General features: G+C 47.2%; 2 protein-coding genes and 2 pseudogenes across 3 annotated transcripts; 3 read left to right on the top strand and 1 right to left on the bottom strand.

The window, feature by feature from the left end:
* Positions 1-2,443: 2,443 nt before the first annotated feature.
* LOC149271898 (olfactory receptor 1f45-like) lies at positions 2,444-3,416 on the top strand (annotated as a pseudogene).
* Positions 3,417-10,818: 7,402 nt separating this feature from the next.
* Positions 10,819-11,746, bottom strand: LOC149271899 (olfactory receptor 1f45-like; annotated as a pseudogene).
* A 17,127-nt stretch (positions 11,747-28,873) lies between these two features.
* Positions 28,874-30,954, top strand: LOC149271900 (ribosomal protein uL30-like). Of its 2 annotated transcripts, none has more exons than XM_089507024.1 (6): positions 28,874-28,898; positions 29,457-29,562; positions 29,750-29,913; positions 30,077-30,214; positions 30,368-30,482; positions 30,751-30,954. In XM_089507024.1, the coding sequence occupies exons 1-6, from the start codon at positions 28,885-28,887 to the stop codon at positions 30,952-30,954; spliced, it is 741 nt and encodes a 246-aa protein (XP_089363150.1). In that variant the 5' UTR covers positions 28,874-28,884. The 2 variants fall into 2 exon arrangements, with proteins under 2 accessions (XP_089363150.1, XP_089363151.1); XM_089507025.1 differs by having other exon boundaries at positions 30,368-30,477; positions 30,746-30,954.
* A 25,274-nt stretch (positions 30,955-56,228) lies between these two features.
* On the top strand, positions 56,229-66,399 carry LOC149271901 (glycine N-methyltransferase-like). Its single transcript, XM_089507023.1, has 6 exons — positions 56,229-56,434; positions 58,679-58,806; positions 64,741-64,854; positions 65,137-65,279; positions 65,647-65,765; positions 66,228-66,399. The coding sequence occupies exons 1-6, from the start codon at positions 56,229-56,231 to the stop codon at positions 66,397-66,399; spliced, it is 882 nt and encodes a 293-aa protein (XP_089363149.1).
* The last annotated feature ends 3,759 nt before the right edge of the window (positions 66,400-70,158 follow it).

A 70,158-nucleotide genomic window follows, 5' to 3' on the forward strand; every position in this document is an offset into this window, starting at 1 on the left:
AGTTCTGCTGTAACTAGACTGGTTGGATTTTCTTTATTTAATTTCTCTTTTACGGCTAGGTTAATATATAAGTTTGTAAGACTTTGTCCTCTTTTTTTTTTAAATATGAATTTGCTTTTATTTAACATCCTCTCATGTAGCATTTAAATGCATTCCATAATGTTGTACTAGAAACTTCTCCATTATCATTTATGGCTAAAAATAAAGTAGACCAGAGTAAGACTCGGAGCAGAGACATAACGAGGAATTATATACATTATGTATAATGTATAGATAAATCAGTGAGCCAGACCCTGTATAATGTATAGATAAATCAGTGACCGGTCCCTGTATAATGTATAGATAAATCAGTGACCGGCCCCTGTATAATGTATAGATAAATCAGTGAGCCGGCCCCTGTATAATGTATAGATAAATCAGTGACCGGCCCCTGTATAATGTATAGTTAAATCAGTGACTGGCCCCTTTATAATGTATAGATAAATCAGTGAGATGCCCTGTATAATGTATAGATAAATCAGTGAGATGCCCTGTATAATGTATAGATAACACAAATTTGACTTCTGTCTAGGGGCGCTTGCAAACCCACGATCCAGAATAACTCATATAAAAAAATAATAAAAAAGGAAAAAGAAAAAATAGTGTGATACAGTAACAAATGTAACTCCGGCACAACGCTTCAATGAATACACTCACAATGTGAATGGATCTTTGGCGCGTGTATCAAAACCACTCCTCGGTATATGTGTTGATTTCTTGGCTCCACGTGTATGTAAGACAAGAGATATCTGATAGGGTGATACCTTTATAATCTGTATGTGTGCTATAAGGTAATGCACTCACATTTAGTTGGAAGATGTCAAGCTCGTCTGGTTTGTTGTCCTGGAGTGGAGCCGGTCTCTTGATGAAGTTCCTGGGGAGGCTTTGTTTGGATTCCACGAGAAGATTTCTTCAAAGATCCAGTGTGGGTGTTGGTAAAGTGCAAGTGCTATATATAAATAGTGTATGTTCAGTAGTTTATGAACTGATAGTGTGTGCCATAAATAGATCAAAGGATACCAGGTTGAATAAATAAATAAATAATTTAATCTGGGACCAAGCCCTTACTAAACCCTTACTAAACCCTTACTAAACCCTTACTAAACCCTGGTCGGCAACTACACCATATAGGTGTTTACAAAGTTGTCCGAACGGGATAAAAAGTAATGTAAATAATATAAAAAATGTAAGTAGAATAAAACAATTTGAAAGACGAAATGAAGTCCAAAGTAAAACAATCCTCAAAGTAAAAACAATCCTCTGGTTGCCGACCAGGGTTTAGTAAGGGCTTGGTCCCAGATTAAATTATTTATTTATTTATTCAACCTGGTATCCTTTGATCTATTTATGGCACACACTATCAGTTCATAAACTACTGAACATACACTATTTATATATAGCACTTGCACTTTACCAACACCCACACTGGATCTTTGAAGAAATCTTCTCGTGGAATCCAAACAAAGCCTCCCCAGGAACTTCATCAAGAGACCGGCTCCACTCCAGGACAACAAACCAGACGAGCTTGACATCTTCCAACTAAATGTGAGTGCATTACCTTATAGCACACATACAGATTATAAAGGTATCACCCTATCAGATATCTCTTGTCTTACATACACGTGGAGCCAAGAAATCAACACATATACCGAGGAGTGGTTTTGATACACGCGCCAAAGATCCATTCACATTGTGAGTGTATTCATTGAAGCGTTGTGCCGGAGTTACATTTGTTACTGTATCACATTATTTTTTCTTTTTCCTTTTTTATTATTTTTTTATATGAGTTATTCTGGATCGTGGGTTTGCAAGCGCCCCTAGACAGAAGTCAAATTTGTGTTCCCTTTTTCTACATTCCGTGGAGAGTGTATATGGGCTGCAGCTAAAAACCCAATCTCAAGAAAGGAAAGTAATTTTTTTCTTTTTTTTTTTCTTTCTTTATTCTCACTTTTTGACACTTGGTTTCACATTTCTCACGTAATGTATAGATAAATCAGTGAGATGCTCTGTATAATGTATAGTTAAATCAGATTTTAGGTGGCAGATTTTAGATCCGTCGTCCGTAAGCAGAGTCCATGGGAGATGATACGAATTCCACGACAAATGCAGAAAAACAAGCGCATCTCTAAGAACTTTACATTTCTGTCTTAAAATCCTAACTCAGCCTAAAACAGCCAATACTCCATACAAACAATTGTAGCGAGTCCGGGGTTCATCAGCTCATAAAATCTCCAATTATTGTCCGTTGTACAGCGCTGCGGAAAATGCCGGCGCTATCAATCATTAAATAATAATGGAGTTTCTTTTATTGCCCCGTTGGAGAAAGTGAAATGCCGGATAGTTTGACTAATAAAACTTCATGTGTAACAGGACGGGTCCGTAAAGCCTGTCCTGCTCCTCTCCGATGGAGAGAACCAACCTGACGTCGGACTTTACTCTTCTCGGCTTCTCCGACCTTGGTTATCATCGCGCTGCTCTCTTCTGCGTCTTCCTGGTCATTTATGTCCTCACTTGGACGGGTAACATCCTTCTGCTGAGTGCAATTAAAGTGTCCCCCCAGCTCCACACTCCCATGTACTATTTTCTGGGAAATCTTTCCTTCGTGGACATTTGTTTTTCCTCGGTTACGCTACCAAAGCTATTAAAGCTCTGTGGGAGGACGGTCATTTCTTTTCTGGGCTGCTTTCTTCAACTCTACTTTTTTGTGTCCTTGGGAATCACGGAGAACTTTCTTCTAGCGGTCATGGCTTTCGACCGATGTCTGGCTATTTGCAAACCCTTAAGATACTCCATACTGATGAGTAAAACCATGCAGAGTGGGCTGGTGGGGGGCTGCTGGCTGCTTGCTGCCCTTCATTCACTGTTACACACATACACAATGTCTCACTTGACTTTCCGTGATGACCGTGATCGAACACTTCTTCTGCGACATGACCTCTCTGATCAAACTCGCCTGTTCTAGCACTTTCATAAATGAGCTGTTGATCTACATCGAAGGTCCGGTCACCAACATGGTCCCTTTTCTCCTCATCCTGGTGTCCTACATCCTCATTGCTCGAGCTATATTCAAACTGAAGACTTCCACCGGCAGAAGTAAAGCCTTCTCCTCGTGCTCGTCCCACCTCACCATGATTTCTCTGTTTTACGGAACAATTATCTTCATTTATTTCCGTCCTCCATCAATCTACTCCCCCACCTAAGATCGCCTTGTGGGTATTGTTTATGCAGTGATAACGCCCATGTTAAATCCTTTTATATACAGCCTGCGCAACCAAGAAGTAAAAAATACTCTGGTAAATACATGTCACAGTATAGCACATCGCTACGCAAAGAAAAATAACCCTTCGGAAATAAAATGTTTCCAGTTGCTGGCTTAGCTATGACTGCACCTATGGTTAAAGGTTCTCTTTATTCAGTGAGTTCAAGGAACACAGAGCATACAGCTCATGCCTGTGTAATATTACATCACATGCATCTCAACAACTTCAGCCGTCATGAGATGGACAGAAAGAGGCTTCCTTCACCAGTCATTGAAATTTCTTAATTGATCTCCAATGTCCCGTCACTGGAATGAATCTAAATACATGGACACCTCCCGTAATGTCTTCTCACTACTAACGTACGCACCTTTCTAGAGGTTTGATGAAATTTGAGGATACCACACAATACCCAGACTGAGGAAATTTCAATCCTCTAGAAACTGTTACTGGAGGGACCATTCACCCAGCAAAGAAATAACGCGGGGAAGATGTCTCAGGCTTCGTTTTTACAGCTGCTACAAAATCTAAAGATAAGGGAACTGTTTCCTGGGAGAAATGCATTACAAAATCTTCACAGGTCTCTACATCCATCTTTAACTGATCTGGAACCAAACTAAAATAACTCTACACCTAAAGTAAAAAACCATGAAGAATAAAGAACCTTCAGCGAAGAGAAAGAAACAAGAAACATACTGGCGCTAGATCAGAGAGGAACCATGTTCACCTCCGGTCTTTCATAAAATTCTGACATTGGATGTGGAAAAAGTGCAGGGTAGGGCTGGCAGCCTAAGGCCTGGGGGGCAAGTCTAGTCAAGTGGCCCGTTGCGCCACCGAATCAGCCCACTATACATGCCCATCTTTTCCTGATTTTCTAACGCATATTGATGTAATGTGATGGGACTGGGAGTAAAAAAAATTATGTTTAATACATTAAAAAACAGCTAATCTTTGTAACAAAATAAAATTTAAATATGGAAAAATTGGACCCTAGGCATTTCCTTGGGCCCCTGCCTCTGTTTTACTTACTCCCGGTAGTTCAGGTATAGATCAAATAAACAACACATGTAAACAGCACGTGCATGTATAGATCAACTGAATAAGAAATACAAACTCTGTATTTGCAGGTATACATAAATAATGTATGCAAACATAGCATAGCAGAATAACACACAAACCCAGCTTTGCAGGTACAGATCAACTGGAAATCACATAACAACTAAGCATTAAAGGTATAGATAAAACCCCCTAAATTACAGGCATAGATCACAGGATGCACACCCCCAAAGCCAGCCCTGGTGTCCACATTGCCCACATAGAACCTGACCAGCACCAAGATAACATTAACAAATTACAGTCCAGAGTGAGCCAACTTTGTCCCCAAACAGCCCAGGGTGAGCCAATTTTGTCCCCAAACAGCCTGCCCTGACACCAGTACAAGATCTGCAACACCGACACCCAAACACACACACCAGTACAAGCTCTGCAACACCGACACCCAAACACACACACCAGGACAGGCTCTGCCACACCGACACCCAGACACACACACACCAGGACAGGCTCTGCCACACTGACACCCAAACACACACACACACACACCATGACAGGCCCTGCCACACAGACAGCGAAACACACAGACATCAGGACAGGCTCTGCCACATCAACATCCAAACACACACCAGGACAGGCTCTGCCACACTGACACCCAAACATACACACACACACACACACACACACACTCACACACACACCAGGACAGGCTCTGCCACACAGACAGCCAAACACACAGACACCAGGACAGGCTCTGCCACACCGATATCCAAACACACACACACACCAGGACATGCTCTGCGACACTGACACCCACATCCAAAATGCTTTCCACAATGGTTTGTTGTTTTTCCCCCTTGTGTATTGATGCCCAGCCAGCCCCCCCCTTTGGTTTTAATGTATTTCCCCCCACACCCTTGTGTATTGCCCCATGTGGATTTGTGCCCCCAGCCAGACACCTTTGTACATTATGCCCCTTGTGTATTGCCCCATGTGGATTTGTGCCCACAGCCAGCCCACTTTGTACATTATGCCCCAACACCCTTGTGTATTGATTTATGTGATGTCCCCAGCCAGCCCCCTCCCTTGTGTATTGATGCCCCCCTTTGCATTGTTAATGACTGACCCATGTAATTTGAACCCAGCCCCCCACCCCCCACCTTTGTGTATTGATTTATGTGGTGCCCCAACCACCCTGTTGTGTACTTATACCCCCTAGCCACCCCCATTTTGCATTTAATTGTTGTACCAATGCAGCCCCCCCTTTTTAATACTTATGTTTTTGCTGCCATCCTTCACTGCTGCTGTGCTCCAACGTGCTCTTCTGTCCAACGTCACGAGGAGCTGTTCCATGTGACTCCGCCCCCTTGAGCGGCCCATCACATTGACGATGTGACGTGCCGCTCAAGGGGGCGGAGTCACACAGGACACTGGGCGGCACTGTGCAGGCACGCTGGCCGCTTAATGATTTTAAAGCGGCCAGCGTGTCTTACGGCCGCTTAATGACTAACCATTGCAGCCGATGTGGCTGTGACTCTTAAAGCGGCCGTAAGACACGCTGGCCGCTTTAAGAGTCACAGCCACATTGGCTGCAATGGCATTTCGGTGTGCCGGCCAGTTCGGCCGGCCTACCGCGGATGGTGCGGGCGTTAAAGACGGCCCTGGTGTGGCCGAATCGGCCCCTTAAATGGGCGGCCGCGCGGCCGTTTAATGTAGTTTAATGTAGATGCCCCTGAAAAAGTGGTTGAAAATCTTTGACCGCCACTTGTTTAATAGGGGGTACTTAAATTAATCTTAAATATATGCTTATGTTGTGAGTTGCAGGCGAGGGTATGAAGGTTTACATTGATCTTGCATATCCTCATCAGTAACATGAAAACTTTACAGTATCAGGTACCCTTGCAAACAACACCCTGATTCCCAAACACTCCACACTGTGCTCCCACCCTCGTCTCCCTCCACGCTTGTCTTGTATGAGTTAAATAACTTTTAAAAAAAGTACTACTGTACAAGAACAACAAAATTACCTAGCCCCCCACCACTGTCTGCCCCTACTTTGGTTAATAGGGGATACTGAAGGCCCCCATTTCTTTTTAAAAACACATATATTTATTTATCTTTTAACTGTAATGTGGAGGGTTAACTTTGTGAGTTACAGACACACATGCTTGCTCAACTTGAACTCATAGTCATCGTTTATAACTTGACATTGTTTATAATTGAAAGTTACGGGCATTCGCATGGCCTTGCAAATAACTCACAGGTTAGTAAATGTATGAGCTGTTTTGTGAGTGCTAGAGGCGAACAGCATGTGAATGAGGAATAGCCTGGCCAGTTGCATTAGTCCTTAACTTGACTTCTTAGTAAATTTGTATCAGTGTTAAACGATTTTTCTGAGTGTTAAAAAAATATATTCATGAATAATAATCATCAGCTGATTTCAACATTTTTTAATAAACGATCAAATAAAACCTGTTGGTGATGATGAATGTAGACTTTTGGATACTATTGTAGTGTTAAAAAAGGTAAATATAAGTGGCGGTGATCGGGCGTGAATCACAACAGTTCGCAATATGCAACGGCACGAGACAAGGTTCCCCTCTTTCCCCTCTGCTGTTCGCTATCTGCCTCGAACCTCTGGCTGCGGTAATCAGAGCACACCCGGACATAACTGGCATCAACATCCACAACCAACAATATAAGCTGAGTCTCTTCGCGGATGATCTATTGCTTACCATTACCAGACCCCTGCTCTCCCTTCCGAACCTCTATGTGACGCTTCAAGAATTTTTACAGTTGTCTGGCTACAAGGTCAATAACTCCAAGTGTGAGGCCTTAGATATTAACCTGGGTGCTCCGACGAAACAATCCCTTGCTACAAGCTTCCCATTCACATGGCGGGACACATGCCTCAAATATCTGGGCGTCAGTATTACTAACGATCCAAAAACGCTGTTCATCTCGAACTATCCGCCGCTATTGGCCATACTACGTCGGGAATTACAACAATGGTCTCGCTATCCCATATCCTGGTTGGGCCGTATATATGCGGTCAAGATGAACACACTATCGCGCCTTCTATTCCTGTTCCGAACTTTACTGATTCCTATTAAGCCGCATGATATTGACTCTCTGCAGAATTGTATCTTTCAATTCATATGGGGTAATAAACGGGCAAGGCTCAATAGAACGACGATGTACTTACCCAAAGAGAAAGGTGAGCTAGCGACTCCAAATCTGCACTTGTACTACCTGTCAGCCAGGATTGCACAACTAGAAGCTCGGTCCTTTCCTAAAGGTACATTACCCTGGGTGGACATTGAACGAAGCTGTATATCCCATCAACAACTCCAATTGGTGCTCTGGCTGAATCATAATAGACTACCTGGTCGAATAATATTGTCCTCTATGCGGACCTCATTCTCGCAAAGGAAACGCTCTAGATATAAGCTCTTGCTTATGGGAAAGACTTCCCAGCTGACCCCCCATACTATAGAATCCGTTGTTCCTGGAGGGAGAAGACCCGAGGAGATTTGATTGGTGGATTGAAGCGGGCCTAGGTTGGTTGGGAGCGCTAGTCTGAAAGGGCAGGGTGCCCTCATTCACGGACCTACAGACACACAAATGCCCAACAATGAAAACTTCCGGTACCTCCAGATCAGACACTTTGTCAATTCTCTGTTGAAGGGTGAGGATGTCTCAACCGTAACACTTTTCGAGACGAGGTTCCAATCCCGAAAGCGCAGTAGGGGGTCCATCTCTTCTCATTATGCACATTTTCTCGTTGTGGTCCCCCGACGTACAGATCTCGTTGGCACGAGGCCTTACAAGAAGAATTTTCGAAAGAACCTTGGGATAAATCGTCTGTTCACACACACCAACTCACCCTCAACACGTTAATCAAGGAAAGGACATATAAAGTTACTGCGCACTGGTACCTCACGCCAATGAGATTACCGCGCACAGCTCAGGGGTATGACACCTGCTGCTTCCGTGGCTGTGGAGAAGTTGGCACTTACCTCCATTCTTGGTGGACATGTACCACTATTAGGCAACTACTATTGTTGCGATGGACATTCAGTCACCCCACTTGTCCTCCCATAACCAGAAACTCGTCCATAGAATCTGTGTGGCTATTAAACAGGAGATGGAAGGGAGCTCCTCATTCTCTTAGTGAGATTCTGTCCAACATCTGGAAAAAGTCACGGCTAAATTACGGGACGGCATGCCTAAATTCGAAGCTATATGGGGTCCCTGGATAGCTGCATTCTCTAACACTGACGGGGTGTTGCCATTGGGATATCTTTAAGATGATTCTCTGCGGCTTCTGCGGATTTCCTCCCCCCCCCTTTTTTTTCTTCCCTGGTGTTGTCCTTTCCCCCCCACAAACTTATTGTAAAAATATATGGCATTTGCACATCACCTTTGATCTATCGGATGTTCATTTACCTTTTATGATCGCTCGCATGCATTCAAGTGAAAGCTTATGGGACGTAATGTATGTGCTTGATTTTGACGATATGTGCTTTTGCCCTACTGTGATGATCTGTCGTTGATGTATCTGTTCATCTGCTTATTATCCAAATGCCAATAAACAGATAAAAAAAAAAAAAAGGTAAATATAAAATTCTAATTTTTAATTTATAAAATTCTAGTTTAAATGCTCACTAAAAACCCGCTTGTTTAGAGAAGTGTACAATCTACCCCCAGCCAGAACCTTGAAGAAACCATCTGTCCTCCCCACCTTTGAAATCTACAGCCACTGATTACGCCACATGCCCTTCGTTACAATCCCATGATCCTCAGTCAAGCAGCCCCTCTCTTTTGGTCGAATTCCACCTCAGCCTCCTACACCGGGGAAGGTATGCGCGACGTGCGTAGACAACCTCTGCTGCTGCCTGCACTTTCGCTGGCGCTCAGTGATAGACGCCCGGTGTAAGTGCCGGCAGCAGCTGAGGTCCGGGCCCCCTGCAGCGCTGCAGGGATCTTTAGTCACATAGCCAGATCTCATTTGAGGTCTGATTATAGGACGACCTCGGTTATAAGACGAGGGGTATTTTTCAGAGCATTTCAAAAAAAACCTTGTCTTATAATCGAGCAAATACGGTATTTGATTTTATAGATATATTGCCCTCCATTATAAATATGTCACGCTGGTCTATCTATAATTTAACTGACACTGTCAGCCAACGCCTGCCCAATAATCGAAACAATAGACAGCTTGGGCCCCTGGGGTACTTCCTATGATGCATTTGCACCAGGAGAAGGATGCCACCATGTGGCTGGGGGACATGTCCAACTGAAAAAATTACTGCAGTTTTTCTGAAGTAATACTGCAGTTTTTTGGACATGAAAAAACTGCAATACTGCACTTTTACTGCAGTTTTACTGCACTTTTTTTTTATATTGCAAACCTACAGTTGTACTTCAATGTACTGCAGCTTTATTGCATTTGTACTTCCGTACAAAAATAACTGCAGTAAAACTGCAGTACAGTGAAGTACAAATGCAGTAAAACTGCAGTAAATGTGCAGTATTGCCGTTTTTTCATGTCCAAAAAACTGCAGTATTACTTCAGAAAAACTGCAGTAATTTTTTCGTAAGGGGCACCATCCTACACACATTAACCAAAAGGAGACTGCACACACAGCAAATAGAGGGAGCAGTGTAAGGATCAAGTCGGTGATTAATGCTGCCTTTAGTCATTGTAGACACTCTGGAGGCAATTTGTGGAATTGCACTTAACACCAAGAAAAGAGTTTTATGCGGTGGCACAAAATCTTCAATCAGAGCAATCCAGAGAGAATTGCCCACCTACCCCCTTATCACCCTTCATTTGCAGAGACATCCATTTAGTGTATCTTAAGACAAGTGGACTTATTAGCCCACGAGAAAATAAATGGAGTCTTTATCTGACACGGATTCTCCAGCATAGAAAACGATGTTAAGTCGCGTAAGCTTTCGGAAGCGTGGAGGTCCGGTCTTCGGATGGAAGCGTGGAGGTCCGGTCTTCAGATGGAAGCGTGGAGGTCCGGTCTTCGGATGGAAGCGTGGAGGTCCGGTCTTCGGATGGAAGCGTGGAGGTCCGGTCTTCGGATGGAAGCGTGGAGGTCCGGTCTTCGGATGGAAGCGTGGAGGTCCTGTCTTCGGATGGAAGCGTGGAGGTCCGGTCTTCGGATGGAAGCGTGGAGGTCCGGTCTTCGGATGGAAGCGTGGAGGTCCGGTCTTCGGATGGAAGCGTAAGAGACCTGAGGCATCCCAAACGTTAACATAGTTTACAAAGACTCGACTGTATTATAAACCAGAAGTGGCATTGCATTAATAATATTCATCATATCTATATGGTTAACCCTAAAATTCACCGTCATGACCATAAATGAAACTTGGATTCACTTGATTAACCCTTTAAGAATTTTATAAACCAATAAAAAGTAATATCAGGGTAAACAGTCCGGATATATGTGGACATTTAATAGCAAAATATTTTCAAGACACTTCTTTTTAGGGTGTTTTTTACCTCCTGGTTGCGCAGGCTGTATAGAAAAGGATTTAGCGTGGGGATCATCACAGCGTAAGTCAGGCTTACGAGACGATCATAGGTGGGCGAGTAGATTGATGAAGGACGGAAATAAACGAAGATAACCGTTCCGTAGAACAGACAGATAACGGTGAGGTGGGACGAGCAGGAGGAGAAGGCTTTACTTCTGCCGGTGGAAGTCTTCAGTTTGAATATAGCTCGAGCAATGAGGACGTAGGACACCAGGATGAGGAGAAAAGGGACCATGTTGGTGACCGGACCTTCAATGTAGATCAACAGCTCATTTATGAAAGTGCTAGAACAGGCGAGTTTGATCAGAGAGGTCATGTCGCAGAAGAAGTGTTCGATCACGGTCATCACGGAAAGTCAAGTGAGACATTGTGTATGTGTGTAACAGTGAATGAAGGGCAGCAAGCAGCCAGCAGCCCCCCACCAGCCCACTCTGCATGGTTTTACTCATCAGTATGGAGTATCTTAAGGGTTTGCAAATAGCCAGACATCGGTCGAAAGCCATGACCGCTAGAAGAAAGTTCTCCGTGATTCCCAAGGACACAAAAAAGTAGAGTTGAAGAAAGCAGCCCAGAAAAGAAATGGCCGTCCTCCCACAGAGGATGCCGTTTAATAGCTTTGGAAGCGTAACCGAGGAAAAACAAATGTCCACGAGGGAAAGATTTCCCAGAAAATAGTACATGGGAGTGTGGAGCTGGGGGGACACTTTAATTGCACTCAGCAGAAGGATGTTACCCGTCCAAGTGAGGACATAAATGACCAGGAAGACGCAGAAGAGAGCAGCGCGATGATAACCAAGGTCGGAGAAGCCGAGAAGAGTAAAGTCCGACGTCAGGTTGGTTCTCTCCATCGGAGAGGAGCAGGACAGGCTTTATGGATGCGTCCTGTTACACATTAAGTTTTATTAGTTAAGCGGCCACAGCCCTGCATACAATCCTACTGATACCCGAGGCGGCCCGGTGAAACCCTAAAAACATTCCGGGGCGCTGGGGTTTCTGCATCAAACTATCCGGCATTTCACTTTCTCCAACGGGGCAATAAAAGAAACTCCATTATTATTTAATGATTGATAGCGCCGGCATTTTCCGCAGCGCTGTACAACGGACAATAATTGGAGATTTTATGAGCTGATGAACCCCGGACTCGCTACAATTGTTTGTATGGAGTATTGGCTGTTTTAGGCTGAGTTAGGATTTTAAGACAGAAATGTAAAGTTCTTAGAGATGCGCTTGTTTTTCTGCATTTGTCATGGAATTCGTATCATCTCCCATGGACTCTGCTTACGGACGACGGATCTAAAATCTGCCACCTAAAATCTGATTTAACTATACATTATACAGAGCATCTCACTGATTTATCTATACATTATACAGGGCATCTCACTGCTTTATCTATACATTATACAGGGCGTCTCACTGATTTAACTATAGATTATACAGGGCATCTCACTGATTTAAATATACATTATACAGGGCGTCTCACTGATTTAACTATACATTATACAGGGCATCTCACTGATTTAACTATATATTATACAGGGGCATCTCAGTGATTTTATACATTATACAGGGGCCAGTCACTGATTTAACTATACATTATACAGGGGCCAGCTCACTGATTTATCTATACATTATACAGGTGCCGGTCACTGATTTAACTATACATTATACAGGGGCCAGTCACTGATTTAACTATACATTATACAGGGGCCGGTCACTGATTTATCTATACATTATACAGGGGCCGGCTCACTGATTTATCTATACATTATACAGGGGCCAGTCACTGATTTATCTATACATTATACAGGGGCCGGTCACTGATTTATCTATACATTATACAGGGGCCGGCTCGCTTATTTATCTATACATTATACAGGGGCCGGCTCACTGATTTATCTATACATTATACATAATGTATATATGTCTCTGCTCCGAGTCTTACTCTGGTCTCAGAATTACGTGTTTCCCTCTCTGCCATTCTTTGTCTCTTTATGGATATCGAGGGGAATTAAGAAATTATCTTTGTCTCCCAGGAGTAGCCGTGAGATTATTATTCCTCAGTATGTCAGGATTTCTAATAACGCGGCGGTGAGAGGGTTCATGCAATAATAAAGGAGAGGTTTGATGACATCTTCATTGTGATTATCTTGGCTTTTTTTGTGCTGTTGGGTAATAGATGGTCAATGCGGAAATAATGGTTGGTGATGTAATGGCTGATGTAAAGTTGCATAAGCTTTTGGGACAAAGTTGATGATGTAAAGTTGCATAAGCTTTTGGGACCTCAGAGGCAAGAAGGGCTGGCACCTTCTGGCCCAGGGGGCAATTAAGGCAAAGTGGCCACTTGACCCCCCCAAACTGTAACTAACATATACACTGGCACACATATTCACATTCTCTCACACTGACACCCACCTACACGAACTAACAGACACATGTTACACACACATACTTCTACTAGCAAACACACTCATGCTAATACACACTTACACACGCACACGCATGCTTATACACACCCTTACACACACATAGACATACATACATTTATACTTGCTGCCTACCTAGCTCCTTTGTCCTCTCTCTCATTCTTTCCTTAACTTCCTTACCCTCTTTCTTAATTTTCTTCGTTAATATAATCACTATTGAGGGCTAGACTCATTCGGATTCGTACAAATTGCTAATTTACAGAATTATGCTAAAGTTGGCGGTTCGTACAAAGCCCAAAACTAAGGCCAGACTGCCCATGAAACACATGGAAATGAAGTAAAAAGCTCTGAATTTTCATCCAAAATCTGTGGGTCTACATTCACTTAGACTCTCTCACTCTCTCTTTCTTTTATACTTCCATTCTCCAACATTCTCTCTCTCTCATGCTCTCAAAATGTTTCCCTACCTTCTCTGCTGACCACTTCTTCTTCATCTTCTCCCTCCTCTTCTCTATTCTATCTTCAATCCTTAATCTGCTTTCTTCTTTCTTTGTCTGCATCTCCGAGGACGTAACAGGACAGCACTTCCACCAAAATGGCGACGTTGCGGTGAAGTCCTCCCCGATCCTCCATACTGCATTACTCTTATCATTATATATTGAGGCAGACAATGATAGTGGTACAGCATTACTCCCATCGTTATATAGCAAGCCAGACACTGATGATGATACAGCATTATTATTATTATTACCTTTTATTTATTAAGCACCAACAAATTAAATAGGGCAGGAAACACCTACATAACAAATATACATTAATACATATAGACACATCAGGAGATGAGAACCCTGCCTGTGAGCTTACCATCTAGCCTTATGGTACGTAATGCATGTTCCTGGCAGGACTGGAGGGGTTACAATCTAAGGGAGTAGTACAGGGAAACTGAAACAAAAAGGGATTAGTAACTCTCTTGTATCTGTAATTAGGGCTAAGTGGTTTCAGGGCGCAAACGAGGATGTAGAAATAAAATGAACAGAGGGAAGGGTAGATTGGTTCGTTTCATATGGTGGTCACCAGAGGTCTTGTGATGTTTCAGGAAAGCTACAAAAGGGGAAAGAGAGAGAAGACAGTTTTAGGTTAGAAAAGGTGGCAAGGTTATGGCTGTAGGATGCCAGAGGGAATCAAGATGAAGGAATGTTTTTTCCGAAGGTAAACAACATTTGGCAAAATTTTGGCTACATTTTTTTTTGGCATATTTGGTACATTTACAGGAAAAACATGCATAAGAATAAAAAATATGAATTGGTAAACTTGCTTGCAAATCTGACAAAGTCCAAATGTGGTTAAGTACCTTTTTGATTCGTGCCTCTTTTAGTCCTTGGTTTTAGATGTTGGTCTGCAGAGGGCTTTATTATTATTGTTATTTACTGTTTTATATATTCTCATCAATAAATAGTAAGCCAAACCCTGAGGATGGTATCTTTACGTACTGAGCCTGATGGTGGTACAGTATAACCTCCATCAATATATACTGAGACTGGTACATCACAACTCCCTTCATTATATAGTGAGCCAGACACAAATGGTGGTGCAGCATGCCTGCTATCATTACACAGTGATCCAGACACAGATGGTGGTACAGCATGACTCCTATCATTATATAGTGAGCGAGACATTGATGGTGGTACAACATGACTCCCATAACTATATACTGAGTCAGATATTGACGGTGGTACAGCATAAATCACATCACTATATACTGAGCCAGTGATTAAAAGTGGTACAGCATAACTCCTATCACTATATAGTGTGTCAGGTACTGATTTACATTGCACTGTGTTCAATAAAGACAAGGAAGAGTATGGTTTCTGTCTATTGTTGTTACTTAGTTGAAAATTATTGTTACTATTATACTTTATTTATTCATCTGTACAAAGATGAAAATGTTACAGACAACGACAAGTACAATACAGCAATTGACGTACAGATACAGGAGGAATGAAGGGCCCTGTTCCCGCAGAAACCTACAATCTTGGTGGATAAGGGGTGAGAAACAGGAGGTGAGGACTGCGTGGTAGTGAATGATGTTAGTGTGGGGCGAGATAAGGGTTTTAAGTGGGTGAGAGGTTTGATGTTTATGTCAGTTGTAGGCTTCCCTGAAGAGAAAAGTGTTAGGGAGCGTTTGAAGGAGGGTAGAGAGTTGGTGAGAGTCGGACAGCGCAGGGAAGAGAGTTCCAGAGGGTCGGCGCTGCGCGAGAGAAGTCCTGTATAAGTGATGAGTGAAGATGCGAGGAGCAGGTCGTTGTTGGATTTTAGAGGGCGAGCTGGAGTATATTTGCTGATGAGGGAGGATAGGTAGAGGGGAGCGATAGGATAGAGTTAGTATTTTGAATTTAATTCTGTGATGGATGGGGAGCCAGTGGAGGGACTGACAGAGAGGTGCGGCAGATGCAGAGCGACGGGTGAGATTAGTCTGGCGGAGGCATTGAGGACAGACTGGAGGGGGGATAGTCGGGAGAGAGGGAGGCCGGTAAGTAGGTTGTTGCAGTAGTCTAGACGGGAGATTACGAGGGAGTGGATTAGTTGTTTTGCGGTGCTGGCAGTCAGGGATGGACGGACTTTGGAAATGTTGCGCAGTTGGTTGTGGCAGGATTTAGAGAGTGATTTGATGTGAGGGATAAAAGATAGGTTGGAGTCTAGGGTCACTCCGAGGCAGCGGACTTGTGGTGAAGGAGAGATAGTGGCACCGTCGACAGTGATACAAAGGTCAGAGAGGGGAATAGATTAAGAGGGAGGGATTAGAAGGGGCTCAGTTTTAGACATATTTATCTTGAGGTGGTGTGTCAGCTATTTTATCCCTAACAGGTGAGAGGCCATTGTTTCTAGCGGATAGAAGGTTGTTCGTGACTTTGGTGAGAGCCGTTTCAGTCGAGTGCTGTGGGCAGAACCCGGATTGCAGGGGGTCGAGCAGGGAGTTTGAGGACAGAAAGTGGGTTAGACCATCGTAGATGGAAGTAGTGATACGGGGTGGTAGTTAGCAGGGGAATTTGGATCAAGGCAGGGTTTCTTGAGGATGGGAGTGACCTGAGCATGTTTGAATGGGAATATACCAGTAGAGAGTGAGGAGTTGAAGATGTGAGTGAGGGCAGGAGTAAGGCTAGAGGAGAGTGGTGGCATTAGGTATGACGGGATGGGGGCGAGAGGGCATGTAGTGAGCTGTGAGGAAGACAGTATAGAGAGAATTGGAGAGAGACAGACAAGTATCTGCAGGTAATGCTTTTCCCTGCAACTCTATATCAATGCTATATGTTATTTCTGTATATCGTATTGATTTATTATTATTTAATTGCTGATGGATATGGTATAACTGCTGCTCCTGAATGTGTTTTTGTGTCATTTTGATGAATCCCATATTAAACCCCAGCACCGACTACACAGCGATGGAGTAATTCTTCTTTATTGTCAACACTTTCTAATTTAGCAAAACAACATCTCTCTGCGGATTAAAAAAAATGTGTTTATACAAACTGTACAACCTTTGTTAATTAAACCCAAAGCGGGGCAAATAATTAAGAAAGAGATGAGTCCCGTTAAGAATTCTCTGGAGTAATCTATTGCCGTCAGGATCCTCCCACGGGGTTCTGGGCAAAGAATCAGACAATTCAATGATTTCATTAAAAATGTTCAAATGAAAAGTATACATTAAAAGGGCTTCATTAATTACCTAATATTTTAGATTCTTATCGCTTATTACAGGAAGCTGCTCAGTTGATCATCTCGTTAAATTGGACCAAAACTGAAATCCTAATAAAGAAACCTGTAATTAATCAGATAAGAGTCCCACCTGATCTGCTCATTTTCTTTGGTTCTTATATGGTTCTTGGTCTTGTCTTTAGGTTTAAATTCCCTCACTGGATTAGCCTCTACCACTTCTGTTAGGAGGATGATCCACTTATCAACCACCCTCTCAGTAAATCGGCTACATTGTAATGGATCTCGGTACTCCCAGTGGGTATATCCGTTAAACTCGGCTTCCTCGCTACTCCGACCGCTGAATCTCACGCTTTTTATCGGCCGCTACCACCTTCCCCCAAGGAACATCCACTGAGACTAGATGCCTGAGGGTAAAATCATGAACTCAGTTAAATGGGGTATTTAAACAGTATGGGGGGGGTAATTTAGCAACAGCATCAGGTCCTCCTTCGCACGCGGCTTAGTATTTGCACTCGGCCTACCTCAGCCCAGTAGCGGGTCGCTATTGTAGTCTGCGGGGAAGATGGTAAACACGGCGGTTCCCTGACTTCTGGCTGAAACCTGCTGGATATCAGATCCAGGGGCAAATACTGGCCATAGAGGTCTCTGTCCTGTAAGTCCTGACCCGATGGAGAGTAACATAAACCCCCTCCCAAAACGCAGGAACCCCAGATCTGTGTCCGAGCTCCGCAGTCTTTAGGGTCTCTGGTTCTTGGGGAAACGCGGCACTAACGAAAGGCTCATTAAGTCTTTATCTCCAGAGTAACATCCAGGGATCAGAGGCATATGGAAGACAGTCCTCGGGGTCTAATCAACTCCTAATAAAACGAGTGATCGCGTCACCCAAGCTGACATCGCAGGCATCGCATCATTGCTTTTATTATTTGCAGGAAAGCAGATACAGATTTCGTTATCATGGGTCCCAGCACTGCGGCTGGAGTATACAATGCTTACACGTTTGGGTCTATTCACTAAGATTCCCCGGGTTCACCCCAGAGCCCATAATCAGAGTCCTCGAAGCCTTGCGTGTCTTGTCTCTGTTTCATTATATGACGTGTTACTCCATCTCCGGAAGGATCGAGACATTCCGGTGAGAGAATTATCAGGAAGGGATCTCAAGATGTCCGGCTTTAGAGAGAGAAGAGAGGGAAGGGGATGAAGGCTTTTAAACAGAATAGGAAGGGAGCACACGAGCTCCTCGACAAAGCGGCAGAAGGGTAGATTAGAAGGCCAGAAAGGCCATTATTTGTCGGCAACATCTGGGTTTCTCTGTTTTCTGTGTTTCTCGTAACTGATCAGCAGCTGGTGGTGCTGAGACTGGAATTCCCACCGCAACGTTATTCGTAGTCACAGGAAAAACTATGTGACCCTTCGGGAATTACCCCGATTTCTGCACATATCGGTCACTAAATGATGAGATCTAATAACGTACAAACCATTCTATGTTTTCATATCTTTATCGAACACGCCGTGTAAACATTCACAGTGCGGGGTGGAAAAATAATGTTAACCCTTAATTTTAATATCTGGTTGACCCTCATTTGATAGCAATAACCTCAACCAAACGTGGTTTGCGGATCAGATCTGCAGAGTTATGAGGAGGAGGAATTCTGGACGATTCCTCTTTACAGAACCGTTTCAGGTCTGACATATTCTCGGGATGTCTGCTACGAATCTGTTAGGACCTGCCTGGTCCGTGGGGTTTGCAGATGGGCCGTGTGATACCCACAGAGAGTGGAAGATGATGCCGCACACAGTAAGACAAACAGGCAATGGAGAAACAGGTGGTAATCCAAGGAGGTCGGTATCAACTGGGGGCCATAGCCGGACAGACTAGGCTAGCTGGAGCATGATTTAAAGAAGCCAAGGTCAGTAGCCGGAAGGTCACTGTAGCTGAGCGGTCACAGGAACTAGGCAGACTGGAGTGTGGTCTCAACAAACTGAGGTCAGAAACTGATAAAAAGAGCTAGGAGAAAAAGGGCAAGAACAGGACAGCTGCAGCACAGAAGTGAACAACAACTAAGCAACAAATAGACATGAGACCAGCCCCGGAGCAAGAAATAGGTGTAGGGGCACCATGACCGGGGAAGGAACGAGGAGCACCCCATGACCTAACAAGGGGTTAAAATATTGGTTAGATACATACATCCTCTGTGACTGCTTGGCCCCTGTGTGAACTTTTGCCCCCACACTCTGAATGTTCAGGAACAGGAAGAAGGGGAGGGCACTGGGTGTCATCAACTAAATAAATTTGGGAACCTGCTCACAGATGAGCTTGTAGGTTTTTTAAGTAGGCGAAATTCCCACCCTCCCTTCCCTCTTTTTCTTTTGTTATATCGTCTTGTGTGGCGGTTGGTGTTTATATTTTGGTCATTGTTAATATGTGGTTGGCTGGTTCGGTGCTTGAGACAACTATCTAAGGTATGGTTGTACTCGTGGTGCCCATGCCTCAGGGCGGAAGTGCAGAACACTCCCTGGGCGCCTTGCTCAGGTGATACGTTGGGTGACGTGTGGTTGCTGGGCTTTGGACGCCGGCAGCCTCTACAGGTGACGTGGTTTGTTACGCCCTTACCAGCCCTATAGATATACGGTGTTATATGGTTGGCTTGTAGCCAAGAATTTGTGGTTTATAACGTTTAAGAAATATGATAATGAGTGTCACGGTTGGGGATAATACCGGGATTTTGACCGTGGCCAAATTTATCCAAAATCGAACAATAAAGCAATTTTAATTACATACATTGTCTATGTGTCTTATTTGGGGAATGGGGCCGAAGTTGACGATACTAAGGTCATGTGTGTCAGTGAATTGGGTCTCGGAGCCTTTAAGAAATGCTCTACTCAGGCAAGCTTGTACCCTCCATCAAACAAATGATAAAGAAACTGTCGAGTAGGGGACACCCGCCTGCCCCGGATAAAGACAGCCGCCTGGAAGCTACCTGATGCCGTCAGATGGCTACTGTCCTCAATGGGAGAACCGGCGCGCTGCAGAATCGCTGTCTTGAGGTCATGCCACAAAAGGTTGGAAGTGCACTTGCTTCTGTTGAAACCGTTGTGTTGTGGGTTTACTTTACTGCGATTTGGGTCGTTGTCCCATTGCATCATCTCTGATGGTTTTATGGTGTTAAGATGTTAAAATCCAAACCACGATGCCCCCCACCATACTATTGCTGTGGTTTTGATGTTTGTGAGCTCTGCCTTTTTTCCTCACACATAGTGTTGTGTTCCTTCCAAAAAACTAAAGTTTGGTTCAATCTGTCCACAGAATATTACGCCGGTAGCAGCGTGGAACATCCGGGTGCTCTTCTGCAGGCTTCAGTAAGTGTAGTAATGGTTTTGTTGGACAGCGGTGGCTTCCTCAATGGTATCCTACTGCAAACACCATTCTTGTTCACAGCTTTATGTATGGTAAGCTTGTTAGAGGTGTCAGCACATACTGACACACACACTGATTCACACACACACTGATTCACACACACACACTCATTCAGAACCCTCTCACTCACTCCTTATTATTTACGTGTCCCAAGCCTTCTTTCTAACTGTGCGAGCAGCCTCGCAATGTAACATGATGTTCCCGTCTCCTCAAGTGTGCAAAGAATTTTGGACCGGCCCGGGCGCCTTCCCCTGCTTTTAGAGAGACTTTTGTAACCCTTTTACAGCTTTATGCAAGTCACCAATTCTTAATTGAGATATCTTTTGTTTACGTCATGGTTCACATTAGGCAATGATTCTTGTAATCTTTATGAGTGTTTTTAATACGCTGGGGCGGCTCTGACCAACACCTCCATTCTTGTCTCTATGATTGGACTCCAGGTTAACCAACTCTTGACCCAAATTCTTTTTTGGAGAGGTTGTTAACCTAGGGCTTCAATACTTTACCTACCCTGTAAATATGTACATGGTGTGCCCAATAAAGACAAGGAAGAGTATCGTTTTTGCGAAGCCTGCTGTCTATTGTTAAAGATCTCACCATATTTAATGACCGAAATCTGCAGAAATCCAGGTAATTCCAAAAGTTCACATACGTTATATCAATGCTCTATGTTATTGTATGTATATTGTATTTGTTTTATTATTGAATTGCTGATGGGTATGGTATAACCATGGGTGTCCGCAGTAAAGAATTTCTCTTGGGGGTATCTTCCTTATTTTTGGTGCCCTACACCACCTTACTTATACAGTGGTGCTTGACTTTTTAACGGGTTCTGTGAACACCTGTGGTCAAGGGCAAGGAGGGACGGGGCGGCAATTGTCCTCAGAGCTGCTCTGGTTTGATGATTTGAAAACTTTATTTGTTTTACCTGCAATTCCACATACAGCCTGAAAGGGTTTCTAGAGTACTGGGGACTCTAGGTGGGGTTTCCCCAATGTCTGGATCCATTGTGTGCTCAATTTATCGGTTTTCTTTTTTTGTTGTTGTTTCATGCAGTCCCATTTTGTGAACATGTTGGACAGACCTGGACAGTGCACAATGAGTGAACCATCTGCCATGTTTGTTTTGGGCTGCTTTGTTACAGGGTAACTTGACCGGACTTACTCCAGGTGCTGAAGTTGGCCGGTCCTCTCCTGCCATGACTGCAGACCATGCCCTGGCTGTTTAGCTTTATTATCTGGCATTAATATTCATGATGCACCTTCTCCATTCCCTCCATATGAGCGGCCAGGCAAACACATCCCTGGTGAGCGAATTCATCCTGTTGGGTCTCTCTCAGAATCCAGATCTCCACCTACCGCTGTTCTGTCTTTTCACCGGGCTCTATATTGTGACCCTCGGCGGTAATCTGCTCATTGTTACTCTGATCCGTACAGACCCGAGACTTCATAAGCCCATGTATTTCTTTCTAGAAAACTTGTCCTTTTTAGACTTTTTGTTAATATCCGTCACTGTCCCCAAAATGCTGGACAATCTGGTAAAAAACAAACAGTCAATTTCCTTCACCGGCTGCATCAGCCAAATTCACTTTTATCAAGTGTTTATGGTGGCCGAGTGTTTCATCCTGGCCATAATGGCTTATGACCGCTATCTGGCTATTTGCCAGCCATTAAGGTATCCCCTCGTGATGACCAGGTACGTGTTGGACTTGCTGGTGGCTTCCTGCTGGATTATCGGCCTGGCTTATTCTTTTGCAAAAACCACCTTAATGCTAAATGTAGTCTTTTGTGGACCCAACGTGCTCAAAAGCTTCTTCTGCGATGCTCCCCCACTATTTGAACTTGCCTGCTCAGACACATCCGACCTGGACCTCTTCCAGTTTACGGCTGGACTGTTTGTCGGACCTTTCCCCGCCATGACGGTTGTGGTTTCCTACATCCCCATCATTTACGCTATAATTAGAATAAAGTCTGCACAAGGGCGGACTAAAACCTTCTCCACATGCGCTTCTCACTTGGTTGTGGTTGCCCTTTTTTATGGGTCGGGGATATTCAGCTACGTCATCCGGCCGAGGATAAGCCAGCAGAACCAGATGGACCTTGTTGTTACGGTCACATACGCGGTCATAGCGCCCATGCTAAACCCTTTTATCTACAGCCTTCGGAACAAGGAAATGCTTTGTGCCCTAAAGAGGTTATTCAGACAAAAGAATGTTTAATATTTTGTATATTTTATAACATTATTCCAGAGATTGTTGTCTTGTTAGCAGAGCATGTGAGAAGTTGGATAAGTGAAGGAGGGACTTCATATATTATGTTACTTACAGGTTAATTTTTATTCCTCGAATCAGATTAAAAGTATGTTTTCAAAAATATCGCTCTGTTTTCTTTATTAAACCAGTTTGTAGTTTTTGCCCCATAATATAATGTTTTCAGGCAGCCGCATATCAGCCATTTGTCCATTGAATCCTCACTCTGTTATCTGAGCCCCGATCTACTAAACAAACACTAGACATCTCCAAATGGGCAAAAAAACATTCAAACAAATTGTTCGGTTCATTTTTGGCCAATTTGTTTTCGGGCAATGACTTTGGGCGAAAATTCTGGGACATTTTTAATTTAGGGATGAAATTTGTTGCCCGGTGCCCACATTCATTCTCACTCACTCGCTCTCTCACACTCTCGTTCACTCTCTCACGTTCTCTAAATGTTTCCCCAACTTCTCTGCCAACCACTTCTGCTTCTCCACAGATAACAAAAGCTTCAAACTTTTTCCAATAGTTTTTATTAGGAAGTCAAAAATGTGCATTTACAAGGAATGAAAGCCTGCACTCTTTAAACGCATTTCTTTTGTGAGTTTCCGGTGCCGTTCATCACCACTGCCTGACCTTGTGTAGTTTGATGAGGGGGACTTGGTACAAACTATGTAATATCTGAGGTCTATCCCCTCCACAACCAATCCTCTGACACTGTCACAATATATATGGGGTCCCCAGTCCCCGATACCCCAGGTGAGGTCTGACCAGAACCACCTGTCTCTTCTGCCACTAATGCCCCTTTGCTGCATTGCCTGTTTACATTTAGAGCTTTGGAAAGACGTAGTCGCTAATTCTGGCAGGGATCACATAGGTGATCCATAGGATCCATGTTGTACAGAATGTCCCTATAGAGATGTCATCGGTTAGATCTGTCAGAAATAAATGAAAACTCGCTACTTCAGAAGCTACAGTTTAATATTATGATTTATTGTTTCATATAGCGCCATCATATTCTGTAGCGCTATTGTTATCATATTCTGTAACTATTGTGTTCACTGACATAACATCTCCCTTAATGATATCATCCCTTTAATAGTCACATTCTTTGTTACATCATACACGTACCCCAAAATGGCTGTTCTTGCCCCCATATACAGCTTTTACTCCTCTGGGTGACACCAATCAGCATAGCGCAGGGGCATTTGCAAAACGTGGCAATGCTTTAAGGGGTATTTCAGCCTGGGGGCAACTGGAAACAAAGAGAAGGAAGTTAACTTAGGAGACCTTAGATAAATTGGGTAGATAGGGGTAGAGTTAAAACATATATATTCTGGAGCTTTTTTTTTAATATCACCCTTTATAAGTAGTCACTGGGTGGTAACATGTAACGAAAAAAAACTGAAATACAAAAATAATAGTGCAGTATGTCTGTATATAGAAATAGAAAGTATATATATATATCCTACAGAGTGCGGACTCACAATTTAAACGGAGCCTTTAAAAAAAGGGCTGCTGAAAATCACACGACGGTGCCCTTAAGGCGGCATTCACCTAAACGTCTCTCTGTGGTTTTTTCCTCCCCTGCTCCGAGCCATAAAATGACCTGGCTCTGAGTTGTGGCTCGTGCCTAATATAGGGGAGGCAGACCCTTCTTTGAAGCAGGTAGAAGCTGCAGCCCACCAAATGTTTGGAAATCCCAGGATGCAGTAAAATCACATTTATTTTGTAAACTTCTGTTAAAATCAACCCAACAAAGTATACAAAGAATAAAATAGTGTGTACTTTAAAAGTCCTGGTAGTCCTGGGGTAGAGTTACATCCTAGAGACACTTATAGAATGGTCCTGCGGTGCAGAAATGGCTCATTTGGAACAATGAGGGAAATAATTCCACACAAAGGAATATAAATAGAACACTGCAAAAGGCATCTAGGGCAGCAAAAGGCATCTAGAACACAGTAAAAGCACACATGGAACACAGTGAAGCACACAGAGAACACAGCATAACACATCTAGAACACAGCATAGCACATCTAGAACACAGCATAACACATCTAGAACACAGCATAACACATCTAGAACACAGGATAGCACATCTAGAACACAGCATAACACATCTAGAACACAGTAAAAGCAAGGAACGTCGCCCTACACCCCTCTTAGCACGGGGAGACCACTGGCAAGTAACACTCCCTGGACTACTGCCCCGGGACACCTGCCCCAGCTCCAAGCGAGGTCTCCCCTCAGAGTCTATCCCTGCCATTAGCCGGGATCCAGGACACGTTACCGGCAGTACAACGGGCTTCAGCAACACGTTCAATATTGCGTTTAACCCTTTCACAATTTTCTTCCGCTCACTTTGGTCTCCATTCCTACCCCCAACAGGGACAAAATCCAGCATCATCCCCTCCTGTGAGAGGAGAGTATTAGGAGCGGGAGAACTGCATTTGTGCATAACATTTCCTTAATACACCTTTAGTACCAACACCCTCAGTCTTGTCCCGGCACCGCACCATGCGCCAAGGGAGCCCACCACAAAGGAAATCTAAAACGCTCCGTATCCAGGAATGTGCACCATATGGATTTTTATTGCAGGATAAAATTTAGATAATATAAAAGGAAAATTTAGTTACAGGAAAATCTACATTTCATTCTTTTACCAGAATATGTCATTCTGATGTGTTTTCTCAGTATTTTCTTTACCTCCTGACTCCTGAAGCAATAGATAAAGGGGTTTAACATGGGGGTTATGGTTGCGTACATAATGCTGACAAAACGGTCATTTCCCGCGGAGTATAAAGAAGACGGTCGAAAGTAGATAAAGAAGAGAGAGCCATAAAACAAGGACACTGAGATGAGGTGGGAGCAGCAAGTGGAGAATGTTTTCAATCTGCCTTGGGCTGACGGGATTTTCAGAACGGAGGCGAGGATGTGGAAATAGGAGATGACTATTAACAAGAAGGGAACCTTGATGGACAGAGAGCCCTCGGTAAATATCAGCAGCTCGTTTAGGGAAGTGTCTGAACACGAAAGGTGGAGGAGAGCGGTCATCTCGCAGAAGTAAAACTGCAGTAAATGTGCAGTATTGCAGTTTTTTCATGTCCAAAAAACTGCAGTATTACTTCAGAAAAACTGCAGTAATTTTTTGTAAGGGTAAGACAACCCTATACCAAAAAAATATAAATTCACATGAGAAAAATGCATTTTTTGTTTTTATTTCCTTTTACTTGCCAACCTGCCCCCATTATGCTCATTTGACCCCAGTTATGCACATCTGCCCCCAGGCTTGCCACTCTGCCCCCAGAATTGCCCCCTGAACTCTTGCCACTCTAACCCCTAAATTCCACCCCCCCCAGATTTGTCCTTTGTGCTTCAGACTCCCTGGTGTCTAGTGGGGGCAGCCGGTGGACGAATGCGTGATGCACTGCCACCCAGCGCTTCCGGGGAGAGAGAGAGGATCCGGGTCCCTGCAGCGCTGCGAGGATCTGGATCTTAGTCTTATAGTCAGATCCTCTATTTAAGGTCGGATTATAAAGCGACCCTGAATATAAGATGAGGGACATTTTTCATCATTTGCTCTGAAAAAAACCTTGTCTTATATTTGAGCGATTTTGGTTAAACTGGGGCATACTGGCGTGACCCAGAAATCAGCGCCGCAGAGGTCGACTTAGAGTCTGGAGCGTGATTTGGTCGTGTTTCTCTCGGCCCGACTCTAGGATGGAAGAAACAAGACGCCAAGCAGCAGAGCAACAGAAAAAACAAGGAAAGTGTCATAAACCGAGGCCGTGTGAAACCCAGAAACAAGAAAGTGAATGAATAATAAATGCACCCTCAGGCCCCCGGTCTTTTCTTCTCTTTCCCCATCAAAGGCCAGAACACGGTCACCGAGCAGCGCTCTTTCTAGATGAAATTGCATGACCGCAGATAAAGTAGCACAAATCTCACCCATAAACCCCCGGCGGCGGCGAGCGTCACCTATTAACGTCCGTTACCAGCCCCCGTAGGCATGTCGGCTTCATAACGGCTCGATGCTTTGTCTCTTTCCGAACGCACAGACAATCCGGATGATTAGAGCGCAATCACCTCCGACGGATCCGCTTCATTGCTGCCTCTCTGGCTGCAGTCTCAGTGGTCTCTTTTTTGTGGTGACTGTGGGGGTGTTTACAAGTAATTGAGAAAGACCCCCATCAGGCTTTCATAGGACCCTCGATCCCCCTTGACTTGAAATTAGTCGTTTGGCCAGGTAGCCCCATCTATTTGGGATCTTCTCATGTTGCAGGATCACAGTAATCTCCTTGAATCTGATTGGAGGTGACGGGGGATGTGCTCGGTCAGAGCCTTCTCCTGCGCGAGATACTGCGGGGGTCATTGCATGCGTTTGCAAAACCAAGGCCACGAAAAGTAAAAGCGACCACGCAGCTTTCGTATACATCAGTGCGCACACGATGGGGGCTTTTTCATTCTGTGCCAAATACACGGCGCGGGGAGGATGAGATCGGCAGCCGGGATCCACTGGGATCCAGTAATAAACTGTTCATATTCCCATCACATTCAGCGTTTCCAGTACAATGTAAAATATACCGTATTTGCTCGATCATAAGACAAAGTTTTACCTTACCGGTGCTTCCAATTCGCGCACGGGGAACTCTGATTTCTGACAGCCAGGGGAGGTCTGCGCGATGGACGCAGACAACCCCCGCTGCCAACTCCACCTCCTTCCAGCTGCAGCGGACGTCGCCTACGCGAATCGCGTAGACGTCAACCCGCTGCCCCGGCAATACAGCAGGGAGTCGGAAGCACCGGTAAGTGTGTGTGTGTGTGTGGGGGGGAATGTTAAATGGGGGCATAGGGCATTTCTGGAGGCAGAGTGCTCTATGAAATGCCTTTTAACCCCCTTAACGCCACTCTGCCTCCTGAAATGCCTTATACCTCCCTATATGCCACTCTGCCCCATAATATGCCTTTTAACCCCCTAAATGCCAGAGTGGCATATAGAGGTATAAGGCATTTCTGGAGGCAGAGTGCTCTATACAATGCCTTTTAACCCCCTTAATGCCACTCTGCCTCCAGAAATGCCTTTTAACCCTCTATACACCACTCTGCCTCCTGAAATGCCTTATACCTCCCTATATGCCGCTCTGCTCCATAATATGCCTTTTGACCCCCTAAATGCCATAGTGGCATATGGGGGTATAAGGCATTTCTGGAGGCAGAGTGGCACATAGGGGTTACCATGGGGCACAATGGCATTTAGAGGGTTAAAAGGCATATCATGGGGCACAGTGGCATATAGAGGGTTAAAAGGCATATCATGGGCCACAGTGCCCTATTGGAGTGGCAAGCTTGGGGGCAGATGTGCGTAACTGGGGGGGCAGGTTGGAAAATACAAGGAAATAAAAACAAAAAAATATTTTTCTCAATCAAGCTTTTATTAAAAAAAAATAGTTTACATGAATTAACATTTACTGGTAAAACTTTTTTCCTATAGGGTCGTCTTATATTCAGGCTTTTTCTTTTTTCCCTAAATATTCAGATTTTGGGTGGTTGTCTTATAATCGAGCAAATACGGTAATTACCGTATTCTTACTTGGCCACTAATGTTAATTACATGCAAAACAAAATGTAGGGGCCAATCATGTCTATAATCACGTACAAGGGGGGGGGCAATAGTACCGTGCCAAGAACCCCCCAACCCCGGGGTACACCGAGCAAATACCAGCAACAGCCTCAATCATCCAGTCGGCTTCCTTAACCAGGGGCTTATAGGAAATGTGTGCCCCAGGGTGTTGGGTATTCACCTGCTCTGGGGCAGGTCACCATACTGGGTGCAGGACGGTATATTGCCCCTGGGGCAGGTCACTGTAGGGGTGCAGGATAGTATTTTGCTCCTGGGGCAGGTCACTATAGGGGTGCAGAATAGCATATTGTGCTGGGTGTTACCCTGCCCCTGGAGGATGGGTGCCATTATTAACCCCTTCCGCCCCGCAACTAAACACATCTAACGCCAGCTCCGCATCAGGCGGCAAATCCGGAGTCCCCGGTGCATGTTGGGAGCTTGATTGGCAAAAAGTGATATGTCCGCCAACTCTAATATGGCGCCTGGCACGCAGCTGCCGCATGGAGCGCACATGACGGAAGTGACCTAAAAGCTGTTCCTGTTTGGCCTGTATGTGGAGCAACATGGAGGGGACGGAGTGAGTGCTTGTGGGGTTTGGTTAATCTGCCGCCATCCTGCATGGGGGACCCGAAAATCGTTAGATCAAGGAGCAGAGAAACGCGGCAATGCCGGCCGGGGGGATAGCGGATGGGAATGCCGGCCGGGGGGGATAGCGGATGGGAACCCTCTCTGGTCCTAAAACCCCCGATGCCTCCTCTTCTGCCCCCTTCCTCCCTTTTACCACTCTTCTCAAGGAGGTCATATTGTTTGCGGGGTATGAGGGGGATCGCAGGGTTCTACGGCCCTAAAAGCCCCGATAATGTGTATAGAAACAGCAGGAAACGGCTTCATAAATTAAAATGTTTACAGAAATGGTTCCAGGCAGAGCTTTTAAGAATGTGTTCGGTGTTATTGGCCCAAACGTTTGAGTCGCTGATAAATATGTAAATTTTCGTACGTTTTTGAAAAATCAGCGGTCTCTTCCTCATCTGGGAGGGGTGTGCATTGGGATGGGGGTTCAGTTGGGGTACATTGTGAGGTCCGGGGTCTGCTCGCTGGGGTGTGAATATCACGTCTGTTCCTTTCCTCCTGGCAGATCTCGGAAGCTGCCCCGGGTCCCGGAGAATTTACTGAAGAAAAGGAAGAAGTATCAGGGTCTGAAAGCGGCTGAAGCCAAGAGAGCGCTGCTGGAGAAGCGCAAGGTAAACACGGTCCCCAGGGGCCAGAGGGTTTATTCTGCCCCCTGTAATTCTCTCCAGTGTGGGCATGCTGGGCGCCACGCGTGCCAAGTGTTGGTACATGGCTGGCGCAGGACTTTGCATTGGTCGCTCTGGTGCGTTTCTCCTGGAGACTCCCGAGGCTCACTGTCTCTGCTGCTGTCACCTCCAGGTACACGCCGGGAAGCAGATCAAGTTCAAACGACTGGAGACCTTTGTCCGAAACTCGCGGAGGAAGTTACGAGATGACTCGCGCCTGCGCAGGATGGAGATCTACCAGAAGAAAGTACCCAACGTGGCCAATCAGAAGCTGGCGTTTGTTGTGCGCATCGCGGAGTACGTAAGCGTTCGCTTCCCTGGCCTTTCAGCTGGTGGGACGCGGGGCTCATGCGCCGCCGCTGTCCTCGGTCCGTGTCAGTGTTGTGTTAGAAGCCGCGGCCCCCGCGGATTTGTCCGTCTGTCAGACGCTCTCTCATTTCCACGTCTTTGCTGTTTTTAGTATTGAAGGCGTCAACCACCAAGTGCTGCGCATCCTCGGGACGCTGCGCCTGCACAAGATATTCTCTGGAGTGTTTGTAAAGTTAAACCAGTCGGCGCTGAAGATGCTGCAGGTGGTGGAGCCGTACGTGGCGTGGGGGTGAGTATCGAGGCATGGAGTATGGTCGCGGATGAATGTACAGGAATCTGTGGCGCTTCCGTCAGTTGGCGGCGGGTGAATGTGCGGCGCTCGGCGGCGGGTGAATGTGTATGAATGTGCGGTGATGTTTTGACACACTCGTTATTCACATAGATTTCCCAACCTGAAGTCTGTGAGGGAGCTGATCCTGAAGCGAGGCCAGGGAATGGTGGACGGGAAGAAGGTGGCGCTTACTGACAACGCGCTGATCGAGGAGCGATTGGGTAAAGTCCAGGCTGATACTCTTAATTTCACCCACGCCACACGTGTGATGTCAGAAGTGGCTTTTATTGGTTTTTGGCGTGTCTTTGGATCAGCCCTTCCGATCGTTTGTGTTTGGGGGTAACTTCTGTGAGCCGCCTGCTGGGTTTGGGGCAGAAACCCTTTCTGTGAAGCGATTAAACGGAGGCGGGGAACGCGTTAGACGCGCAGGTCTGGTTTTTCGCATCAGTTCCCGCTGGTGGGTTTTCTTCATCTTGTTTGTCCCTACAGGGCAGTTCGGGGTCATCTGCTTGGAGGATCTGATCCATGAGATGTATACGGCAGGAAGACATTTCTCAGCCGTTAACGGCTTCCTCTGCCCGTTCAAGCTGTCTGTGGCCAGACACGCTGCCGTCAACAAGAAAGGATACCGCAACGAGGTGGGCGACCCCGGGAACCGAGGGGCCGACATAAACCAGCTCATCCGACAGCTCAATTAAGGTGAGTTCTCTGACGGCTGCTTACGATAGGAGGGAGTCCTCAGCGGAGGGAATATATAAAGGAAATATATGTGCTTTATATGATGGATTCGTCCCGATCCGGGGTATTTACGCCTCTCTCCCCTCTCTATTCACAGTTCAGGCCGCTCCGGACCAGCAGAAAACCCCCTGACTTCTCTTTCCGGATGGCCGCGTTGTTGCTTGCGAGTCTCACTGGGTCCCAGTCGGTCTCGGTGTGGGGCCCTCTCCGGATTAACGTGGCCCCTTTTGTGGTTACCGCATGCTTTCGGATGACAGGATCAGACTATGGCCGTCCGCACCCTTACTCCATGCTTCACGTTCGTCTCTTGGGCCGGGATATTCATGGACCGATAAGCCTATAGGTGGCCAGCTTTCCCTCGGAATAAATCCCTCTCCCCACATGTTAATATTTTTGGATAAAAGAATTTGGAGTAAAAGCTGTTTTGTATGTTTCTGGACGGGTTGGAATACGGGAGTTTCTGGGATTGGGGAGCCACGGTCCACGAGCTTGTTCTGTGTCGGAAATAAAACCCGGAGAGATTGGATTGTTAACCCTTTGCCAGCTGAAATATGTTGATGGGGTTTGTGTGGAGCTTGTGCCAGTTCCACTGAGACCTTCCTTTCAGGGGGTTGTCTGATCTCTGAACATCTAACAAAAATAAAGCCGCAGCCCCCGTTACTGAGACAGAGATCTGTAGGAACAGAGCTCCTCTCCCACCACAGGTCACGGAAAGGTAGAAAAGGGGAGAGATGAGAAAAAGATATGAAGGAGAGGATGAGGTAGGGGCTCTGTCTAAGAAGCAACCGAACACCTTGGACCCACCTGTTCTTTCCAAAATAAACTTGCCAAAAACGTTCACTTTCACGGTGTTAGAGGCTATGTACAGCATTCACAGGAGGCAGGTGGATGTGTTAGAGGCTATGTACAGCAGTCACAGGAGGCAGGTGGATGTGTTAGAGGCTATGTACGGCATAGGGGCAGGTGGATGTGTTAGAGGCTATGTACAGCACGCACAGGGGACGGCTGGATGTGTTAGAGGCTATGTACGGCACGCAGGGGCCCCAGAGTCTACCCTGACCATTCCTGCCCCATCCATCTGCCTTGTCCCTTCTATCTATCCATAACTGTTACAGTTGTCACCTACTAATGGCCTGCCGGCACTACCCCACTTAGGGTTAATAGGGGTATTTGTGAGCAGGAAGCCCACCCTCCCGCACAATGACCCCCTTTCTCTGCACACCTGCTTTCCTGCGTGTTCCTGTGCGGGACCCTCTCCCCCAGCTCCACCAGTATGGATTCCCAGTAACTGGCTTCTCATGCTTGCAGGTGCATGCATGTGTGGCGTGTGTGTGGGGGGGTTATAACGACATCACGGGGGTTTTGTCGTGGGAAAGACAAGAATCTCTGACAGATGGACGGACGGGAGTCAGAGGGAAGCCTGATGCTCGCCTTCAGATTATGTTGCCCTTGTGTCTGGTCGTGGCCGTCGTACTGATTCTGCCTTGGGAGGGTGAGTAGGAAAAGCCCGCAGGATGCGGCTGCTGATCGGATTCTCTCTGTTCTGCCATCGTGTTTCCAGAAGCGATGAGAGCGGCGTGAAGTGAGACGTGGCGGCTATTCACTAACTGCAGCGTGCGCCGAAAACTTATTTCAGATTCCTGACTTCTCTATACATTATGAAGGACCTCGCTGAGCTTCTGCTGTAGAAACCAGCCCTGTATAATGTATAGTTAAATCAGTGAGCCGGCCCCTGTGTGATGTATAGTTAAATCCGCGAGTCGGCCCCCTGTGTGATGTATAGTTAAATCAGCGAGCCGGCCCCTGTATAATGTATAGTTAAATCAGCGAGCCAGCCCCCTGTATAATGTATAGATAAATCAGTGACCGGCCCCCTGTATAATGTATAGATAAATCAGTGACCAGCCCCTGTATAATGTATAGATAAATCAGTGACCAGCCCCTGTATAATGTATAGTTAAATCAGCGAGCCGGCCCCTGTATAATGTATAGTTAAATGAGTGAGCCGGCCCCCTGTATGATGTATAGATAAATGAGCGAGCTGGCCCCCTGTGAGATGTATAGTTAAATCAGCGGGCCGGCCCAGTGTAATAAATAAATGAGGAATAAACCTAACGATAGATGTCTCCGGTAATAGAGCAGGCAGCAGATATATAATGTATAGAGCGTATATAATGCATATAACTCGCGGTTAATGGGGCTCTCATATATAATGGCTTTGTGGATCCCAGTCCTCCCCGATGGAGAGTAAAGAAAGTTTATACAGAAAAACTGACGAGAAATCAAAGAATTTATTACCCCCAACAGTGAGGCATAAAAAGTCTTTAAACGCGTAATAAACTTGCGTGTGGAGAATATAAGGAGTCGTCGATCGGCGGCGGGCAGCGTGGATTTCGCCAGGTCCAAGTACTAGAGGTCTTTATCCTCGAACGTTGCCATCCCCGCAGCGATCGGCTGGCACAGAACCCTCCCGCCGGGTGCCGTACGCACGGCGCGTTTCGCCTATCAGCGGCTTATTCACCGATTTACCAAGCCGTGCTGTGGGGATAGGAACGCGGCAGAGTTGCGAGGATAAGGATCTCCAGGGGTGACTCCTGCTACCCCTTGTTGCTGTCTCCTCATGCCAGTTTGATCCAAGGCGGAAAGGCCCTTTCTAAACTAGTTTGAACTGGTACGGGGAAGCAAGAGCTTATTGGGGTCTGTGACCCCGCGATGAAACGAGGCTGCCGGACAGCGTGGGAGCAGCCGGATTGCAGGCTGCAGGAGCGGTGAGCGGTAAGCGTGTGTGAGAGCGCATGTGCGTGTACAGGATGGCAGATTGCGGTTCCATGTGTTTGTCCTCCTCCAAAGAATCTGGGGTAACTTCGCCATCACTGTTTGGACGTGGTTAGGGCATTACGTTAGCCGCAGATTCTGAGGGGCAGATTTTCTGCGTGTTTCTTACTGACTAGAAGAGAGAACTGTAACTGATTGGTGTCCGTCTTCAACCATATTTATCCTAGCATTTCGTCTACGTGGGCCGTCGTGGACGCATCCCGGACGGCGGACCTTTCTGGAGACCGTTAGTAAAGCTCCTACCTGGTCCTCGTTGCATAGTTTGCCGGGTGTTCTCCTCTGCGGAGGCTCATTTTGTCTGCATGGTTTTTCCGGGAGCCTTAATGCCCACCCTGGATCCGAGGCACGTTTCCCACCCTGGATCCGAGGCACGTTTCCCACCCTGGATCCGAGGCACGTTTCCACCCGATCCGAGGCATGTTTCCCACCCGATCCGAGGCACGTTTCCCACCCGATCCGAGGCACGTTTCCCTCCCGATCCGAGGCACTTTTCCACCCGATCCAAGGCACGTTTCCCTCCCGATCCAAGGCACGTTTCCCACCCCGGATCCGAGGCACGTTTCCCTCCCGATCCGAGGCACGTTTCCCTCCCGATCCGAGGCACGTTTCCCTCCCGATCCGAGGCACGTTTCCCTCCCGATCCGAGGCACGTTTCCCTCCCGATCCGAGGCACGTTTCCCACCCCGGATCCGAGGCACGTTTCCCACCCCATCCAAGAGAAAAGGGGACGTTAAATCTTTTTGCTGTCCGCACCTCTCTCTTTAGGTCTCCTTTCTTTTGGCTGATTGTAAATGGAGCTTCCTGCGAGCTGCGGGGGGCGAGAGAAGCCGAGGGTGACGAGGGCTGGACCTACTCTGGGCCAAGAGAAAAGAGAAAATCCCTTTTTTAATAACGTGATTGCTTTTTATTGTGATTTGGACAGAAATTCTGTATTCCGAGGGAAGGTGAACCACGACGACACTTTGGCCACGTGGGGTGATGCATGCCACGCTGTGCGCACTCACCAGGGCCCTCGTGTAGAACTAATTCACTTACCTCAGACCTGAGTTGCTTGCAGTAAGCAATTATTTGTTTATTGGCTTCACCCTGAGTGTAACATGCGCAGAGATGAACCCAAACACAGGGCCGGTTTTGTACATGTCTCTCTCTCTCTCTCTGCAGGGTACTTGGCTTCTCCAACACCCGCATCCTCCACCCTGTCCATTGCTCCCCAGGTCTGGACTGTTCAGGATGATGACCGTCGACAGGCCAAACTCCTTTGTCTGCTCCAGGGCGTGTCAGGGGCAGATGTGTCCATCTGGTTTTCAAATGGAAATGGGACAAACGTGGGCACTTTCCAAGTATCCAACCAGAACATCTCCCAGATGTCTACCGGATCCAGAGACCAACAACATCTTCTTTCCTCTCCATCACACAGCGAGGGTCTGACTGATCTTCTCTCCACCTCATCCAGTCACCCCCGCAAGGCTTTCAGCAGCCGAGTTTCCTTCCCTCCAACTGGAGAGGGTCTCAGTGTCTTCTCCGCGCTCACCCTTCCCAGCGATGAGCTCAGCACGTGGGGGTCTGTGACTTGCTTCGTAGCTGAATTGGGGAGCTCCAGACTCTGGAGGAGTCCAAAGCTCTCCCTGCCAGGTAATGGAGCTGTAGTGGAAGCTAATCCCACCGGTGGAACCGGACGGGAATAGAGAGAGCCAGACCCTCAGGTCACCAGAAACCACCATCAGTAACAGATCCGATGCACCCAATTCCCCGCAGATACCCCAGAATCAAATGCCACTAAGGGCCAGACTCACCCTAGGTTAACCCTTTGCTGTTCTCACTTGCAGGCGAAGCTGAAGATGCCGTGTGTCCCGAGGAGGCGACCCAGGACTCAGGTAAATGTTATTTACCAAGCAGGTTCTCATGCCGCCATTAATCCGGATGCCCAGAGCAGGCCACCTCCCTCTTACCCTGTATTTATTGGGGCGATAGGCCCAAACTCCTGGGGCATACGCATATCACAAACATAGCGAGACATGTGCTCTGCGCTGTGCCTTGCCACCAGTGTGTCTTTGGATCTGCTGTGACGTCCTATCCCGGCGCCAGCGATCTCGCCCTCCTTAACCATCTGTATGAAACGCGATCTCGCCCACCTTAACCATCTGTATAAAATGCAATCTCGCCCTCCTTGACCATCTGTATAAAATGCAATCTCGCCCTCCTTGACCATCTGTATGAAATGTGATCTCGCCCTCCTTGACCATCTGTATGAAATGTGTTTTTTTCCTTCCTTAGCCCTTCATGTGAGAACCGGATTGCTGCAGCTTCTGTCCCTCAGGATTATGACCCTGAAAGTGCTGACCTTTGACCTGCTGGTGACCTGCGCTCTGATCCTGCAGACAAGGAGGGAAGTCTCGCACAAAGCTGGAGACGCATCTTATCCCCCCCACCCAGAGCAGTCAGGAGATGGTTAATCGCATAAACTTTCCTATGGGGGGTCGGAGGTCATCGGGGACGTAAGAAATAATAATAAAGAGTGGATAAAAGTTACTTCGTGTGTTATCTGAGTGATCGTGTGTTATCTGAGTGACCGTGTGTTAGCTGAGTGACCGTGTGTTAGCTGAGTGACCGTGTGTTATCTCCGCTCCTCTGCCATTTGTCTGGTTTTTACTCTGAGGCTGCATGAGTGTTGAGTCGAGTATCGGAATTCCAGCAGGCAGTGACCCCACCCAGTGACAACACAAATCCAACAACGAGACAGACAAAACGTCAATAATTTGATGGCAGAATTTAATAAAAGACACAAAAACCAACACACTACACACCGTGTCATCATACAAACACACACTACACACCGTGTCACACAGACACACACTACACACTGCGTCATCATACACACACTACACACCGTGTCACACAGACACACACTACACACTGCGTCATACAGACACACACTACACACCGTGTCACACAGACACACACTACACACCGTATCACACAGACACACACTACACACCGCGTCATCATACAGACACACACTACACACTATCATTACACACTACACACTGTACACTATCATTACACACTACACACTGTATCATTACACACTGCACACTATCATTACACACTGTATCATTACACACTGCACACTACCATTACACACTACACACTGTATCATTACACACACCGCACACTATTATTACACACTACACACTGTATCATTACACACTATATCATTACACACTACACACTGTATCATTACACACACTGCACACTATTACACACTACACACTATTATTACACACTGCACACTATTATTACACACTGCACACTGTATTATTACACACTACACACTATTATTACACACTACACACTGTATTATTACACACTATCATTACACTGTATTATTACACACTACACACTGTATTATTACACACTATCATTACACACTACCATTACACTGTATTATTACACACTACACACTGTATTATTACACACTACCATTACACTGTATTATTATACACTATGAACACGCCACACACACTGTATCACCGTCACGAACGTCACAGTCTGTTGCCATGGTTATGTGACTCTCTGTGATTGGCTAATGCCTGTCCGTCTTCTTGCCTTCTGATTGGTTTATTGAATGACACACTTAGCTCACTGATTGGCTATCGGGTCACATGACAAAAAAGGAAGTGACTCGGAAGCAGAATATGGGAGAGAGGTGAGGGAGTTATTTATAGCGCTCTGTATACAGTCTGTTCCCTATAGATATTATATATAAACCTTTATACTGGGTGTCTTCCCTATAGATGTTATATATAAACCTGTATACGTGTGTCTGTTCCCTATAGATATTATATATAAACCTTTATACTGGGTGTCTGTTCCCTATAGATGTTATATATAAACCTTTATACTGGGTATCTGTTCCCTATAGATATTATATATAAACCTTTATACTGGGTGTCTGTTCCCTATAGATGTTATATATAAACCTGTATACTGTGTTTCCCCTATAGATATTATATATAAACCTTTATACTGGGTGTCTGTTCCCTATAGATGTTATATATAAACCTGTATACTGTGTGTCCCCTATAGATGTTATATATAAACCTGTATACTGGGTGTCTGTTCCCTATAGATGTTATATATAAACCTGTGTACTGGGTGTCATGTGATGTACGATGACACTGTTATCTGTAAGAAGGGTAGTGATCTTTTCTTCTCTCTATAGTGTCCAATGTGTCCTATCGGTAGAGTTTCCATTATATATCTTACGATCCATTTAACCCTTTGTTTGTCTGACTTGCAGCCCCCTCTCTAGGATGTGGTTCCCGGTGGTTCTCCTCCTCCTCCCTCTCAGCGTGGTGGCAGCGGAGACAGGGGATGGCGAATGGGTGAATCTGCCCTCCAAATGTGAAGGTACAGCCAGTGCAGAGAGCATGTGAGGGGCCAGATGCAGCGCATGTTTATGAGTATGGTGTATCCAGGGAACTCTAGTCCCAGCACCTCGCTGCGCGTTTCCATAATCATTCCCTGTTAGACCCCAGCTCACACAGAGCTCATATGGAGAGATGGAAGAGGGACGTTACACGGCGCTCACATGGAGAGAGGGAGGGTACACGGCGCTCACATGGAGAGAGGGAGGGTACACGGCGCTCACATGTAGAGAGGGAGGGTACACGGCGCTCACATGGAGAGAGGGAGGGTACACGGCGCTCACATGGAGAGGGAGGGTACACGGAGCTATTATCTTGCAGTTTCCGGATCCTACAGTAAAACAGAAAATTAGGCTTGAGAAACATAAACACAAAGAACCCACAGGCATATCGGCCCCAACTGGCCCCGTCTAGTCACCCGTTTCTCCCGCTGTAACGACTCAAACCTTAATCAGTCGTTGGTCTCGTCTTAGATTCAGGAGCCGTATGTCTATCCCATGCATGTTTATTACCCTCACTGTATTACCCTCTACCACTTCTGCTGGGATGCTGTTCCAGTTATCTACCACCCTCTCAGTAAAGTAATGTCCCAATGCTATATTTTGCGTTGTGATTTTTTTTTTTACGTCCCAAGTGCATTATTTTATATTTATCAACATTTATCTGCAGCTCTCCCTCATTCCTCTAACATTAAACTGCAGCCGCCACGCTCTCTTCCATTCTTCTAACATTAAACTGCAGCCGCCGCGCTCTCCCCCATTCTTCTAACATTAAACTGCAGCCGCCGCATTCTCCCCCATTCTTTTAACATTAAACTGCACCCGCCGCGCTCTCCCCCATTCTTCTAACATTAAACTTCAGCCGCCGCTCCCCCCCCATTCTTCTAACATTAAACTGCAGCCGCCGCGCTCTCCCCCATTCTTCTAACATTAAACTGCAGCCGCCGCGCTCTCCCCCATTCTTCTAACATTAAACTGCAGCCGCCGCATTCTCCCCCATTCTTTTAACATTAAACTGCACCCGCCGCGCTCTCCCCCATTCTTCTAACATTAAACTGCAGCCGCTGCTTTCTCCCCCATTCCTCTAACATTAAACTGCAGCCGCCGCTTTCTCCCCCATTCCTCTAACATTAAACTGCAGCCGCCGCGCTCTCCCCCATTCTTCTAACATTAAACTGCAGCCGCCGCGCTCTCCCCCATTCTTCTAACATTAAACTGCAAATAAACATATTAAATATACAGGTCCCGATACCGACCCCCGAGGGGCCCTGCTAGTAACAAGTCCCTCCTCTAAATATACCCCATTAACCCCAACCTTCTGCCTCCTGTCACCTGGCCATCACCTCGTCCGTTCAACTGATTACCATCCAAACCCTGCAGTTTATTTATGAGGCTTCTGGGGGTATTATTTCTTACTGAATCCAGATAGACATCTACTGCCCCTCCCAGGGGTATCATTTCTTACTGAATCCAGATAGGCGACATCTACTGCCCCTCCCAGGGAAATTATGACTAAATCTAGATATCTGCCATCTAGGGCTGCAACTAACGATTATTTTAATAATCGATTAGTTGGCCGATTATTTAATCGATTAATCGGATAAAAAAATACATTATTTTAAATTGAAGAAAAATTGCAATAAAAAACGTACATTTTACACTTTCATCTCTTTATTGCAATGGCCTCTCTCTATTCACCTTCTTATTTTACTGACATAATAATAAAAGCTGCAAGAACCCAAACACAGTGTGTTTCTCAAACTAGGTTTTAATACAAAGTTATTAGTAAATATTAATTCATATGTTAACTATTTTTCATATTTAATAAAAACTATGCGAAAAAAGCCTTGTTTACATTTTTTTTATTTACCAAACTGCCCCCAGTTATGCACATCTGACCCCCAGCTTGCCACTCTGCCCCCATATATGCCTTATACCTCTTATATGCCAGATTCCGCTGTGCCCCTGATATGCCTTTCAGGGCATATAGGCATATCAGGGGGCATAAACATATCTGGGGGTAAAAGGTATCAGGGGGCTCAGTGGCATATAGGGGATATTAGGCATATCAAGGGGGCATAAAACAAATCTGGGGGTAAAAGGTATATCAGAGGGCTCAGTTCTATATCACTGGCATATAAGGAGTATATCCTTATATGCCAGTGATATGCAACTGAGCCCTCTGATATACCTTTTACCCCAGATTTGTTTTATGCCCCCCTGATATGCCTAATATCGATATGCCTTATACCCCCTATATGCCACTGAGCCCCCTGATACCTTTTACCCCCAGATATGTTTATGCCTCCTGATATGCCTATATGCCCTGAAATTCATAATACCCCCCATACACCACTATAACTCACCCATACACCACTCTGGCTCCTCCCCCTCCCATACACCACTGCCTCCTCCCCCTCCCATACTCCACTCTGCCTCCTCCCCCCTCCCATACACCGCTCTGCCTCTCTACCCGGCCCCGTTACTGAAGGCACTTTCACTGCAGCTTCATAGAAGCCTCAGTGTAAGTGAAGGTGAGTAACGGAGGCTGTCTGTGCGATGCAGACCCTCACCGGCTGACAGAGAGGATGATCCTCTGTCAGCCGGTGGGGGTCTGCATCGCACAGACAGACTCCGTTACAGCCCTTCACGTACACTGAGGCTTCTATGAAGCTGCAGGGAAAGTGCCTGTCAGTAATGAAGCCGGGTAGAGAGGCAGAGTGATGTATGGGAGGGGGGAGGAGGCAGATGGGAGGGGGGAGAGAGACGGAAGTGAGAGACCGGCCGACAGTGAGGAGAATCCAGGTCCCCTGCAGCGTTGCGGGGGATCTGGATTGTAGTGTTATAATCCGATCTCTGTTTGAGGTTGGATTATATAAGGAGAGGAGTTTTTCAGAGCATTTGCTCTGAAAAAAACCTTTTTTTAATCGATAAAAATCTATTTGATTAATCGATAATGAAAATCGTTGACGATTTTCATTATCGATTATTATCGATTTTATCGATTAGTTGTTTCAGCCCTACTGCCATCTCTCTGGGGTATTTTATTTCTACTTAAATCTGTCATTTTCTGGGTCTTATGCCTCCTTTTTTGTTTTTTTTCTTCTTTTCGTTGCATTGACCTCCCAGGTGGGCAATCGGCGCCGCTGCCTCTCTTAGGGCACAAAGTCCCTTGTGAAATGTGTAACTTTAGCTGGAGGTTTAAATCAACACGACCCGTCTGCCCCCATCAAATAAATAAACCCAGGCTCTGGGGGAAAGGTTGTGGCTACGGATTTCCACCACTGACCTTCATCTTGTAGACTAAATATATTGTTGCCTTCAGTGTCCTACATTCACAAACGGGCATTTAAAGGGACAGGAAGTTAGCGGTCAGTAAGTATCACGGTGTGCACTGGTCTCTGACATCACAGGGAGATATCGGTCAGTAAGTGTCATGGCTTGTGCCAGTCTCTGACATCACAGGAAGTTATTGGTCAGTAAACGCAGCCGTGTGGATCGTCTCTGACATCATAGGATGTTAGCGGTCGGTAAGTGTCACTGCGTGTGCCAGTCTGTGACAGGGCCAGGCTAGCTGGCTCATGTGTCATATGAAGTTTAGCCGGGTCATGGAGCACTTTTGTGTCCGGTTCCGTATACCGTGACCCGGTAATATTTTATAAGACGTTTTATTGTGTATTCGGCCCAGAGACTGAATGTGGCTGCAGCTCCAGCCTTCAAAGAGACGATCCTATAATCTGGCTGGGGCTCTTAATCAGCCAACACAGCCCTGTCTGCCCAGACGGCACCCGCACTACAGGGGGGATAACACAGGTGGGGGAACCCATTGTATTCTGTAATCCCCTCACCTGATACATCCCCTGTATACTGATGGGATTTGTGATGGGATGTGGCTGATGAGATTGGGGGGTTGGGTTTGGTACACATTGCATTGAGATTGTATATAAATTCTGTGTGTTTGTAATAAAGAGAGTTCTTCTTGGTTTACTACGAATGGTGGTCTGGATGATCCGTGGATAGCTGAGTGCTATCCGTATGAGGGACTGACTGGTGATTCCTCAGCCCTCAAACAGGGGTACCCCAGCCTTGGGTACGGTGACCCTGTAACATTGGTTGGCAGCGGTGGGATGAATCCCACGACTTGGGTGAAATCCAAACCACCAACTGGGATTGCAGACGAGAGACACCAAGAGAGCTCCTGGAGGTTTGTAGCAAAGGAAAGGCTACTCTGATTGCGGACTGCAGAGAGATGGACCAGCACCAGGATGCCCCAGAGGAGAGCCTCGGACTGAGTGCTCTACAAAAGAACATTCTATGGCACTTATCCCTGTACCCAGGAGGGGCTACATCGGAGCAAGTGACGGCGGTGATTAAAATGTGTCACCGGGAACTGAGCCAGAGTGGGTCTGTATCTCCCAGACTAGGGGAACAGAACACCAAAATATTGCACCAGGATATCCAATCCTTCCGAGAACCAGAGGATGAGAGAGACCAGGTTACAGCCGAGGTGTGTGAGCTGGAACACCAGCAATGGCAGTTAGAGTCTGCGCCTGCAGACTGGAGGGATGATTTCTCCCATCCCCACTTTGAAACGTACTGGGCACAGTACTGGACAATGTGGGATCTACGAGTTCCACTCCTGGGGGAGAACCCGTTGCCGGAGTGGGAAGACGAATTGAGGGGTCTCATATATGCAGAGCTCGACCTCCAGAGCCGCTACCAGGGTTTCTCCCAGCAGTTAGCAGGTGAAGACCACAGCGACCCTCTGATGCTGTATAGCCCTGTCGACCCAGGACTGATATATGAAGCCTTCCAATTTGACTCGTCCTTCGGAAGCCCCTGCCAGTACCGCAGGGATACAATCTGGGACAACCGTGCAGAAGTCCTGGTTTATGCTATTCCCCCCGAGCTGGAGGCTGTTATGGATTGCCTGGTCCAAGAGGAATGGCAGCTCGAGAGGGACTATAAAGAATTGCTGCGGAGAGTGGAGCTCCAGGAGTTACAAGGAGACTGAGAGTATGGTACTACAACTTGCGGGAGTGGGACCGAGGTCCTCCTCACCTACTCCATTGCCCCTGTCCTGGCGAGAAGAACCGAGTTCCTCGCCAGCAAGAAGAAGCGGAGGAGGAAGCCAAAAGCTCCGACCAATGTCCCCACCAACAACCCTGGCTGCTCTACCCCGGCAGAAGAGATGACTGTCCCCACCGCCCGAGTAAGTGGCACAATCCCCATCACCAAACCCCTAGCTATGCCTGTAGAAGCCAGTGCCCCAGACTGTCCCCCTGATTTCCTGAGTGTCCTGGAAGAAGCCCGGGTCACTGCCCCAGAGGTTCCCTATGAAGTCCCCGGTTACCCGGTAGAGGCACCGTTCCCCGACCTAGCGAGGGCGCCAGAGGGGCTGCCGAGTTCCCTGGGTCCTTTCAGTAGCCTGGCGCAGGCCCTGGTTCCTATCCCTGTGTTCTCCGATTCCCTGAGTATCCTGGGAGAAGCCCAGGTCCCTATCCCTATGTTATCCCCCTTGTCTCCCTGAGATTACCGCAGAGCTGTTTGGTTCTGCGTGCGCCCCTGAGAGTACCTGTGACCTGAGAGAGGTACCGGCTCCTGAACTAGTAAGGACGCCGAAGGGGCTGTGTACTTTCCTAGGTCCTTCCGGTGACATAATACAGGCACCAGGTCTAGTCTCCGAAGTGATCCCTGGTTCCCCAAGTGTCCTGGTAGAAGCCCAGGTCACTGTCCCAGAGTGTTCCTCTGACTCTCTCCGTGCCCAGACAGAGGCACCTGTCCCAGAGAGGAAGATCGAGGGTCTGCTTAACCCTCCCGGTGGTCCAGTATTGGCACCTGTCCCTGCCCCGGAGTATTCCCCTGGGTCCCCTGAGTACCCCGCAGAGCTGCTTAGCTCGCCCAATAACCCCGTAAGGGCACCCGTTCCTGTCCCAGAGTGTCCCCTAGGTCACTCCAGTGTCCCGGTAGAGGCCCCTCTTACTACCTCTACGTGTTTCCCTGGTTCCCCGAGTTCCCCCGACCCGATCAGCAGGGCTTTCCTTCCATGCAACTGCCCTGGCCTGGCAGCTGCCCCAGACTCAGGGAGCAAGAGTCTCCAGGTGCCCCTGTTATCCTGGTGAGGGGGATAGCCATGTGCCCCCGGCTGAGCTGGGACCGCCCTCCAATTCACAGAGGACTACTGACTATCTTTTTGGGCAACCAGGGCCCTGGCCCACCTTCTCTGGATGCTTCTGACAAAGGGCGCCATGAACTAAGGCCTGCACCTTTTGAACTTTGTCCACTCGGACAGCCTGCAGCAGACCCGTGTGGATCTGCCTGGTCTGCTGGACCGTTGGTCAAGGGGGAGATCTGTGACAGGGCCAGGCTAGCTGGCTCATATGTCATATGAAGTTTAGCCGGGTCATGGAGCACTTTTGTGTCCGGTTCCGTATACCGTGACCCGGTAATATTTTATAAGACGTTTTATTGTGTATTCGGCCCAGAGACTGAATGTGGCTGCAGCTCCAGCCTTCAAAGAGACAATCCTATAATCTGGCTGGGGCTCTTAATCAGCCAACACAGCCCTGTCTGCTCAGGCGGCACCCGCACTACAGGGGGGATAACACAGGTGGGGGAACCCATTGTATTCTGTAATCCCCTCACCGGATACATCCCCTGTATACTGATGGGATTTGTGATGGGAAGTGGCTGATGAGATTGGGGGTTGGGTTTGGTACACATTGCATTGAGATTGTATATAAATTCTGTGTGTTTGTAATAAAGAGAGTTCTTCTTGGTTTACTACGAATGGTGGTCTGGATGATCCGTGGATAGCTGAGTGCTATCCGTATGAGGGACTGACTGGTGATTCCTCAGCCCTCAAACAGGGGTACCCAGCCTTGGGTACGGTGACCCTGTAACACAGTCTCTGACATTACAGGAAGTTGGCGGTCAGTAAATGTCACTGCGTGTGCCGGTCTCTGACATTACAGGAACTTGGCGGCCAGTAAATGTCACTGCGTGTGCCGGTCTCTGACATTACAGGAAGTTGGCGGTCAGTAAATGTCACTGCGTGTGCTGGTCTCTGACATCACAGGAAGTTAGCGGTCAGTAAGTGTCACTGCGTGTGCCGGTCTCTGACATCACAGCAAGATATCGGTCAGTAAACGCAGCCGTGTGGATCGTCTCTGACATCACAGGATGTTAGCGATCAGTAAATGTCACTGCGTGTGCCGGTCTCTGACATCGCAGGATGTTTGCGGTCAGTAAATGTCACTGCGTGTGGCAGTCTCTGACATCACAGGATGTTAGCTGTCAGTAAATGTCACTGCGTGTGCCAGTCTCTGACATCACAGGATGTTTGCGGTCAGTAAATGTCACTGTGTGTGGCAGTCTCTGACATCACAGGAAGTTGGCGGTCAGTAAATGCAGCCGCGTGGGGCAGTCAGAAAGCGAGAGTTGGTCAGGGGCCACTTTGTTTCTGGTCACGGGGCCGCCATCCATGCAGCTAAAAATGTTCCTACAAATCGGCATTTTTTATTGGGACGTTTGTAAGCGATGTTTGTCGTGGGGTTTATGGAGCGCCAATAATCTGCCGGCGCGGGGAATCGTATTTCAAATGCATGTTCTCGTTGGAAGTCGCGCATGCAGCTCGCCCATTACTCTCTGTGCCGTGCGTATTTTGTCTTGCAGTCTGTAAATACGTGGCCGTGGAGCTCAAGTCTTCCTTTGACGAAACGTCTCGCACTCGCGAGGTGATCGAAACGCGTTATGGTTTCCTGGAGGAGGACAAAAAGAAAAAGAAGATTAAGTACACCAAATCGTGAGTGAGCGGTATTGTGGGCTTGTAGCGGCTCCTGTCCCTCAAGCTTCGTATTCCATCTCAAGGTCTCTAGCAGCTGGAGATGGTGGAGCTGAAGAAGCTGGAGATGGTGGTCCACATCTTCTATCCTGTCCGGTTCTCTGTCTATCCCAGAAGCTTTAGCTTCTGGCCATCCTGTTCTCATTGCCCGCTCACCCTGTCCTCTCTGCGCTTGGTTTCTTTATAGCCTGGCCTTCCTCTTATCCTGTGTAGCGTAGTCATCCTCATCTCTGAGGTTACCCTACCCTCCTTCTCTGTATCCTGGTCTGACCTACCCTAGCGCTCCCCAGTAAATACCCTTAAAGGGCCATTCCCTGATGCATTTATTGTATCAACCATTGATTTGTGTGATTCCCCCCAGGGACATCCGTCTGATTGAAGTCACCGAGGGTCTCTGTCAAAGACTTCTAGAATATAATTTACACAAAGAGCGCAGCGGAAGCAATCGCTTTGCCAAGGTAACGTCCGCACGATTCGGGGTCTGACAGTCTCGCTACGCTCTGCCTTTACTCTCTGTCTGCCACCGTTCTTTCGTGACTTTTATTATTATCTTGCTTTCTGATGCAGGGTATGTCCGAGACGTTCCAGACTCTGCATCACCTTGTCCATAAAGGCGTGAAAGTTGTTATGGATATTCCATATGAACTGTGGAATGAGACGTCTGCTGAGGTTGCTGATATGAAGAAGCAGGTACATGGGGTATAAGTTAACAGGGGTTCTGGAGATAAACAAATAATATAAGCATAGGATCATGGGTGAGGAGTTGTGGATGACATCATAGCTCTAGCCTGTGGTCTCTCTCACGCGATCCTTCATGTGTCTCCAGAGGGCGTTCCGACTCGATGTCTACCCCTGTTGCTTCTTCCGTCAGCGCTGTCCCCCCATTTCTTCTTTTGTCCTCCTTCTCCCTTTTCATGTTTCTCTCTTGTCTGACAGTGTGATGTCATGATGGAGGAGTATGAGGACGTCATTGAGGATTGGTACCGGAACCACCAGGAAGAAGACATAACTGATTTCCTGTGCGCAAGGAACGTACTTAAAGGTCAAGATAAAAGTGAGTAACTTGAGAAAGGCATAAGAAGGAAAAGGGTTAAATCTGGTCGGTTTCCTTAAACTTCTAACATTCTTAATAAATATCCCCAAGATTAAAGCAAACACATCCAGCGGTCAGTAACCACTCCTTTATAGGAGCCCCAATTCCTTTGTCTTAATTGTGGGGCTGCAGTCATTGAAATATTCATTTCCCACTTCTGGTTGGATGGGACGCATAGCCTACAAGGCTGCAAAGATGACTATTATCTCCTCTGTCTACAGGCTGCCTGTCGGACGACTGGGCGAGTAAGAAGGGGGACACTGGGCTTTCAGCAGGAAAGAAAAAAGGAAAGAAACAAGGAGAAAAAAAGAAGAAAATTAAAAAGGAAGCATTGAGCGCAAACGAAGCGATTGAGAAAGAGAACTCTGCGAGACACACGCTCCAGAAAAGATCCAACGAGGAGCTCTAGCAGCAGCAGCTTCTCTGACTTTTACGGTTTCTCCTCTCCCAGCAGCTGCAGACTCAGAACGTTGAGTGGATGTTCCTACCTCTTTGCCTTCTTACCTCTTCATTTCTGTCTTCGTCCTCCAGCAATGATCTCTGACAGGCCGTTGGATTATTGAGAAGGGTTTCTGTTCCTTGCCTCTGTCATGTTTTTGATCCCCGTACGCGCTCCCCCCCCCCGTTCTTTCCACGTAGATCCGCAATTTCCCATTGGAAGACTGAACTTCCAGCTTTTTTTGGAAATCCACGATGTGCCTGGGAGCCGATCTCCTTATTCTTTAAATGTTTCTGGAATCCTGATACATTTCTGTGCTGATCTTGGAGTTGACCTCTGGGCTCGGCATGTTGTTCGAGGTCTGCTCACCTTGGATGAAGTGTTGCTTTATAGGCGTTTTAACTGTTACTTATTTTTATACTGTTACTGAGTGCCCCATGAGTGAGGATGTTGCAGACTGTTGTCCATGCTGTCTCCTGGTCTTAATCACCTTCTTTCGTGTATGTTGTCATTGCCATTACGCCCACCCTCCTCTGCTCTGTGCCCGTGTCCCTTCCAGTCTCCTGCCTCCACCCCCTGCCGATGTCCCTTCCGGTCTCCTTCCTCCACTCCCTGCCGGTGTCCCTTCCGGTCTCCTTCCTCCGCTCCCTGCCGGTCTCCTTCCTCCTCTCCCTGCCGGTGTCCCTTCCGGTCTCCTTCCTCCGCTCCCTCCCGGTCTCCTTCCTCTGCTCCCTGCCGGTGTCCCTTCCGGTCTCCTTCCTCCGCTCCCTGCCGGTGTCCCTTCCGGTCTCCTTCCTCCGCTCCCTGCCGGTGTCCCTTCCGGTCTCCTTCCTCCACTCCCTGCCGGTGTCCCTTCCGGTCTCCTTCCTCCGCTCCCTGCCGGTCTCCTTCCTCCTCTCCCTGCCGGTGTCCCTTCCGGTCTCCTTCCTCCGCTCCCTCCCGGTCTCCTTCCTCTGCTCCCTGCCGGTGTCCCTTCCGGTCTCCTTCCTCCGCTCCCTGCCGGTGTCCCTTCCGGTCTCCTTCCTCCGCTCCCTGCCGGTGTCCCTTCCGGTCTCCTTCCTCCGCTCCCTCCTGGTCTCCTTCCTCTGCTCCCTGCCGGTGTCCCTCCCGGTCTCCTTCCTCTGCTCCCTGCCGGTGTCCCTCCCGGTCTCCTTCCTCTGCTCCCTGCCGGTGTCCCTCCCGGTCTCCTTCCTCTGCTCCCTGCCGGTGTCCCTCCCGGTCTCCTTCCTCCGCTCCCTGCCGGTGTCACCCAGTCCTCGCTGTCTCCTACCTCTTCTCCTTGCTTCGCTTGGTTTCCGTGATAGATGCCCCTTTACATGGTACATGAGTTTCCTTTATGATATTCTCACCCTATTCTAACCCATTTTACTTTCTCCTCCCCAGCTCTGCCTAAAAAGTGTTTATTTTCTAAAGAATAAATAAAATTATTTAAAACAATGAATCTGTAGCCTTGGGTTTATCTTCTTATAAAAACTGTACAAATTTGGTTACAGAGTCTCTCTCAGGCAGTGAATGTGACCTCGACTCAAAGCTCAACGAGGAGGAAAAATTCCCTTGGAAAAAGTAATTGATTTATCTATACATTATACAGGGGCCAGCTTGCTGATTTATCTATACATTATACAGGGGCCAGCTGTATAAAACACACATAGTATGGTTGTGGCCCACAAAAGCAGGTGCATAAGGAGCGAACAGCCAGCTTGTGAAAATGTTTCTTTTTTCTGTGGCCCCGGCACTGTTCTGTGGGCTGCTGTGCAGTGAGATGAGCGTCATGAAGTGCTTCCTGCGGATTTAAAAAATACCCAAAAACCTCCGCACGTGGGGGGGATTTCTGTAACGTGGAGCCGCAGCAGTGGGTTTTTCTGCCGTTAGTCTGTTGCGACTCTGTTTGCCAGCGGTCGGTGACCAGATGATACGTGTCCAAATGTGCCTAGTGTTTACATATAGTACAAGTAGATATACTTTAGTGCTAAACGGCCCCAAATGAGCCATTGGCATCACAAATAAAATTAGAAAATGTCAAGTTTGGAAAAATGGGCTGCGGGTTCCCGTTCTGTCCCCCGAAACATCTATAAAAACAAAAAACCTTTGCGTGTCGGGAATTTTAGGTTCAAGACGCTAATTATATCTACATTTATGTTCATATATTTTGTGGTATTTTGATCACAGAACTGGTTTGGGGCCGTTTTCATGGTGAAATATTAGAAAACAATGTGTTTACGTTAATGCATTATTTGCAAATGGGCCAAAAACCATTCAGACATATTTTTCAGTCCGTTTTTGGCCCCCTTTAGTTTTCGGACAATGATCTTCGTTCCCTGCTCATTTGGGGGCATTTTTAATTCGGGAATGAAATTCATTGCCCGGAGCCCACATTCACTCCCATTCTCTGTCACTCGCTGTCTCGCATTCTCCTTCACTCGCTCTCTCACACGCTTATTCTCATTCACTCACTCACACACTCTCATTCTCCTTCACTCGCTCTCTCACACTCTGCCGACCACTTCTGCTTCCACATCTGCAACTTTTTCATCTTCTATCTTTTCTTTAGTCTTCTAGCGCTGTTACCAGGTGAACTGAGGGTGATATATGGCTGCGCTGATGTGATGTCATCTCCCTGATCCTCCAATCAGCAGAGAGGACATCACCTCAGGGCTGGCATTTTGACAGAAGTTACCAGGTTACATTTGCTGAGATAAGGAAAGAAGATTAAGGACTGAAAATTGAAGAAGATGCAGAAGAAGATGTGGATATGATCTGCATAGAAGGTGAGTGAATGAGAATGCGAGAGTGAGCGAGTGTGAGTTGAAAATTGTGAGCTTTTTGCTTCGTTTTGTCTTGTGTGTGGGGAGGTGTCTGGTTTTGTTTTCAGGGCTTCGTACAAATCGTCTAATCTACCAAAATTTGCAATTTGGACCAATTTGAATGCGCAAGTCTATTATTCATAATAATGATTTCAAAAAATGAAAAGGACAAATGCTGAAAAAGTGTCAGGTTTTTGAAAGAAAGGGTTAAAGAACGTGGGCGTTGTTTATTTGTTTAAGGCCCCTGATTGGCCGGTCTCACTCACGCCTCTGCAAACAAGCAAGAGCAAAGGTCTGCAGAGAAAACATCAACAATAACACGTGAGATACACGCTTTCTACACGCCAGGGGCTGCAACGCTCTGCGGCGGAATCATGTGCTGTGGCAGAACAGCAATAACCTGCAGAAACGCAACGTGCAGATGGCGTTTCCTCCGATAAGAGGGCCAAGAGAGCAAACAGGAATAAAAAATACCAATTCTGAAGGGAGACGGTGGGGTGAAGGGGAAAAAGAGGAAGGAAAAGGTTAGGGTTAGAGAGGAGAGGGGTTAACCCCTTAAACTCCAGCGGTCGCCTCCCTGTCCTGACTTGTGCGCCCTGTCAGGAGACGCTTTTAAAGCTGCCGTTCCACCTGCACTGATGAATTTTACCCTTTTATAACTAAATTCACCAATCCATGCCTTTTCTGTCATGTAACATTTGTATTGTGTTAGGTCTGCCCCTCTGTACAGAGGCTGGAATAATTCCATTGTACAGCGCCGTGGAATATGGCGGCGCTATATAAATCGATCAATAATAATAGTCTACCTTTTTCCTTTTTTTTTTTTTTGCTATTTTCAGCGTATTTCGGGATGTGGTTTAGTTGCCCGAATGCCCCGTTTATAGGAGGCAGTTGCCCCCACTGAGACTTCAGTCCCCTAAACCCTTTTTAAACCCGAAGGTAACGAATGCTCAACTCAAGCACCCGCTGAGGTGACATGACATGGGGCCAGAGCCGGCCTTAGGTGTTCTGGCGCCCTGTGCGGACTACTCCTCTGGCGCCCCCCCCATCCCAAAAAAAGAAAGGAATAAAAACTTGTAACAAAACCCCAATCACTATATACTACGCCAAACATTGATGTGGTGTAGGCCTACCACTTCATTGTCTGGCTTAGTAGTAGGGATGCACCGAAACAAATTCTGGACTGAAACTGAAAGTGCAGCATTTACCTGGCCAAAACCGAATATGACCCCCCCACACCATAAAAAAATCTAACACTTTTATTTAAAGTAATTAACACACCAAAATAGGACAAAACAATTAAATAACACACATATATATATATATATATATATATATATATATAAATATATAATTAACAGATATCACATTCCTATCATGCCCAGGCATACCCAGATTCCAGGATGTACTCGCAGACTTGGCATGATAGGAGTATGATTGCCCTATCTCACTCCCTTCTGCCCTATCTACCCCTTCTCACTCCCTTCTCCCTATCTACCCCCTTTCCCCTGTCTCACTCCCTTCTCCCTATCTACCCCCATCTATCTATCTACCCTTTCCCTCTTTGAAGTTCACTTACCTTTCAGGAGTCCTGCGGTGAGGGTGCAAGGCCTCTGCTTCCCAGCTCTGCCACTGTATGGAACAGTATAGAGTGATGGGAGTTATGATGTACTTTTAGAGCATAATTAGATCATGAAAAAGACATTGGAAATGGTACAGCATTACACCCATCACTCTCACACATTTACCAATCCACACATATACCAATCCACACGCATACCAATCCACACGCATACCAATCCACACGTATACCAATCCACACGTATACCAATCCACACGTATACCAATCCACACGTATACCAATCCACACGTATATACCAATCCACACGTATATACCAATCCACACATTTACCAATCCACACATATACCAATCTACACGCATACCAATCCACACGTATACCAATCCACACATATATACCAATCCACACACTTACCAATCCACACACATACCAATCCACACATTTACCAATCCACACACATATACCAATACACACATATACCAATACACACACATACACTAATCCACACATACACTAATCCACACATATACCAATCCACACATATACCAATCCACACATACACCAATCCACACATATACCAATCCACACATATACCAATCCACTCTCACTGAATGCTTTCCTACCTTTCCTCTTTTCTCCTTACAGCTCCTTTTCCTTCTCTTCGCTCCTCTTCTTCAGTTCTTCTGTCTTCTTCCGGGTCAGAGGGCACGGACAGCGGTGGGCGCGGCTTCAGTGTTGTGTGCCGGGATCTGACAACAAACCCCGGCGCACAGCAGCTTTTGACGTGCAGATCACAAGGGAGCGGTATCGGAGGTCTTTAACAGACCTCCGGCTCCCTTGAGTGATTTTAACCCGGGTTCAAGGGAGATCCTTGAACCGGATTAAAATCACTCAAGGGAGCCGGAGGTCTGTTAAAGACCTCCGATACCGCTCCCTTGCAAAGCTGCTCCTCCAGTACCCGCTAGGTACGCTACTGGCGGCATCAGACGCCGCGGCGGCGCCCCCTGGAGTGTGGCGCCCTGTGCGGTCGCACAGGTCGCACACCCCAAAGGCCGGCCCTGCATGGGGCGATCTGCCCCAGAGGAGTACATCTATTTATGTTACTAAAACTACCGTATTTGCTCAATTATAAGACAACCCCCAAAATTTGAATATTAATTTAGGAAAAAAGTATAAGCCTGAATATAAAACGACCCTATAGGAAAAAAGTTTTACCAGTAAATACTAATTTGCCAACCTGCCCCCAGTTATGTACATCTGCCCCAGATATGCCTTTGAACCCCCCCCCATATGCCACTCTGCTTCCCTGACATGCCTTTTAACCCCCTATATGCCACTCTGCCTCCAGAAAGCCCTTATACCCCCCCCATATGCCAGTCTTACCCTCCCCCGACATACCAGTGCTTCCCTAGACTTCTCCTTGTGCTTCAGATTCCTTGGTGGGCGCATCACACAGATGTCCACCGGCTGCCGGAGAGGAGGATCAGGGTCTCCTGCAGCGCTGAAGGGGATCTGGATCTTAGTCTTATAGTCGGACCTCCATTTGACGTCTGACTTACAAGACGACCTCGAATATAAGATGATGGGTATTCGCACTGAAAAACCTCGTCTTATAATCGAGCAAATACGGTATATGCCATATTGTCTGACTTTTTGTACTGCTTTTCCAATCAGATTGTCTGGCTCCGGCACTTTTTATTCGTCTCCTTTAATTTACCGTAACCTGTAGAGTGCCGAGTACATCCGTTAGCATGTGCACAGTGAGAAGAGAGGGGGGTAGATTATGAGAAGGGAGGGATGGAGAGGGGGGTAGATTATCAGAAGGGAGGGAGAGGGGGGTAGATTATGAGAAAGAAGGGAGGGAGGGAGAGGTGGTAGATTATGAGAAAAAAGGGAGGGGGAGAGGGGGGTAGATAGTGAGGAAGAGGGTAGTAAGAATATTGAAATAAAGAGTGAAATTGAGTGAGAGAAAAAATAAATTAGTGTGTGGATGAATTGTGTGAATTAGGGAGACAATGAATGAATGTGTGGATGAATTGTCTGAATGGGTGAGTATGAATTAATGTGTGGATGAATTGTCTGAATGAGGGAGAATATGAATTAATGTGTGGATGAATTGTCTGAATGAGGGAGAGTATGAATTAATGTGTGGATGAATTGTCTGAATGAGGGAGAGTATGAATTAATGTGTGGATGAATTGTCTGAATGAGTGAGTGACTGTAAAAGTGTTTGTGTATATCATAGATGTATAATTGATTTGTGGAAAGGCAAACATGGCACAAGGCAAGGTGTTTATGGAAAAAAGATGGCATAGGACGGGCTCTTTGAAGACAAAGTTGACTCATGCTGTGCTGTTTGGGGACAAAGATGGCAAGTCTTGTGTGTGTTATCTGGGTGCTGGTCAGGTTCTATGTGGGCAGTGTGGATGTCAGGGCTGACTTTGGGGTGTGCAACCTGTGATCTATGCCTGTAATCTAGGGGGTTTTAAACATACCTTTAATGCTGAGTTTTTATGTGAATTCCAATTGATCTATACCTGCAAAGCTGGGTTTTTGTGTTATTCTGTAGATCCATATCTGATATGCTATATTTCCATACATTATGTATACATACATTTATGTCTTATTCAGTTAATCAATATCTGCAGTGCTGTTTCCATGTGTTTATTTGATCTATACCCTCAGTGCTGAGTTTACATGTGATTTCCAGTTGATCTATACCTGCAAAGATGGGCTCCTGTGTTCTGCTGATCTATACCTGCAATGCTGTTTCCATACATTATTATTGTATACCTCCAAATACAGGATTTGTATGTCTGATTTTATGCCTTCACTGCTGAGTTCACATGTGAATTTCAATTGATCTATACATGCAAAGCAGGGTTTGTGTGTTAATGTGTTGATCTATCCCTGCTATGCTATTTTTTCATACATTATTTATGTATGTAGTTATGTAGGTTTGTATGTCTTATTCAGTTGATCTATACATGCAAGTGCTGTTTTATGTGTTGTTTATTTGATCTATATGTATTTTTTGGTGTGTGGAGAGGGTTCCAAGGAAATGCTTGCATACAGTCCAATTCTATCAATATAAAATGTATTGACAGCAGGGTCTAATATTAATATATATTGGCAGCAGGGTCTAATATTAATATATATCGGCAGCAGGGGCTAATATTAATATATATTGGCAGCAGGGTCTAATATTAATATATATCGGCAGCAGGGGCTAATATTAATATATATTGGCAGCAGGGTCTAATATTAATATATATCGGCAGCAGGGGCTAATATTAATATATATCAGCAGCAGGGGTTAATATTAAAGAAACTGAGCAGTTTAGCTGTTTTTAAAAAATCATATTTGAATCACAGTCTTTAAAGAGATAAGTACATATTATGTAGTTAAAAATGCATATATATATATATATACACACACACACACACACATCTGTGTGTGTGATCTCATGGGCTTCATAGTGTGTTCCTGAATGGCCGGTCACCGAATCCACAACCTGCAGCCCTGCCCAGAGCCCTGGCACCCTGAGGGTTAATAAGCAAACATTCCTGAGATTTCATCACACAGAGCATGCGTGTGTGCATGTGCCCTGTCTCCTGCTCCCTCGCATACTCAGCCACCCCATGGGCTCTTTCCATGACAAATATCTCTCCAGAGCAGGATATTAGGGACCTCACACCCCCGACAGCATTCCCACAGGTGATTGGTGGCCTGGGAGGTGTGTCACTGTACCTGCTGTGACCGGTCAGTGTGGCAGTGCTGTGATTGGGCAGTGTGTGGGACTGGCATTGCTGTGATTGGGCAGTGTGTGAGACTGGCAGTGCTGTGATTGGGCAGTGTGTGAGACTGGCAGTGCTGTGATTGGGCAGTGTGTGGGACCGGCAGTGCTGTGATTGGGCAGTGTGTGGGACTGGTAGTGCTGTGTTTGATGGGTGTTCAGGAATCCCCGGCCCTGATTGGCCAGCACCGGTGTGTGTTGTGTGTATAAGTTGCAGGCGTGCTGACTGTGCATACAAGTCGCTGGCACACGGATTGCGGTGTCGTTGTGTGAAGCTGCGCGGCTGCACTTGTATATCTTGTATATCTGCGGGTTGAGCATCTGCTGTGTGTCGGTCTTGCGTCGGATCGTTTGTCGGTTGTGTGTGTTTAGTGGTTGTGTTGCTGCAGTTGTCACGGTGCGCATTGTGCGTGTAGGATGGTGGACAGCGTGTACCGGACCCGCTCCCTGGGGGTGGCTGCCGAGGGTCTCCCGGATCAGTATGCGGATGGGAAGGCGGCCCGGGTCTGGCATTACTACATCGGAGACAAACGGAGCCGGACGGACGAATATCGCAGCTGGATCCTGTCGCTGCTACAAAGTCACAACTGCCGCAATGTGCTGGACGTGGCCTGTGGCACTGGGTGAGCTGCACATGGGGTCCCGCAAGCCGTTATAGTGCGGGGTAATCAGAGTACCAAACACAGGTCGGCCCCCGCCTGCCCCCAGCTAGTCTGCCCGTTTCTCCTGCAGTAAAGACTCAAACCTTAATCAGTCGTTGGTCTCGTCTTAGATTCAGGAGCCGTATGTCTATCCCATGCATGTTTCATACCCTCACTGTATTACCCTCTACCACCTCTGCTGGGAGGCTGTTCCACTTATCTACCACCCTCTCAGTAACATAAAACTCCCTTTCATGTCAGCCGCTGACTCTGTTAGATTCCAGTCTCTTGCTCCAGGTGAGATCTGACCAGAGATCTGTAAAGGGGCAGAAGCTCCTCAATCAAATCCTCAGAAATAATTACCCCAAGTTCTTTTCTTCACTGACAGCACAGGGGCCCAGAGGAAAGGGGTTCTCGGGGGGGGGGGTTGATATCTCTTGGGGGATGAAATTAATCTTTCTCTCGGGGGAGTGGATCTTTCTGTCTGGGGGTGATGAATCATTATCTCTCTCTCTGGGGGGGGTGGATCTTTCTGGGGTGATGAATCTTTATTTCTCTCGGAGGAGTGGATCTTTCTCTCTCTGGGGCTGATCTCTCTCTCTCTCTGGGTTGATGAATCTCTCTCTCTCTCTCTGGGGGCAGAATATATTTCCCCTCTCCAGTATGTACCAGAAACATGATAACTTTAGTTCACAAGAGCTCAGCCACGACTCCCCCTCTCTGCAGTCCCAGTAACGGCTGCCTGTATGTCAGGGGAGCTGCAGTTAGTGGCTAGCGTCGGCCACCGCAGTCTAAAGCTACAATTCCCATGACAATCAGCCAGCAATACGGCTGCTGAATATTATTGCAGATGCAGCCAACGAAAGTTAGTGTTTGTCCTGGAGATTTATTGTGCCCCCAAAGCCCAATCTACCAGCTACCATTCCTACCACTGCTGGCTCAGCATCATGGAAGTTGCAGTCAAGGAAAGTTAATGTTGTTTTGTGCAGCATTCTGAGGTATTACAAAAAAGAGGGGAGTAAAAAGTGACATAAAGGCTCAGAACCAAAATAGGACACTTGGTAGTTTTCCAGCAGTTTTGGCAACATTAGTCATTCAAGGTTATTTCGCCAAATAAATGGAGGGCTAAGAATCATGAGATGTGCTGCAGCAAGCAGACCCATAATGATATAAAAACTAACCTTTGACACGCCGGTTGTACTAACTTTCCCATGATGCTGTACATACCAGACCGTCTGAGAGTCATGGGAGCTGGTGTATTAACTAACCTTAGCTGCAATACATGTTTAAAATAAAATGACCTTATGTCTGCAGCTTGCAAACTGTGTCTCTGACAAAGCAGTGCCTGTGAAGGAGCAGCTGCCAGAGAGAAGAGGAGGAGACCAGTTAGAGGGGGAGGAAGAGAGTGGAACAAACCACTCTGACAGCAGCTAGAGGGAGGGAAAGAGAGCAGACCAAACCACTCTGACAGCAGCTAGAGGGAGGAGAAGAGAGCAGACCAAACCACTCTGACAGCAGTTAGAGAGATGGGAAGACAGCAGACCAAACCACTCTGACAGCAGTTAGAGGAAGAGAGCAGACCAAACCACTCTGAGAGCAGCTAGAGGGAGGGGAAGAGAGCAGACCAAACCACTCTTACAGCAGCTAGAGGGAGGAGAGGAGAGCAGACCAAACCACTCTGACAGCAGCTAGAGGGAGGGGAGGGGAGCAGACCAAACCACTCTGACAGCAGCTAGAGGGGGAGGAAGAGAGCAGACCAAACCACTCTGACAGCAGCTAGAGGGGGAGGAAGAGAGCAGACCAAACCACTCTGCTTGTAGCTAGAGGGGGAGGAAGAGAGAAGACTAAACCACTCTGACATTAGCTAGAGGGGGAGGAAGGGCACCAAGAAATTACGGGGCGCTGTACAATTTAAATAGGGGAAGTTAACACACATAACAAATATATATTCATACATACAAACACATCAGCAGGTAGGATCCTGGCCCATAAGCTTACACTCTCAGGTTATCTCCGGAATCTGTTATGTATGCAGTGCTGACAGCTGTAGCTACATGTATAGACTTTATAATAGAAGGTCCAAAGAGATCAGTGGGTGCCCTTGTTCCTAGAGCTTAGAATCCATACATCACCCCCAGCATAGAGCCTATGTCTACACAGCTCTCTTTGCCAGCCCCATTTCTTATTATAAGCACCCAACGCTCTCTCGCCCCTGCTGTCTCACAGGGTAGACTCGGAGATGCTGGTGGAGGAAGGATATTCCGTGGTTAGTGTCGATGCCAGCGACAAGATGCTAAAATATGCCCTAAAGACTCGCTGGAACCGCAGGAAGGAGCCAGCATTCGACAAGTGGGGTAAGAGACCAGCTATGGAGGGGCCAGAACACAGTGTTATCATACCCCTTCCTGATAACATTTATCTCGCCCCACTCTCTATCCTCGTCCTCCTGATGCATTTTATAATACCCGAGCTCCCTTTCCTCCTCCTCTTTCTACTTATACATATATATCTATATCCTCTCACTATCCTGCGATTGCATGAATTTAACCTGCTCCTCCGCAGCCGGACACGTAAGTTACTTGTCAGATAAGCCGTTGTATCACGTGGCCCACAATGTAGACTTTGCTATCATGCTTATAATGCCATATCCACCCTCCTGCCCTCTGGGGTCAGATGGGGTATGTCATTTGTCATGATGTGACGGGAGCCTCTTAGTCAGCCATGTTCAGAACCAGTTACTTAACCCCCGGTTTTGCCGTAATGGAAATCAGTCTCAAAGCTCAGTGTCCAGAGGACATTGGACACCTTTTCCACAAACCTGTAAGGAGGATCCACAGCATTTCCAACAACAATCACCAACCCCACCAACATCCAGACGGCATCAAAAGTCCTGATTTGTTTTGCCCCCGAAAATCCTCCTCATCTGGCTGTCTTTGCTTCCCTTCTGCAGGTTCCTCACAACCTTGAAATGTCTTCTCTTACCATTGCAATAGATTTGGTAGCGTGGCACGGCCAGGGCTTGCATTCACCCTTGTCCGTAAGCTCCATCCATCCCATCATGGCCACCCTTTGGGACATCTGAATCTCAGCAAACCAGGTCATATCCTCACCAACACTTGGTTCTGTCTCCACACTTCAACCTCAGCTTTGCTCCGACCTCAGCCTGCTCCTGATTCTCCTCTGCCTGCTGACTTGCCCTGATCCCGGCTTGTTTACTCATTTATCACATGAACTCTGCCAGCCCTGACCTCTGTCTGTTTACCCATAGTTGCTTGTTTGCTGCCTACACTTACTCACCAAACCCCCGGGTCGCTTCCTGTAGTTCTTACATCAGTCAGAAGACGACTAGAGCATTGATTTATTCAAAAGCAGGTCTTTTCTGTTTAACAAAGCAACATTGTCTCACTTTAATGACTTAATAGTTCTGCCATAGTAGTCACTGGAGGATGGCCGCCCCGCTTATCATTGTCGTACCTACTCCAAATACTGATCCTATCCACCTATTCTCCTACAGACCAATTTCTTCTATAGGAACATCTATAGGCGAACGTTCTGCATCATTTCCTTGGACCAGGTCTCGTTGGGTGCTTTCCGTGCTATTGATCGTGAACAAGCATCATATATCATGATCATACCTGGAAACTCTCCGGGTTTGCCCGGAGATTGCTGGGTGAAGCACCGGTTCTCCGGGTCAAGACCCGAATCCTCCGGGTCGCGGGAGCGGGGTCTTGACACGCCCCGCTCCCCGCCCATTTTCCATTTAATTGGGGGTGTTTCCCACTGACATCAGCAGAAATGCCCCCGACGGCAATGGAAACGCCCCCGACGTCAACAGGGACTGCCCGCTGACGTCAATGGACAGTCCTGGCCGCGTCCCGCAAGGGAAAGCTCCAGGTAGAGGGAGCCCAGAAGTTCCCAGGTGTGATCTGGTGTGATCCCTTCACCACCAGACCCTGAATGTGCCTGGAACAGATCTTCAAATCCCACCACCACCAGTCAAAGTTTTTTAACCCCTTTACGACAAAGCTGGTATGTGTCGGGGCTCATTAACACTCTCCACACCATGGAGAGCTGGACTCAAGTGCCAGGAAGCAGATTTCAGTCTTTGAAAATGGTGCCACGGAGTTACCTCAGAACTTATGGGACCTGATGACAGGGAGGAACGCTTGGGGCCCCGTCTGCTCATGAAGAAATAATCATCAGGCTGAAGTCAGACCATTCGGCCTCCTCTTCTCTCTCAGACGGTATCCTGGAACAGCTCGAGATTACCGTGACCAGTCTAATAATCATTAGCCCGCTCCTTCTGCCTCAATATTAATTATGAGCTCATTGCCCAGAACTGGTGCTTTATACAGAAATAATAATAATATTAATTTGTACTGTTTAGCCATTGCACAGCGCTGTGGAATGTGATGGCGCTATATAAAACAATAAATAATAATATTAATGCCCTAAACACAACCTAAAGACATTCTAAGGTCTGGCTCTCGCTATATTACTATTTACTGCATTATATATACTGTATATACCGGTGTGTGTGTGTGTAAATATATATATATATCCTATAATGTATATACAGCACTCTCTATATATTTTCTATAATACTACTTTATTTAGTATATATATATATATATATATATAAATATATATATCTCATACTCTGTATTACTTACTACTACTATATAGTCATATAATGTATATCGGCCCTGCGTATAATTATATAATGTATATCGGCCCCGCATATATTTATATAATGTATATCGGCCTCGCATATATTTATATAATGTATATCGGCCCGCGTATATTTATATAATGTATATCGGCCCCGCATATATTTATATAATGTATATCGGCCCGCATATATTTATATAATGTATATCGGCCCCGCATATATTTATATAATGTATATCGGCCCGCGTATATATTTATATAATGTTATCATATCCCCCTCTAAGATGCCAGTGTATATAATTTTAACTTTTTTAGTCTCTCTCCATAACTAGTATCTCCCAATCCCCTTAATTCATTTTATTTCCCTCCTTTGCACTTTTTCTAGTTCCTCAATGTCCCTTTTTAAGGACCGGTGCCCCGAATGTACCGCGTATTCAAAATGATATCCTCCACCCGTGAATCAATACCTCTTTTTATGCTGCCAAACTTTATTGGCCCTTGTAGCTGCTTGCTGGCATTGTGCACTATTGTCACGCTGCACACAGACCCCAGTATACTTACCCTTCTGCACGCACAGACCCCAGTATACTTACCCCTCTGCACGCACAGGCCCCGGTATACTTACCCCTCTGGACGAACAGACCCCAGTATACTTACCCCTCTGCACGCACAACCCCCATTGGGGGTTGGGTTCGGTACACATTGCATTGAGATTGTATAAAGTTCTGTGTGTTTGTAATAAAGAGAGTTCTTCTTTGTTTACTACGAATGGTGGTCTGGATGATCCGTGGATAGCTGAGTGCTATCCGTATGAGGGACTGACTGGGGATTCCTCAGCCCTCAAACAGGGGTACCCAGCCTTGGGTACGGTGACCCTGTAACATTGGTGGCAGCGGTGGGAAGAATCCCACGACTTGGGTGAAATCCAAACCACCAACTGGGATTGCAGACGAGAGACACCAAGAGAGCTCCTGGAGGTTTGTAGCAAAGGAAAGGCTACTCTGATTGCGGACTGCAGAGAGATGGACCGGCACCAGGATGCCCCAGAGGAGAGCCTCGGACTGAGTGCTCTACAAAAGAACATTCTATGGCACTTATCCCTGTACCCAGGAGGGGCTACATCGGAGCAAGTGATGACGGTGATTGAAATGTGTCACCAGGAACTGAGCCAGAGTGGGTCTGTATCTCCCAGACTAGGGGAACAGAACACCAAAATATTGCACCAGGATATCCAATCCTTCCGAGAACCCGAGGATGAGACAGACCGGGTTACAGCCGAGGTGTGTGAGCTGGAACACCAGCAATGGCAGTTAGAGTCTGCGCCTGCAGACTGGAGGGATGATTTCTCCCATCCCCACTTTGAAACGTACTGGGGACAGTACTGGACAATGTGGGATCTACGAGTTCCACTCCTGGGGGAGAACCCGTTGCCGGAGTGGGAAGACGAATTGAGGGGTCTCATATATGCAGAGCTCGACCTCCAGAGCCGCTACCAGGGATTCTCCCAGCAGTTAGCAGGTGAAGACCACAGCGACCCTCTGATGCTGTATAGCCCCGTCGACCCAGGACTGATATATGATGCCTTCCAATTTGACTCGTCCTTCGGAAGCCCGTGCCAGTACCGCAGGGATACAATCTGGGACAACCGTGCAGAAGTCCTGGTTTATGCTATTCCCCCCGAGCTGGAGGCTGTTATGGATTGCCTGGTCCAAGAGGAATGGCAGCTCGAGAGGGACTATAAAGAATTGCTGCGGAGAGTGGAGCTCCAGGAGTTACAAGGAGACTGGGAGCATGGTACTACTACTTGCAGGAGTGGGACCGAGGTCCTCTTCACCTACTCCGCGGCCCCTGCCCTGGCAAGAAGAACCGAGGTCCTCGCCAGCAAGAAGAAGCGGAGGAGGAAGCCAAAAGCTCCGACCCATGTCCTCACCAACAACCCTGGCTGCTCTACCCCGGCAGAAGAGATGACTGTCCCCACCGCCCGAGTAAGTGGCACAATCCCCCTCACCAAACCCCTAGCTATTCCCGTAGAAGCCAGTGCCCCAGACTGGCCCCCTGATTTCCCGAGTGTCCTGGGAGAAGCCCGGGTCACTGCCCCAGAGGTTCCCACTGAAGTCCCCGGTGACCCGGTAGAGGCACCATTCCCTAACCTAGCGAGGACGCCAGAGGGGCTGCCGAGTTCCCTGGGTCCTCTCAGTAGCCTGGCGCAGGCCCTGGTTCCTATCCCTGTGTTCTCCGAAGTGATCCCTGGTTCCCCACGTGTCCTCCTAGAAGCTCAGGTCACTGTCCCAGAGTGTTCCTCTGACTCTCCCCGTGCCCAGGCAGAGGCACCTGTCCCAGAGAGGAAGATCGAGGGTCTGCTTAACCCTCCCGGTGGTCCAGTATTGGCACCTGTCCCTGCCCCGGAGTATTCCCCTGGGTCCCCTGAGTACCCCGCAGTGCTGCTTAGCTCGCCTAATAACCCCGTAAGGGCACCCGTTCCTGTCCCAGAGTGTCCCCTAGGTCACTCCAGTGTCCCGGTAGAGGCCCCTCTTACTACCTCTACGTGTTTCCCTGGTTCCCTGAGTAACCCCGGCCCGATCAGCAGGGTTTTCCTTCCATGCAACCACCCTGGCCTGGCAGCTGCCCCAGACTCAGTTCCCAAGACTAGGGAGCAGGAGTCTCCACGTGCCCCTGTTACCCCGGTGAGGGGGATAGCCATGTGCCCCCGGCTGAGCTGGGACCGTCCTCCAATTCACAGAGGACTACTGACTATCCTTTTGGGCAACCAGGGCCCTGGCCCACCTTCAATGGATGATTCTGACAAAGGGGGCCATGAACTAAGGCCTGCACCTGTGAACTTTGTCCACTCGGACAGCCTGCAGCAGACCCGTGTGGATCTGCCTGGTCTGCCGGACCGTTGGTCAAGGGGGAGATCTGTGACAGGGCCAGGCTAGCTGGCTCATGTGTCATATGAAGTTTAGCCGGGTCACGGAGCACTTTTGTGTCCGGTTCTGTATACTGTGACCCGGTAATATATTATATTGTGTTTATTGTGTATTCGGCCCAGAGACTGATGTGGATTCAGCCCCAGCCTTCAAAGAGACAATCCTATAATCTGGCTGGGGCTCTTAATCAGCCAACACAGCCCTGTCTGCCCAGACGGCACCCGCACTACAGGGGGATAACACAGGTGGGGGAACCCATTGTATTCTGTAATCCCCTCACCTGATACATCCCCTGTATACTGATGGGATTTGTGATGGGATGTGGCTGATGGGATTGGGGGTTGGGTTCGGTACACATTGCATTGAGATTGTATAAAGTTCTGTGTGTTTGTAATAAAGAGAGTTCTTCTTTGTTTACTACGAATGGTGGTCTGGATGATCCGTGGATAGCTGAGTGCGATCCGTATGAGGGACTGACTGGTGATTCCTCAGCCCTCAAACAGGGGTACCCAGCCTTGGGTACGGTGACCCTGTAACAACTTACCCCTCTGCACGCACAGACCCCAGTATACTTACCCCTCTGCACGCACAGACCCCAGTATACTTACCCCCTCTGCATATTACTTACTATATGATTGTAAAGGAACGGGGTGTCTGCTTCTGGATCTCACTGTAATGATCTCTCTATAGTGATCGAGGAAGGGAACTGGCTGACTCTGGAGCGGGATCTCTCACCCCCGGGGGCTGGGTTCGATGCGGTCATCTGTCTGGGAAATTCATTTGCCCATCTTCCTGACTTCAAAGGTAATTGAGATCCCCGTAGAGCACACAGACCCCAGTATACTTACCCCTCTGCACGCACAGACCCCAGTATACTTACCCCTCTGCACGCACAGACCCCAGTATACTTACCCCTCTGCACGCACAGGCCCCAGTATACTTGCCCCTCTGCACGCACAGACCCCAGTATACTTACCCCTCTGCACGCACGGACCCCAGTATACTTACTCCTCTGCACGCACGGACCCCAGTATACTTACCCCTCTGCACACTAACCCCTGCTCTGTAAACGGACTCTGCTTCCAGGTGATCAGAGCGATCAGCGCCTGGCTCTGCGTAACATCGCTGGGATGGTCCGCCCCGGGGGAATCTTAATCATCGACCATCGCAACTACGACTACATTTTAAGCACAGGCTGCGCTCCTCAGGGGAAGAACATCTACTACAAGGTGAGAGCGGCTTCCTCCTGCCCCCAGCGACATGGCAGGGGCAGGACTTCCAGAGACTGGCAAGCAAAGAGTTAAAATGGCCCCAACCCCACAGTTACATTCATTTTTAGAACCCAATAAATCTGCATACTAGCTGTAAAAATACAAAATATTATCACATACATTAACCCATTCTACTCCATTCTACCCCATCAGCACACATAGAATTTACCACAGGTGAGTCTGGCACCAGTGTCAAAGGAACCGTAAATCTTTTTGTGCCGTCATGATGGTTTTTTTATCAGATGAGTCTGTTATTGGCTTTGGATAACATCTTGCCCTTGGTGGGGTAGGGGACATTTTTAACAATGCGATTTCTACCCCACAGAGTGATCTAACCCAGGATATCAGCACGTCTGTCCTGTGGGTGAATAACAAGCCTCACATGGTAACTCTAGATTACACCGTTCAAGATCCTGCCCCGGGGCAGGCGACACCGGAACTGAGGTATCAGCCAAATCTGTCATAATATGTTCTCACCCCCTTTTCCTCCTCTCGCTAGGTCTTACTATATCCCCTCTCCCTTCCCAAACCTCCCTTCCCTCCTCTCGCTAGGTCTTACCATACCCCCCTCTCCCTTCTCAAACCTCCCTTCCCAAACCTCCCTTCCCTCCTCTCGCTATATATACATCCTATTATATTATATATAGAATATTCATATATAATATACATTATATGGACAAAAATATTGGGACGCCTGACCATTACATCAACAGGGGCTTTGATGACTTCACATTCTAGGGGGCGACCAACTTCATATTAATGTCTGTGTATTTAGAATGTGATGTCATCCAAGCCCTGCGGGTGTAACGGTCTGGTATCCCAATACTTTTGCCCATATAGTGTATATAATAATATGTATTTATATTGTACATCATGTCCTCATCCATGTTTTTCTCCATCATGCAGCAAATTCCGCCTGTCCTATTACCCGCACCGCCTGGAGTCATTCGCTGCTCTCTTGCACGAGGCTTTTGGTGGTCGATGTGAGCACACGGTGTATGGAGACTTCAAGCCCTATCAGCCTGGCCCAGAGAACGCGCCCTGCTACTTTATCCACGTGACCAAGAGAACGGCCTGAGTCGCTTTTTGGACATTTTTGCCATATTTGTTGAGACTAACTGGGCAGTTTTTAATAGAGATTTGAGAATTGAGTGTTGGGTGTTATACTCTAGACCTGCTCTGGGTGCAGGCCGGGGTGTGCTTTGGGTGCAGGGTGGGATGCTCTGCGGGTGCTGTGGTGGCGGGTGGGATGCTCCGCAGGTGCTCTACATGCAGGGTGGGATGTTCTGTTGGGGCTCTTTGTTCAAAATAGAATGCACCGTGGGTGCTCAGGGAGGGATGCGCTGTGTTCTTGGTGGGATGCGCTGTGGGAACGGGCGCTGTGTTCAGGGTGGGATGTGCCGTGGGGCCAGGCGCTGTGTTCAGGGAGGGAAGCGCCGTGGGGCCGGGCGCTGTGTTCAGGGAGGGAAGCGCCGTGGGGGCTGTGTTGTCAATTAGATCAAATTCTTTGTCCAGCAAACTTTCACTGCTTCAGGCACTTATACCCCCAGTTCATGGGAGTGAAGCTGAACCCCCCCCCCCCGTTATGGGACCATAAAACCTAACCCCACACTGCAAACATCACCCATCTTATCGAGAAGAAAATTACTTCACATTTCCTTAAACGAGTTCGATTTTCCAGTGTCTTCAGAAAAATACCTTAAATTGAGGTGTAAATCGTCCCGCTTTCCCTGAGCTGGACCTTCGAAGAAATATTCTTAAAAAAACAAACTCATGGAAGTCGACTTCTTACGGCTTTTAAGAGGAAAATGACGTAGAGAAAGGAGACGAAATCTCGGAAATCTTCCCATTCAGAGATCGTTTCTTATTCTGTCTATCAGGAGAGACGCTTGGACATCGAACGCGAAGCCGACGGGACGTTTCTGTGCCGAATACCAAAGGTGTTAAAAATCTGTTAAAAAGATAGAATGTCGGGTGAAATCTAAGCGATATGAGAGAGAATAACGAAGCCCGTGGCTTTCTAATAGAACGGGTTAAACATCGCGCATGAAATCCCGCTCGGGAAGTCAATCATTAAACCGTAAATTGTAATTGATTGATCAGGCTTTTTGGAGGCGTTATCGGGGTTTTTTCTGTTGTTCATATAATTTTTCACCAAAATGTTGCATTTTGTGTCTTGAGTTATGTATCGAGTTAAAATATGAAATAACCTTTATAAATCCAACGTATTTCCCAGCGAGAATCGGACGGGGTCTGCTGCGTTCTTCCCACCTCTGTACATTGGGATGGGACAGTAGGCTGCGTCCCAGCACTTACCCCCTCACCCTGCTCTGTCAGATGTCGGCCCTTAAGGGTCCACATTTTTTTTCCGGGGGAGGGGCTGATAAACGTAACACCTCATCTCAGCCGCTGAGTGTAATTGTTGGAGATCGTCGAGCGGTTTTCTCGAGTTGCTGCGCAGTACTCAAATCCAGACGCTGCGGACCCCCTGAATCCAGAAGCTGCGGACCCTCGCATCCAGTCGCTCCCAACCCTCTAATTCAGCCACTAAGGAGCCCTAAATCAAGACGCTCCCAGCCCCCGAATCCAGACGCTGAGGACCCCCGAATCCAGCTGCTTCCAACCCCTAAATCCAGCCACTAAGCACCCCTAATTTAAGATGCTCCCAACCCCTGAATCCAAACGCTGAGGACCCCGCATCCAGTCGCTCCTGATCCTCGAATCCAGCAGCTCCTGAATCTGGATGCTCCCGATCCAGATAGCACGGAAGGAAGTTTTACTTTACTGAGAGGGGGGTAGATAAGTGGAACAGCCTCCCAGCAGAAGTGGTAGAGGGTAATACAGTAAGGGGCTGTAAACATGCATGGGATAGACATACGGCTCCTGAATCTAAGACGAGACCAACGACTGATTAAGGTTTGAGTCTTAACAGCAAGAAAAAAGGGCGGACTATACAGGATGGTTCAGATGCACAGTGAGTATCACACTGAGCTGTAACACAACACATCGTATCACATACACATTGTTTCTCTCCCTGACAGACACACCTGACTGCAAGGCGACACATTGTTTCTCTCCCTGACACACACACCTGACTGCAAGGCGACACATTGTTTCTCTCCCTGACACACACACACCTGACTGCAAGGAGACACATTGTATCCCAGCCAGATACACAGTGAGCGACGCACGGTGTGGCAGCGAGAGCCGTGGGCTCTGTGGGATTGGGTGGGTGGATGTGCTGAGTGGACAGGCCGCTGAGGTCCCGACCCCTGGCATTGTCCAGCTGAAGCTTCTAGTCCCAGTTCGGAGAGATGAGGATCAGAGGTGGTGGGGAGGACAGGCGGACAGGAATCCAATGTGTGGCTCCAACTGGTGAGTGGATATCGAGCCCGAGTATCACTAATACCGGGATTTTCCATCTATTGTGTGTTTTCGATAAAGGGATTGTCAAGACTCAAACCCTGGAGGTGTGGACTGGAGAGAAGTATACTGTAGGCTGCTTTATAATATAAACACAGGGGTACTATTTGGGTGAATAGGGAGCATTCCTAAGGATCCAGCAGCTAGCGAAAACCTGTCTCCCGGCGGATCGGCCCCATCCGTCCCATCTGGTCACCTACTTATCTCAGACTTTAATCAGTCCTTGGTCTCGTCTTAGATTCAGGAGCCGTATGTCTATCCCATCCATGTTTAATACCCTCACTGTATTACCCTTTATCATCTCTGCTAGGAGGCTGTTCCATTGATCTACCACCTTCTCAGTAAACTAAACCTTAATCAGTCCTTGGCCTTGTCCCATGTAAGTTTGCATTTCCTTAAGGGGTTAACCTGTACCACTTCTGCTGGTAGGCTGTTCCACTTATCTACTGCCTAGTAGGCTGTCACTTTAGGACCCCCCTCTGTGCATCAGCATTTCAGAGACCCTTACTGCTCCCACTTACCTGTTTTCTTCAGGGGGGTTTCTGTCGGTCCGTTGACATCAGATGGGAACAATCTCAGCGCAGTTCGCCCTTGTGGTTGCCGCATAGAAATACCAAACCTCAGGGCAGTAGGATCTGGAGCACAATGCTGGCAGGAGATATGGAGTCAGGAACCCCCCAAACCCTCTGAGTGTGAGCCCAATGCTCAGTGTCCGGTCACTGCCTGGGTCTGGGAACCTCTAGGCACTTGTCTAGTGGCCGCCCAGCTCAGGAGTCCGTGTCTCGTTCTCTGCTTCTTTCCCTTGGAGGTGAAGGGCAGGGGTAGAACATCTAGTTACCTGCTGTTGACCCAAACCAAATGCATAACTTTTAGAAAACAAAAATAAAGTCCCTCCAGTGGAGCGGTGGCCCTTGCGGGGGTGGGGGTCATGGGGGGCATTTCCAGCTCCGGTCTGGTTTCGTTAACATTCTGGGAAACTCATTTTTGCTTTTATTATTATTGTTCTAGTTTTTATGAGTTTTTGAGAGTACCATGGGGCAAGCAGCGCAGCGCAGCGCATTGCTCATCTCTCCTGCCCTCACCGGGGTCCATGGAATAAGAGGACGGAGGAGGTGGAGTCCATTGTTATTGACATTAAGCAGAAACGGCAAAAAAAGAACCCAAAAGGCAGTCTTTATGAGAGACGCTGTCACAGACGGAGGCCACAAGGCGATCTGTTAAAGTCGCAGCCCGCACTTTGCATTGTTCTAGAAGCAGCTTTCTGGTGGGTTCCAGAGTGGTGACAGCGATCTACGTGGCATGGAGCTCGTTCTCTGCTGTTCACAATGAATTCTGTTATTTGAAGTTAATCCGGGGGCACTTCCCGGCAGCCGTTACAAGTGACCCGGGGAACGATCACGGTCACAGCTTCTAG

This window comes from Sceloporus occidentalis, unplaced genomic scaffold (assembly GCF_023333645.1).
Source record: "Sceloporus occidentalis isolate IW3139 unplaced genomic scaffold, rSceOcc1.0.p SCAF_451, whole genome shotgun sequence".
NCBI classification, from domain to species: domain Eukaryota; kingdom Metazoa; phylum Chordata; class Lepidosauria; order Squamata; family Phrynosomatidae; genus Sceloporus; species Sceloporus occidentalis.

Coding starts and splice junctions, on each gene's coding strand:
- LOC149271900 (XM_089507024.1), top strand. Junction 29,563..29,749: donor CGCTGCTGGAGAAGCGCAAG/GTAAACACGGTC, acceptor TGTCACCTCCAG/GTACACGCCGGGAAGCAGAT. Junction 30,215..30,367: donor GAGCCGTACGTGGCGTGGGG/GTGAGTATCGAG, acceptor TTATTCACATAG/ATTTCCCAACCTGAAGTCTG.
- LOC149271901 (XM_089507023.1), top strand. CDS start 56,229: ATGGTGGACAGCGTGTACCGGACCCGCTCCCTGGGGGTGGCTGCCGAG. Junction 56,435..58,678: donor GACGTGGCCTGTGGCACTGG/GTGAGCTGCACA, acceptor GCTGTCTCACAG/GGTAGACTCGGAGATGCTGG. Junction 65,766..66,227: donor CAGGCGACACCGGAACTGAG/GTATCAGCCAAA, acceptor TCCATCATGCAG/CAAATTCCGCCTGTCCTATT.